Here is a 72,089-nt window from a genome sequence, read left to right on the forward strand (position 1 = left end):
TTCATGAGCAAGGCACAATCAATGCACAGTTGAATTAGGGTTTCCTTGGGAAATAATCCTCAAGCCCTTTGGTTTATCTTGATCAAATTGGAAAATTGAGATACTTGGGAGACATATATGATGATTAGGATCTTTGTGAACCATTTTCATGCCTTTTCTCATCTTCATCTAGCCACTTCATTTAGCTTAAGAGCCTCCTAGGAGCATTGGAGCACATGATCACTTGAGCTTTGAAACAAAAAGAGTTAGTGACATATTTTTGTGCTTTTGGTTAGTAAACAAATAAGAAAAGCAACAATATACAATTCAAGCATGCTTGGTGGTCTCAAATCACTCACACAAGTCCCACCCTAGGGTTAAGGAGCCACACATGCTATGATCCTTGAGGCAATGCATTGAGCAAATGATATGATGCCATGAGGGATATTAGGGTCAAAATTAGGGTCTTACAGGTAGAACTCTTGATGGAAGTTGCAAACATGAACTCTGTTTTGAGCGATATATGATGATATTGATGAACGTTTATGATTGTGCATAACTATTTGGTAAATTACATGTTCGTATGGTGGATGAAATACAATCTTGTAAAGATCTCAGATCTCTCCGAAGCTTTATTTATTTATTCATTTGCTTGAAATAGTTTAACTTTTAAATTCAAATTCTACAAACTTAGGCTTAGAAACGTAGAGACCGTTGAACGACATTTGATGTCGCCCTAAGCCCTGTGGAGATGATAAAACAAAATACTTACTTTTGCTTACTACTTTACCGCAACCAACATGTACATAAACAACAAGCACACCGAGTTATGGTAGCTAGGGGGTTTGGAGTCGGTGGCCGGTGTGACTAACTTGATCGTCCTGTTAGTGTTAATTTTGTTTTCGTATGTAATAGTAATTTAAATTAAATACTAATATTTATTATTTAGTTTTTTTATAAAATTTATTGTTTTAATACAAAAAACATAATACATATTAGCGTTAGATGAATTCGCACCGCTATTTAACTCTTGCATGCAGGCGCCAATTAGATTGGCAACGCCACATGCAGTCGTCAATTCAATTTGTGTCACCACTATAATTTTAAGTGAAGTAGCCAATTCGCCTGTCACCAGCTCTACGTTTCAAATTTTTATTTGAAAGTGGGTTAGTTTGGGAAATATGCGGAAAAGATGGTTATTATGGAAATTTATTTGAAAAAAGGTGGTTATTTGGGTAAAAATATCGAGATTTCACTGTAGAAAAATGTCATAACATAGGATCTTTCCCTTAGATTATTACTTTAAAAACAATGGAGATATACTAAACTCGGACACAAAAAAAAAACATATGAGTATGTAAATTAGAGGGTTTCTTTTGCCATCTTTCTTGTTTTTAGGAATTTCTTCTAAAATACAAAAATACTCTCTAAATTCTAGAATCTAAAACATGTATTTTTAAGTATTTAGATTCTACCATTCGAACCATGAAGAACCTGAGGGAAAAAATATGAAACATAAACAATCCATTAAATTAAATTAAATTGAATGACATAATAAATCAACAATAACAATAATACATTAACATAAACTAAACACAAACAATGTCATACATGGAAAAACTAGTTACTTTTTATCATTAAAAACTGGTAGAATAATTCAAAATACTTGGTAGAATTATTCAGGATTCAAACACACCAACAAATTTTATGTGTGAAGACAAAAAGCAACTACAATGAAAATAAATGACATCAAACAACCAAAGTAACTTACAATCACTGATAACAAATCCACATCAAGAAAAAGGAAGATAAATGATAAGAACACAAATACATAGGCATGACAACGGAGCGAGTCGGGAACAATTTTTACATCCTCCAAACCCTAACCTGAATCCCAAGATAATCCATGTTCCCCACCCCAATCCCCATCGGAGATGAAGAATTAAAACTCAAACTCGTCCCAAACAGGTTCGGGTATCCCCGTCCCGCCCCGCCACTATCTATTTTACAAAATGAATTTTTTAAATAAAAATATTTATTTTTTCAAAATCAAATTGTATTACAAATAATAAAATAAAAAAAATATCAAAAAGATTCATGCATACATTTCAAATATTTTAAATAATATATGCAAATCAAAATATCATAACATCAATAACATATTTAATATTCTAAATTATTAAAACTAAAATAATAAAATACATAATAAAGTAAACGAGGCGGGTTCGGGATGGGTACTAGTATCCCCATTACCCGACCCGCCCCCATATTTTATAATCGGGAAAAACCCAAACCCAAACCCAAACCCAGTCAAAGCGGGTTTACCCCCGTTAAATTCGGAGCAGGGTCAGGTGGGTACCCGCGGGTATGGGTTATATTGACATGCCTACAAACACACATATTTATCCAATTCATGAAATGATATACTATAGGGGAGAGAACAACTATCTAATTCACTACATTTAAAAGAATTGTTACAAAAGATTAAAAAATATTTACAAAAAAAATAGTCACCCAGATTGTCAAGAAAAAATATAGATATATGAATCACACAAGTATAATGTGTTTACAAGTGTTTAGTGATCCTCTTAGACACCTTCAAAGATTTCCTAAATTCCAATAACACAATCATATGAATTTTTATCACTGTCTCTCTAAGTTATAATTGACATTACCACATCCATCATTTGTCTTTTAGACTACATTATGAAGGTTGTATAGAAAAGAAATATAAAGATACATATTTATAACTTCTCAAATTCAATAGATCCTTAATATGCCCAAAACACAACCCATTAAATGGTAGAATAAAATAAATATAAATATCTTATAATATTCTTTATATTAATTTAGCGTATCTTATACTATCACTCAGTATCTTAGAGTATTTATAAGTTTCTTAGAGAATTCCGAAACTAATATAAAATATATTTATAATATTCGAACATTAATGAAATAATCCATGAAATGAAACGACTAAGTTCGATATTCGCACACCGTCTGAACCTGACCATCAGACTCCCCCCCACAACCCTTAATCGATGCCACAGGGGCTTCAAAGCCGTTAGTCGGCCTCCTAACCTCCTACACAGCGACTCTCGACGTTGTTACTAGCCATCACTCGCATGTTCCCCTTACGACCTCAACATTTTCTGTCGACTTTTCGTCTTCTTTCAGGCGTTCTAATTTCATAAAATCTCAAAACATGTTTTCTTTCTCTTTGTCACTCAATGTTTTCAGGCATACTTCTACACTTTTTCATCAGGTTCAAGCATGCATGATGTGATTTCATTGAAATGTACTTGAATAGATCAAACTTGAACAAATTGTACAAATAGATCTGACCAAGGTAACACATAACTCAATTTATCTGTTGGTACGATACTTATTAAATATAAGGAACCTAGTTCTCACATTATTGTCATTTTGTTTTGTAGTGGTTGATACACCAACCATTTAATTCAATTTGTCATTTATATTAAACATTTTAAACATCGTCGTTAATCTTAAAAAATGAGAAATAACTCCTTTTGGTTATAAAACGCAACTTGGTTAAATTTCATTGTGACCAAGTATGAGCAAGAAGAGTTTATCATTTTTCTGATGTGAATTGTAAATGAACCAAACACATCATTTTATACATGTTCATGTGCATTCTATCCTAAAGAAGGTGTAAATGTAATTTATACCACACATTAGAAGTCATAGGCTTTTATAAAACACCCTTTCAATTGTACTTGAGATTCGAGTAAATTCTACTAGTCCCGCGGTGGGTGTCAATTGTAATTTACAAAAGTACAATAGAGCGATCATACGAGTACTAGTGCACCAGAATCCATTATGACTCTACAGTTAGGCGTGTATAGGCGAGAGTATTACAACAATTCAATATTGTCAAGATATTCACATATTAAAAACAAAAGGGTTTCACTCGTCCGATCCACTCTATGGTACTTTGTTCAAGTACAATTTTTGAAATCTTTTGCAAAATGCTAATTTTAGGTTGGTTGATTTTACAAAGGGATTAGAAGTAGATATTATGCAGCAGAAAAACAATATAAATTTAAAGAGATCGATTTAGAGATATCACACTATAATTATAATGGTTTAACATTATACCACAAGGCCTAATTCAGTCCCCAAGAGTTATCTTTTTAGATTTCCACTATCAACAAGTTAAAGGTTTGCACTATGATCACCCATACAACCTTCCTTACAACCAAGATTTTTACAAGTTTAACTTACAACCTCCAAGTCAATTATAGATATACAAGAGAATCATGCTCTTAAATTACAAATTAGGCAAAATAGTAGAACTACACAACTCTTAATATAAGTCTTTCACTTACTCAACACTAAAGAAAAATATAGTAATTAAAAACTAATTTCAGAAAGAGCATGAGCCATATAAGAGAGTAGAAGTCAGGTACTTTGTTCCTTAGAAGTGTGAACAACACTCTTTTATATAAGAAAAAGTTATAACTAAAAAAGGTAACAACCCATGGGTCAGACCACTATCTAATTGATTAGAAACAAAAAAAAACTAATCTATTATACTTGGCCAAAATAGGAAACCCTGAACTAGGTTCGCTCCTAAATCGATTAATAGGGTTTCTCGTTGATTATGAGGAGAACTCATGTAATGCCTCAAACTTCTTTTAGGATTACCGACTAACCTCACAAATCAACATGAGTCTTTTCAACATGCTTTGTCCTCACTCACATGCTCTTCGAAACTTTCCAAAAGACCACCCATCCCAATACTAATCCAAGTCAAGCAAGCTTAACTATGGAGTTCTTATTTATTAGGATACCGAAAAGAAGATGCATCTTGTTGGTATAGGTATTACCAATCAACCCTTATAAACATTCCTTCAACCATGCAGTCCCATATATGCATAACCTCAGGATCCCTATTATTCCAATGTGAATTTGGGCGACCACTCCTCACCTTCTTCGACCTCAGGTGCTACATACCCACCAACTTCCGTTTGGTTCATCCCTGAACCACATCATACTGGGAGAGATCTTGTCTGATACCATTTGTAACGCCCTAGACTGCTTTCAAGATTACCGAATGACCCCATAAACCACCACGAGTCTTTTCAACATGCTTTGTCATCATACACACGTTTTCCAAGAAACTTCCCAAAGAAGGTCACCCATCTAAATACTACTCCAAGTCAAGCACGTTTAACTATGGAGTTCTTATTTATTAGGCTATAAAAAAAGATTCATCTTGTTGGTATAAGTAGTACCAATCAACCTTTATAAACCTTCCTTCAACCATGCAGTCCCAAACCTGAACAACCTCAGTATCTTTCTCATTCAGATGTAAATTCGGGAAACCACTCCACGCCCTCTTCGGTCTCAGATGTTACAACCACTCCCCACCCTCTTCGGCCTTGGGTGTTATAAGTCACTCCGTAATCGATTAAAAGAAATCTCTATTAGAGAATGAGTTTAATTTTCATTATTGGTTAAAATTGATTCTTAATCGATTACGTACTTGCTAGGATTTATTTTTAGAATAAATTTTAAATAAATGAAGAGTTTGAAACATGTGTGTGTGTGTGTGTGTTTGTGCATGTGTATGCGGGGGTGTGCTTGTGTGTGTGTGTGTGTGTGTGTGTGTGTGTGTGTGTGTGTGTATGTGTGTGTGTGTGTGTGTGCATCACCTTAGTACATCAAGAATTAATCTTCCTTATTTAACATACTACTGATAAAACTTACTAAAACACTTAAATATGGAATCAACAAATCTTTCACATTTTTAGTTCCTTTAAATGTTGATCCTTGAATTTGATTTGACTTGTTCTGTTCTCAACATTGGAGCTTGAATAATTTGTCTTTTTAATATCTTCTACACGAAGATGATTATGATTAACTTTATCTGTTTCTTTTTTCATAATCAAAACTAAGGAATGCTTTAACATACACAACACATTGAACCATAATTAGCTCTCAAACATAAACTTTCTTTTGTACTTTCTTATGTTCTCCTCTTTTTATTCTTTTAAATAACATCGGATATTAGATTTTCATTTGATGAAGATTTCATAAGTATACAATATATTTTCAAGCATCGTGGTGAGATGCTATAAGTATATAACACAAAGGTTAAACTTTGTATTGAATTTAACATGAACAAGTTTAGAAAAAGGTTTATGACTCAGTTTGAGTGATATAATATTAAAATGATAGGCAAAATTATACCAGATGTCCTTTAAGTTATTTTTTTATAACAAGTTGGTCCTTTAAGTTTTTTTTGTAACAACTTGGTCTTTTAAGATGATTTCTACATCATTTTCTCACATTTGAACATTTAGAAATGCGTGATTGTTGTATTTTTGGTTACACTTCATCATTCTCAAACCACTCAAAATAATTGAATTCATAATTCATACATTCACTCTGTTAAAATAGGGTAATGATGGATATGATTTTTATCTTAAAGAACCAAGTTGAAGGACAAACCTATTACAAAAAACTAACTTTAAAAACTTTAGGTGTAATTTTGCCAAAAAATAAGATTTGTAAAATTTATAATAAAAAGATGTGGGGGATGAGGCTAAATTTGGGTTTCCCTTTTACTCCATATTTGACTTTGACAATTTAAGTTATTATCCTATATTATTACTTATCTCAAAGATTACTTTATTCTTAAACCTTCATCATCGAATTTAAAATGATTTCCTTTTTCATTTACTTCAACTTTTAGTAAAGGTGAGTTGTCTTGTTATGTCCAATAAGCTTTAGTACTTTGTGAATTTTGTACTACTCTGTGAATAATAAAAGTAACTATCGGGGGGGGGGGGGGGGGGTTGTGATGTGAAAAGTAATTTTGTTCTGAATTCAATACAAGAAAAGCGACTAAGTTTTAACGTGAATCCCTTGTTTATACACTATTGATGTTTAGTGCATTAGGTGAATGGTAAAGTCGTTACATTTTTACGGTAAGTTAACAAAGCCACTATACCCAATCCTTTGGTGTATAACTCACTAATTTCTATTAGTGACTTCTTATCCCTTTTCGGTCGGCAAAAGTAAAATTAGGCGTCATTATAGTGCATTACTTCAAAAGTCACTACTAGTGGTCTCCTATCCATATTCAACCGGCGAAAGTAGATTAGTTATCATAGTTTAGACTCATAGGCTTAGGGTCAGTAACTCTTACTCGTCTCAGTTCATATAAGCAGCGCGTCCATAAATAATAAGGATTAAGAACAACGATACTTAAATATAAAATATAACTTCAATTATTCATAAAACATCAAACTAAACATATAATCCAACAAATTCAAAACAAGTTCATCAGACAAAACTTAATATAGAGTAATTTAGCTACCCATAATAATACAATCAAATACCAAGAATTAAGAAGATGATGGCATGTGAAATCTTTGAAGAGTTTGGACTTCAATAGCTCCCAATGCTCTTAAAACAGCCTTCTTGGGACTCCGTGTCATCATTTTAGAGTAAAAAATGCAAAACCCTTGAAAATATGACAAAAATCCCTTTTTAAAGCTGCTAGAACGGGTCAAAAAAGCCCGGAATAAAGGTTCATCACACCCATGATGAGAAGTATCGCACTCGTGATGGCTTCTATCATGCCCAGGATAAGGCGCAGTGGGGCGCAAAAAATCCAATAACTTTTTGTCCTTTTGTGCCTTTTTTCACCAATTTTTACTAAATCCATATTTTCTCCACACTTGGTCATTCTAAGCACTTCTTTGGCATTTTTTCATCGTATTGGCTCCATATTTGACTAAAATTTCTCCAAATTATTATCGAAAACATGAAATAATAGAGTGTTATCATAACCTCAAACTTAATATATTTCTTATCCTCAAGTAACTTGTTTGCAACTGCACATTTCAACAGAAAAATAACATACTAACTATAACCAATGAACATCACCTTTTTAAGTTTTATTATCTGATCATCACTTATGCTCCCAGCTTCTATCAAGAAAATTAGGAAAAATACATCCAATACAACAATACTCAACATGTCTCTCATCTCACTATGGTTTCACTCATAATAATAGGGTAATCTCTCAATCAACATACAAGAGCATTTTATATTAAATTTGAAAAGTTTCTAAAGAAGTAAATCAAAGTCATTTAAACACATACTTTTTGAGGTCTTTTTGGGTTATAACAAGGCTTATGTAAAGGTAGGGTAATTTGGAAGAGTAAAGCTTAAACCTTTGGAGTTAGGTATCTAGTTTTCCTTTTTTTTAATCAAAATCCTCTTCATACAACTCTTTGCTTTTTCTATTGGTACCCGGGATGGTATTTCTCTCTTTTATTTGAAGAAGTTATTTAACTTCTTTAATATATTTTTCACAAATATTTTATTTTTGACCAGTTTCTCTAGTACCCCAACTCCAGACTTAAACTTTGCTCATTTCCAAGAGTAACCCCAAACGTACTCTTTTGCCTGCAACAATGAACTAAAAATTATACCTAACTCCAAAGATTGGATGGAAAGATTTAATATTTCAAGTCATGGATGGAAAGATTTAATCTTTCAAGTCATCGGCTAATTAATTTGGCTATGTCACCGAAAGAAAGGATAAGTCTCAAAGCGGTTTGCAAAGGATATAAACTAAAATCGGGTTGCCTTAAAAAGGCCCCGAGTTTATGACATAAAATTGCCTCAGTGTGTATTTATTCAACCAATAAACTAATTCCAAAAAGTCTTAAATTCTATAAAACACAATTGCATGGATACACTCAATAGAAGAAAAAGTAAACAATGGAATAACTTGGCTCAAACCTTACAAGTCGAGGTATTAGGAGATTCAATATAAGTTGATTAGTTGTCTTTTTCTTCCTTAACTTTCAATCCACAAGGGAACTTCTATGATGATCATATTTTGTATGGTGATTATTTTTGTTCATCTATTCATTGGTATAGTAGACAATTATAAATCTGAAAGAAACAAGCAATACCCAATTGATTCATTAAGGCAAAAAAACATGTGAAAAATATTTATATGTAGCTAGTACTCTTTGTTGGATCATAAAATAAAATAGGAATTTGCTGAAAACAAATAAATCTGATGAATAGTGCTTCCAAGTCACATGTCATCGGAGTGGAAATAATCTTCCATATTATTCACGGTGTTGTTCAAGTCTTGATGAACATCATTAGCATAAAACTCTAATCCAATGGATTTGTAATATTAATGGATTAATTTGTTGAGTTTTTACCAATTTCCTTTGTTGAAGCACCTTTGCCACTTCCTTATATCCCTCCAAATTTTCACAATCGAACGCTCTTCCCCCCTACTATATGATATTTTATCAACTTTTGATATTTTTCGGCATTTGCCTCAGAAGGAAATATGTAATTTTTGTAAGCTAGCGCATCTTGTACATGTTAAGCAGCTAATGTTGATGCTTTTGATGCTCATTTCCTTCTAGGTTCCATAGTAACTACATAACACATAAATATGCACATCTACGCTTATATCTCACCCACGATGGACATCATTGTGACCCAATATTTTTTCAAATTCTCCTCCTAATAGCATGATACACAAGAGAAAACATTATTAATCAAAATAACATGAAATTGAAATTGCAATAAGATAAAAGCTTATTGATGGGTTGCCTCCCATTAAGCGCGTCTTTTAGGTCATAACCTTGAACATTTGATTCTCTATTAGGGCACATATATGACACGAAAAATACATCCACCTTCTTCTTCCTTTTTTTTGTTAGGAATCCCATTACTCTGAGGTATTGATGACTTTTCTTTCATATTTTCTGCAGCTTGATAGTAACGAACAAGACATAAATTTCATCCAATACTTTATCATTTTTTGTTCTTTTATCTGCCTTAAAGGCTTATCTATTTTGATTCAACATGGGAAGTGTATGATATATCATGCAACAAAAGGATTAATTACGGAAACAATTATGAGTGGAAATAAAATATTTTGTTTGGTAGCTCCCATGATGCCAAATGAGTCTACATGCTTTCAAAACATGTCAGAAAATGAATCTTATCTATGGGATTGTCGGTTTGGTCACTTAAGCTATTAAGGATTAAACACACTTTCTTATAAGAAAATGGTAAATGGGTTTCCTTCAATCCAAATTCCGAAGAAGATATGTACGGAGTGTTTGATCGGAAAATAACATAGAGACTCTATGACTAAAAAGAGCTTATGGAGAGCATCAAATAAGCTTCAACTTGTCCATGCATATATATGTGAACCCATTAAACCAGAATAAAATAGAAACCAAAGGTACTTCCTAAGTTTTATAGATGATTTTACTCATAAGACGTGGATTTACTTCTTTCAAGAAAAATCAGAGGCTTTTGCAATGTTTAAAACTTTTAAAATTTATATTGAAAAGGAGTCAGGTGCATATATCACATCTTTAAGAATAGATAAAGGTGGTGAATTTACCTCAAATGACTTTGAAGAGTTTTGCAAAGTTCATGGAATAAGAAGACAATTGACTGCAGCATATTCTCCTTAACAAAATGGAGTTGTTGAGAGAAAAAATATGACAATAGTGAACATGGTGCGCTCTATGTTGGTTGAAAAGAAAGTTTCTAAAATGTTTTGGCCTGAAGCTGTAAAATGGAATGTGCATATTCTTAATAGATGTCCTACATTGGTTGTTCAAAACAAAACTCTAGAAGATGCATAGAGTGGTGTAAAGCCAACAATTAATTACTTTCTAGTTTTTGGATGTGTGGCTTATGCACGTATTCCATACCAGAAAAAAATCATGTTAGATGATAAGAGCAAGAAATATGTTTTGCTAGGAGTAAGTGATGAATCAAATGCCTACAAATTATATGATCCAGTTTCCAAGAAAATAATCATTAGCAAGGGTGTGATTTTTGAAGAAGATGTATGTTAGAACTGGGATAACAACAAAGATGAATGCATAATATATGTTTTAGAATGGAAAAATGATTATGAGAATGACATTGAAGAGGTTGTAGAGGGATATGAAGAGGGAGTTAGGAATGGAAACGAAGAGGGATACAACAACGATAATGAAGAGTGAGGAAATAATGATGATACAACAAATTCCATTAAATCCAATTCATCTTCTAGTGAATCATATTAAGATGAAGCACAAGATATGATTGAAGGGAGGGTACGAAGAGCACCTTCTTGTTTGGCAGATTATGAAACTGTTGAAGGCTTATCTAACGAAGATAACTTGAATGCAATGATGATGCTCACTGAAGATGATCCACTATCATTTGAAGGGAGGGTACAAAAAGCACCTTCTTATTTGGCAGATTATGAAATTGGTGAAGGCTAATCTGACGAAGATAATTTGAATGCAATGATGATGCTCACTGAAGATTATCCACTATCATTTGAGGAAGCTAGGAAGATAAATAAGTGGAGATACGCAATCAGGGAAGAAATTGAATTAATAGAAAAGAATAAGACTTAGGAGCTTATTGTTTTACCAAATGAAATAAAACTAATTGGAGTTAAGTGGATTTATAAAACTAAACTCAATGATAATAGAGAGAAAGATAAGTACTGGGAGAGACTAGTGGAAAAGGGTTTTACACAATAATATGGAGTTGACGACACTGAATTATTTGCTCCAGTGGCCAGACTGGATACAATTTGATCGATACTTGCTTTGGATGCTCAACATAATTGGGATGTTTTTCAGTTGGATGTAAAGAGTGCATTTCTCCACAGTGAACTTGAAGAAGAGATATTTGTGAAGCAAACATTAGGATATGAGAAGAAGGTGAAGAAGATAAAGTTTATAAGCTACAAAAGGCTTTGTATGGCCTTAAGCAAGCACCAAGAGCATGGTGTAGCAAGATAGAAGCATATATTATTCGACAAGGCTTTGAAAAATGTTTTTATGAACATACATTATTTATAAAAACAAAGGAAGGAAGCAACTTGTTAATAGTAAGTCTTTATGTTGATGATTTAATATATGCATGCAATGACATGAATATGTGTGAAAAATATAAAAATTAAATGATGGTAGAATTTGACATGTCTGATTGGGAAGGATGCAATATTTTTTAAGAATTGAGGTAATACAAAATCCAAATGGGATTTTTGTGTGTCAAAGAAGGTATGCTCATAAAGTCCTCGTGAGGTCTAGAATGAATAATAGTAACTCAGTGCAGAATCCTATTGTACCAGGAACAAAGTTATCAAATAATAATGAGGGAACCAAAGTTGATGAAACTTTATACATGAAGATAGTTTGAAATTTGATGCACTTGGCTACAACAAGACCTGATTTAATGTATGGAGTAAGTCTCATTAGTAGATTTATGTATTGCCCAACTGAATCTCACTGGCTTGCAGCAAAAAGGATACTAAGGTACCTCAAAGGTACAACTGAATTAGGTATCTTTTAGAAAAGGGAGGCAACTTAAACTTGGTGGCATACACTGACAGTGATTTTGCCAGTATTTGGATGACCAAAGTTGTACTTCTGGATTTGTTTTCTTGCTTAGTTTTGCAGTAGTATCTTGGTTCTATGAAAAATGAATTGTTGTGACATTGTCGACTACTAAGGTTGAGTACCTAGTTGCTGCATCTTGTGCTTGTAAATGTCTTTGGTTAAAGAGTGTGTTAGAGAAGCTTGGTCATAAAGACAAAAGGAGCACTATGGTTCAGTGTGATAATAGCTCTATAATAAAGCTTTCAAAGAATTCATATTTTCATGGTAGAAACAAACACATTGATATCAAATTTCATTTTTTGAGAGATTTGGTAAAAGACGGAGTTGTGTAATTACGCTACTGGAATTCTAAAGAACGAGTTGCAAACATAATGATAATCCGATAAAGTTAGATCAATATTTGAAATTTCATAAGATGATGGGAATGATTGAATCTTCAAAAGTAAACAAAATGCATTATGCATATAGTTTAAGGGATGGAATGTTAAATATGTTATGGTTATTATTATTACTACTTGTTTCTATTATTAGGAATATGACTTGGTATATAGTCTCCACATAATAAACGCTTGTAACATTGTGGCTTCTATTTTTAAGTTTTTCTATTTTTGAGTCAAGTGCAGTGCTATATATATAAGAATTTCTTATTCTTAATAATAACAAGGCATTCTCTCTTATATTTAGTATATTAGTTATTAGTTTATAACAATTATTATAAACTAATAACTAAAGGTAGAGAAAAACAAGAAAGGGGGGTTTGAATTGTTTTCACTGAAAAATAAAACCTTTTAGCAACGCTACACACACCAAGGTAATAACAAACAACACAAAAGTTTATCCTGGTTCGCTTGAAAATCAAAGCTACTCCAGTCCACCCGGCAAAGGTGATTTCGCCTTCAATAAGGACTTAAGCCAATAATCTATAAAGATTACAACAATCGTCTAAGAGTTCAACAATCTCTTATCCCTCTCAGGTCTACAGACTTCACAAGTCACTTAAGGAATTATAACAACTATTGAGAATTACAAGAATGTGTTTGGTGCTTCTAGATAAGCAAGATGGACACCATTAAAACAGATGATCAAAGATGACACAAAGAGCAATAACTCGTATGTGACAACTGAGTTTTATAATGACAAGAATTTGGTGTATGATTCAAGGTATATAGTAGAATTATTGTGTTATAGCTTCGTGTGTTGGTATGATGATAGTGGGGCCTTTTTATATTGCTTGGAGATGATACCGTTGGACAGGATATTGATGATGATATCTTTGCCAGTAATGGGACTTCATGACATTAACTTTCTTGTCCTTTCCATAGAAGTCTCAGAGTGTATTCAATATTATCCATATAGAGATTCATACCATACTTAGAATAATTCTTTGTTAAGTTTTATATTTTGATTGGTCGGATGATCTGTTGGGCGTGAGTCAGAGTGAGCGGAAATTAGAGTCTTTTCGTAGATCTTATATTCTTCAGATAGTTGCTAGTTGAGTCTTCTTCAGATGGTTCTTTGACTGATCTTCAGATAGAGCATCTTCAGAGTCTACAGATGTACATTCATCAGAGTCTTTGGATCTTCATAGTCTTCAGATTTTGTATGTGATTTTCTTGGATATGCTTATGTTCAGCGTCAGATATGATTTATTTAATTCTGAGTCAGCTGTTCTGGACTATGTGTGATGTCAAATATTGTTTTATCAGATTCATTTGACGTTAGAGTCCTTCACACTTAGAAAATTTATTAGGGTACCAAATTGTTTCATTCTTTGTTATCATCAAAACTTAGAGATAAATATCAAAACCAAAATCTTGTTCTAACAATCTCCCCTATTTTTATGATGACAAAAACTTAAGACTATTGATGAAACAATGATACTTCACAAGATGTAGTGGAAAATAAATTAGAGTTAGATATAGTATGAATCCCCTTGAGATTAGTAAGCTCCCCCTAAATATGATACTTAGAGAGTTTAGAGTTTCTTACCAGAGACTTTTAGAGTTTCTTACCAGAGCCTCTTATGTTGCTTAGTCTGTTTCTCAGATAATAATTTTGATACATCCTGTAAGAAAACTTAGACTGCGCAATTTATTTAAAGTATTAGAATGTAAGCAGTGCATTATGAGAGTTAGATATTTATTTCATGAAAAGGTTGTTTATTTATTTCTCCCCCTTTTTGACAGACTCAAAAAGAACAAAGTAAGAGAAAAACATGTAGAGCAAAACAAAGTTCACTAGATAATATGAGAGAAGTACATATAAGAAGGCCTTAAAGGCAAAAGTACTTAGAGCACAAAGAAAAACAAAATAGAAAGCCTAGGGTTCCTAAGGGTTTGGAGGAGGAGTCATCCTCTGAAGTAGCTGGGTGATAAGGTTCTGGATGCTGGAGTTGACTGAATCTTGCTTGTCGAGTCTGACTCTCATAAGTTGTTGTTCCTTCTGAAGTTCTTCTAGAGTCTAGAGCACCAACTGAGCAATTTCAGATGTCGATGAATCACCTCGAGTTAGAGCAACTTCAGTAGACTTTACAGCTTCCTCTGCAGCTATGTGTGCTGCTTCTTCAGCGTCAGCTTCTGCAGCAGCAGCCTCAACGACAACTTTTTCCTCAGCTTCCTTTCTAGCCTTCTGTAAGACCCCAATTTTGACCCTAAGATCCCTCATGGCATCATAACATTGCATTTGCATTGCCTCAAGGATCTTTAGCATCTTGGTTCCCTTTGCCTTTGGGTGGGACTCCTTGTGATTGGTTTGAGATCACCAAGCATGCTTGAATTATACATCATTGTTTCTCTTACTTTTGTTTACTAACCAAAAGCACAAAAATGTGTCACTAACATCTATTGTTTGAAGCTTGAGTATCATCCAAGACACTTTGTGGGTTCTATTAAGATGATCAGTCAACACAAGGGAATGGCTTGAGATACTTCCAACAGGTTCAAATGGGGTCTATTCGTCAGTCAAAACGTTAATCTTGAAGGAGCAAAAGTTTGTTCATGAATTGTCATGCTCACTAGGCGAAGCCCACGAGTTTAAAAAAAACGAAAAACGAAAAAATAAATAAATAAATAAAATATAACAAAATATTTTTGGACTTGGGCCTCTCTCATTTGAGCCCACAGGTCCACAAAAATCAGGTTATAAATTTAGAGTTTCAGTAAAACAAAATCCAATTCTATTCCTATTACCCTGGAAGGGAAAAAGATAGTGAGAGAAGAGCTAACAGAGTTCAGAGCAACCTCCAGAGACTGAAGGGAACTTATCGGCAAAGAACTAATTCCCTCTCATATCAACCCTCAGATTGCTTTACAAACCCAACCGGGCAATTCAATTTCATTCGATCTCTCCAGTCAGGTTTGCCTTATTCCCATTACTTTATGCTTTTAATTTGAATGCTCTGAATGTATGAGGTATTATGGGTGAATTTGATACCCTTTTGATGCATGTGTTTTACAAGAGGTTTAGGCCTCCTACCCTTGGTTGCTTTTTGTGAGCTTTTTGTGAATTTTAATGGCATGATTCATGTGGTTACATTTTGATTTAGGGGCAACTCTTGATTACCCTATCTTGTTTCTCTAACCTGTTTGTTGAGTTTTGTTTTGTGAGGGCTCATATGACTCTTACAGGGATAGCTTGCATGGTGTTCCACTTTGTTTGTGGGATACCACCTGGAGGTTTATTCCGATTACCTGTACTGACTCGCTTTCTTTGGTGATGCTTAGCTTGGAAGAGTCTTTGGGTTTCTTATCTCTTAAATTGTTGTTGCTTCGGATCTTTATCCGCTTGGTACTTTATTTTTCCCGCATTTTTACCGCTTTCTTAGGTTTCGTATAGCCTCTCGTGGCATGTCAATTAAGGTTGCGCGGTTCCTTCATCTGGGACTGCCCTTTTGCATGAGCGTTCCTAAAACGCAAAGTTTTCTTCTCCTAAGAACACATTATCTCCTTCTACTACAGGCGAGTAAGTCTCCAAAGGTCGAGCATCCGGTAGATTGTGTAGTAACGTCGTTCATCCAAACCCTTACCCCGTAGTTAGTCGAACTACGTTTTTCTCTGATTTTCATCCCAGATGAGATACATAGGCATAAGACACGATGTCTTAGCGAGCACACTCCTCTTTAACCCATAGGTAGCCGAGCTACGAAGACTCTGATTCTCAGATTCATATGAGATACGTATGCAGTGGATGCGACGTCCGTGCGAGTCATTTTCTTTTGACCCTTCTTTTAGTAAGTAGTACATTAGATAAACATACACGCTTTTCTCATCCCTTCAATCATGTTTGCACAAATAAATTTTCAAAAAAAAACAACAACCTTGGCAACAAATGTGAAAAGGGCTCCGTAGGAGTACCTAGGATGCTTTGGGTGCCTAATACCTTCCCATTGCAAAACTTTTAGGTTTTTGTTCGCTTTCTAACCATTCCTTTGGATAAATAGAAGTGCGGTGGCGACTCGACTTGTATGATTTACCTTGGATTTAGTCAATATCTCTAATGGTAACGAATACCCCGCTACAGAAAAGTGGCGACTCTGCTGGGGAGATCACATCCTAGTGGGTTTTGCCGACTTTTCATGCTTGTTGTATTGTATTTGTTTTGTGACATATTTTTGTGAAATTTGGGATTACTGTATTGTATGTAATGATTGAATTGCTTGATATTAATTCCTTGTATGCTTGGTGATCTTTGTGAGATGAGTTCTATACCCGAACTCGAGTTCACTTAGGATAGGAGAATGGCATAGTCTTGTTGACTTGTGTGGAGTTATTCCTTATCAAGTTGACTTGCAAGTCCATTCACTTGGTGGAGGTTATGTTGGGATCAATAATGTCACACAAGTAAGTTGTGGTTAGACATTACTCTTTCCAATATAGACCTTAGAAGCCAAGGACCTTAGTTTACCAAGCCCATCTTGGCCTATGCTTAGGATGTAGTGCGAAGGTCGTTCAAGTGTAAGATTTGATACGATTGTTACGCGATACTACACTCATAAGAGTCCCTCTTGAGAATATTTTTGGAATACGAGTAGTCGTTTCTCCAATAATATCCGAAAGATGGGATGATGACTATGGGAACCTCTTGTAGAACATGTTTGGCAGGTTTAAACCCTAGTGCACTCCCTTTTGGGTGGTTCTTAACCTAACTCCATGCTCGTGACTTACAACAAACCGTTGATTCATGGTTGATCCGTTCATGAATCCTTAATATCAATGGAACTTGGGTGTTGATAAGGTGTAAACCATAATCCACCAAAATGGATGGTTGATATTAAGGATAACATGATGCATCCCATGACCTTTGTTTGGTGTGCTTTGCTTGATCCTTGAGTGTGATTGTTGCATTCATGCATTCATGCACCCATTTGCATTCATATCATCAAAATAATTAGAAAATTTTCAAGGAACTTAAGGGGTTTATTTTCAAAGAAGTACAGTTTCAGACAACCAGATTTGAAAGAGTTAAGGAATATGACATCCTATGTATTAGATCCTTTAGGTTTCAAGGATTGTTTTGGGAAGCTTCTTCCTCTTCTGACTACTCAGGTGGATGAAGGATTGGTGAGTGTATTGGTGCAGTTTTATGATCCTTTGTACCGTTGCTTCACGTTTCCGGATTTTCAGCTTTTGCCTACACTTGAGGAGTATGCTTATCTTGTGGGTATACCTGTTCTGGATCAGTTGTCGTTCAGTGGCTTGAAAAGAGTATTCCTACTTCTCAAGAGATAGCTGACATGTTACACATAGATGAATCTCTGGTTGGTGCTCATATGACTGCCAAAGGGGGAATTCAAGGTCTCCCTTCTGAGTTCCTCATTGCTCAAGCTACTATATATGGGAAGGCCATGAGTGAGGATGCCTTTGTAGCCATATTTGTACTTCTCATCTATGGGTTAGTGTTGTTCCCCAACATTGACAAGTTTGTGGATGTGAACGCTATTAGGATTTTCTCTACTCTTAATCCCGTTCCGACTCTGTTGAGTGATGCCTATTCCTCTTTGCATATGAGGAATGCGAAGGGTGGAGGCGCTATTGTGTGTTGTTTGCCTCTGTTGTATAAGTGGTTTATTTCTCACTTACCTCAGACAGTCGCTTTCAAGGAGAACAAGGAATGTCTACGGTGGTCCACGAGACTTATGTCTCTCACTAATGATGATATCTCTTGGTATAACCGTGTGTATGATGGTGTGCAGATTATTGACTCTTGTGGCGAATTCTCCAATGTACCTCTTCTTGGTGCATGTGGTGGGATTAACTACAATCCTGTTTTGGCACGTCGGCAGCTTGGGTTCCCCTTAAAGGATAAACCCAATAACATTCTGTTAGAGGGTCTATTCTTTCAGGATGGTAAAGATCCCCAAGGCTTGAAAGCTAGGATGGTCCGCACTTGGCGCAAGATTCATATGAAGGGAAGGAAAGAGTTGGGTCCTAAGAATTGCATCGCTTTGGAGCCTTACACTGTTTGGGTTAGGAAGAGGGCGTCTGAGTATCTCATGCCTTACGAGTATCCGATACCTACACCTATGATTATGGCTGGGCCTTCAACCCTCCCTAATCAAGGAGTAGAGGAGTTGAGAGACGAAGACCGTTCACGTGCCTGGATCCGTGAACGTGAAGAGTTGCTTCAGCAGATTAAGGAGAAGGATGCGTTGATTGAGTTTCTTGAGCATCAGGTTATTGATGACCCTGATGATGCATGGATTTCTCTACTTCCTCAGTCTTCTAAGTTCTGGAAGAGGAGGTATGATCGACTCGCCAAAGAGAAGGCCGATATGGAGGCAGCCTATGAGAGGGAGGTGAAGAGGCTCCGCGCATCTTATCTTCCTGTGTCCCGAGCTTTAGATGATTGTTTCTAGGGATCCATAGGATGATTATTTTCCTTTTATCTTGTACATGATTGACGATGCTGTACTTCTTTTCCCTGATATTATTTGATGAGATATTTCCATGTGTGATAAAATGCTTAATATTTCCATATGTGATAAAATGCTGGACGAATGAGTCATTGAGATCCTTCAAAATAGGAATGTTGATGAAAATGAGCCTGAGGTCAATGTGATCTCCCCAGTGTTCCGGATACCCGAGCCTGTTATCATCAAGTACAATCGTAGCAAGCAGAAGGCTTCTCCCGCTCTGATCATTAAGCCTGCTGGTCCTGTGCCTTACTCTTCTGAAAAGGCAGTTCCCTATCGCTACAACGTCGTAGCAGTAGAGAATGGGAAAGAGGTGTCCTTGCCCTCTTCTACTGTTGTGAATATTTCCGATGTTAGCGGTTTGACCCGTAGTGGCCGTGTATTTTCAGCACCGCCGAAGTCTCAAATTAATGCTAATTTTGTTGAACGCCCGAGGATATGGAGAAGACAACATTCATCACACCATGGGGAACATTCGGTTATCGAGTGATGCCCTTCGGTTTGAAGAACGTCGGAGCCACGTATCAACGAGTTATGACTACCTTGTTCCATGACATGATGCATAAGGAGATTGAGGTGTACGGTGACGATACGATCGTTAAGTCAAGATCGGAGGTTGTACTCCCTGTAGAGGTGGAGATCCCATCAATGAGAGTCTTGATGGAGGCCAAGTTGACTGATGCTGAATGGGTTCAAAGTCGTTATGACCAGCTGAATTTGATTGAAGAGAAGAGATTGACTGCCATGTGCCACGGTCAGTTATATCAGCAGAGGATGAAGAAAGCTTTTGATAAGAAGGTCAAGCCTCGTGTGTTCCGAGAAGGTGACCTTGTGCTCAAGAAAGTCTTATCTTTCACGCCCGATTCCAGGGGCAAGTCGAATCCAAACTATGAGGGTCCGTATGTTGTTAAGAGAGCCTTTTCAGGCGGTGCTTTGATACTTACAACTATGGATGGGGAGGATTTCACTCGTCCTGTGAATTCAGATGCAGTCAAGAAATACTTCGCCTAAAAAATAAAAAATTGAATAGCTCGCTAAGTTGAAAACCCGAAAGGGCGGCTTAGGCAAAAATGAGCGTCTCGATGGAATGAAAACCCGAAAGGGCGGTCCAGGCAAAAGTTAGAGACATGAAAAATGAATATAGGTATCCCACTAGATTGAGTACCTCATCCTGGGGAAATCTAGGAAAAAATTAGGGATTTGGCAAGTAACTACATCCTGACAAGACTTTGTTCTACAACTGTCGTCCGTCAGAGATCCTTGCTCATTATCAGCCAAAGCTTCAAATACATCAGATTCAGAATTGGTGGAGAAATGGTCATCATGTTCAATGTAGCCCTTTTCCAATATATATCACCAATTTCAAATTTGTAAAGATCTATGGAGTCTTACCATTCGCAGACTACCATTCTATCAAATAAATTTGAGCCTTTTATCCAATTATTGGCACTCTTATCTGTTTCTATTCAACAAATGTTTTGCATGTTTTGATTAAGAAAATATCATTGTTTTAAACGATCAAATTTTTTATAACTTGTTTTTAAACAAAGTGAACATTCACAATGACGAAAGGACACTTAGGAGATCCTCAGTGCTCTCCCAAGGGTGGTACGATCCCCAACAGGGTAAGATTTTTATCCATATTCCTAGCATGACTGTATCTCCTCCCTTCGGAACCCCTTGTGGTTTATCCTACCAAGTGGATTGCTTGTTGAGAGTCACCTCTCCTCCCTTCAGTAGAGTAGCAATCTTTCTTCCTCAGCAGCTTGGATCTCTTTGGGCAAGAGCGGTATTTGGTGGTTGATCCCGATAAATCCTTTATCTCCTCGGATAGATTCCCCAGTAGAGTTGTTGGCGTGGTGGACCTTGTCTGTGATAACTCTCGTCCCCAGCTGGAATGATTGATGATTCATCCCCTGCGGAGTTCTTTGCTTCCTGGTATCTCTGATCCCCAGCAGATTGGATACTCCCCGGTGAACTTGGCTTTCTCTCTTGAGATGTAGTACCGGGTGGTTGATTCCCGGACGTGGTTGTGTTAGATATGTCTGTCTGTCAGCATACATCATACCATGCATATTCATGCATAATTATAACATTCAGATATTCATGTTGCATTCTTTGCCATATATTGTTGTTTGCTGTCTCCTGTTATTTGGTGATATACTTCCCCGAGCAGATGTGTGTGTCTGATCTCTCCATATAGAGTCAGCTCCATAAGCAGAAAGCGTCTATCCTTTCTTCCATATTCCCCACCGGGTTATATCCTCGTGGATGTCGATTGTTTTTGTTCCTTCCCAACACATATACTGGGATGATTTTCCCCATTGAGTTATATCCTCACCGGGACAAGTCTTGATTTGGTGTGCCTATCTAGTTTGATCCTAGATCGGTCTCTTGAGACTCTTTTCCTGTTTCCCCGTGGTAAATGAATAACTGCTCAATAATTAGTAATCATTATCCTCGGCGGAGTCTGTGGTTCTCTACCCTCATACCGGTAGTTGTAAACCCTATTTCTTCCCTTTTTGCAGAGTAACTATTTTTGCTCATCTTTAATTGGTGACAGTTATCTTCATCTAATATCCGGTGATGATATCCCCTCATCTGCTTGGATAATTGCCCTGATTACACAATTTATACCCAGCGGGTCATCTCTCGTCTACCTTGTTGTTGTTGGTGACGATTGTTTCTCTCCTGAATTGGTCATCATTATATACCTAGTTTCGGTATCCCGATGCCTTTTCTTTTCGGTCGATTTATCCTTTATTAACCCAGTAACCGGTTGTGGATAATCGCCCATGCGAGTATATTATCTATGTTCTGACGGTAATAGATAGTATATCTCATGCACTCTCGGGTCTGAAGCCTTTTGTTCTTCCCAGTTGAGTAAGATTTGTATCCCTTTTACGGAGTCGAATATCCATCCTGTAATCGACTTTGCTTTTAGCCCTCTTTTGGATGATGAGTGTTTTGGGAATATTCCCCAATTCACGCCTTGGTTGGTCACCTATTATATGCCCAGTAACCGGTATCCCTGGTGTTCCTTCCTCTCTGCTCCCTATTATGACTTTTTGTCCCCTGTGGAGTCAGAATCCCTGAGTTGAAGTATACCTTTTAGGTTTTCCTCAGACGTTTTGAAGTTTTGATATCTCTCACCCTTATGCCGGTCTTGGATATTCATCTCTTCCTGAGCATGTTATATCTCTCACCCTCATACCTGGCGTTCAGATCACATGTCTCCTTGAGCTTATTACCCAGTAACCGGTAATACCTCGTCCCGCTGCTTCCCCAGGAGTGTCCTTGTGGATATCCCCAGCGAAGTCCCTTAGTGGATCGTTTTCATCCGGATTTTATCCGAAGTATCTGTTGTGGATAGTTTTTTTGCTGTATTGGCATATTCCCCAATACATGCATCTTCGAGTCAGCTCGAGTGTTTCCATTGGATCTTTTCCCTTTGGAATTCTGTTCCCCACGCTTTGAGTCGTGACCTGCTCGCGCATTTTTATCCCTTTTCTATCCCCAGGAGAGTCCCCAGGGTCTTGGTCGCATGGAGTGAATTGCTCATATGGAATATCAGTGGCTTCTGATTTCTTTGCTTTTGTGGACACATATCTCCACATAATGCTACCATTTTTCATACCTACATTTGCATCATGAGGTCTCTTAGGGACCAAAATTCGTCTCTTTGTTATTATTTAAGCCCATTATACCCCGTCGAGAGAAGATTTTAACCTTCACTTCTCCGGCTAGAATGACCTTAAATAGGGGCATCTGTAAGACCCCAATTTTGACCCTAAGATCCCTCATGACATCATAAAATTTCATTTGCATTGCCTCAAGGATCTTTAGCATCTTGGTTCCCTTTGCCTTTGGGTGGGACTCCTTGTAATTAGTTTGAGATCACCAAGCATGCTTGAATTATACATCATTGTTTCTCTTACTTTTGTTTACTAACCAAAAGCACAAAAATGTGTCACTAACATCTTTTGTTTGAAGTTTGAGTATCATCCAAGACACTTTGTGGATTCTATTTAGATGATCAGTCAACACAAGGAAATGGCTTGAGATACTTCCAACAGGTTCAAATGGGGTCTATTCGTCAGTCAAAACGTTAATCTTGAAGGAGCAAAAGTTTGTTCATGAACTGTCATGCTCGCTAGCCGAAGCCCACGTGTTTAAAAAAATGAAAAACGAAAAAAAAAAAAAAACAAAAAACAAAAAAAAACAAAAAAACGAAAAAAATCAATAAATAAATAAATAAAATATAACAGAAAAATTTTTGGACTTGGGCCTCTCTCATTTGAGCCCACAGGTCCACAAAAATCAGGTTATAAATTCAGAGTTTCAGTAAAACAAAATTCAATTATATTCCTATTACCCTGGCAGGGAAAAAGATAGTGAGAGAAGAGCTAACAGAGTTCAGAGCAACCTCCAGAGACTGAAGGGAACTCATCGGCAAACAACCAATTCCCTCTCATATAAACCCTCAGATTGCTTTGCAAACCCAACCGGGAAATTCAATTTCATTCGATCTCTCCAGTCAGGTTTGCCTTATTCCCATTACTTTATGCTTTTAATTTGAATGCTCTGAATGTATGAGGTATTATGGGTGAATTTGATACCCTTTTGATGCATGTGTTTGACAAGAGGTTTAGGCCTCCTACCCTTGGTTGCTTTTTGTGAGCTTTTTGTGAATTTTAATGGCATGATTCATGTGGTTACATTTTGATTTAGGGGCAACTCTTTTTTACCCTATCTTGTTTCTCTAACCTGTTTGTTGAGTTTTGTTTTGTGAGGGCTCATATGACTCTTGCAGGGATAGCTTGCTTGGTGTTCCACTTTATTTGTGGGATACCACCTGGAGGTTTATTCCGATTACATGTACTGACTCGCTTTCTTTGGTGATGTTTAGCTTGGAAGAGTCTTTGGGTTTCTTATCTCTTAAATTGTTGTTGCTTCGGATCTTTATCCGCGTGGTACTTTATTTTTCCCGCATTTTTACCGCTTTCTTAGGTTTCGTATAGCCTCTCGTGGCATGTTAATTAAGGTTGCGCGGTTCCTTCATCTAGGACTGCCCTTTTGCATGAGCGTTCCTAAAACGCAAATAACTCATTGATTTTTCTTCTCCTAAGAACACGTTATCTCCTTCTACTACAGGCGAGTAAGTCTCCAAAGGTCGAGCATCCGGTATATTGCGTAGTAACGTCGTTCATCCAAACCCTTACCCCGTAGTTAGTCGAACTACGTTTTGCTCTGATTTTTATCCCAGATGAGATACGTAGGCATAAGACGTGATGTCTTAGCGAGCACACTCCTCTTTAACCCATAGGTGGCCGAGCTACGAAGACTCTAATTCTCAGATTCAGATGAGATACGTATGCAGTGGATGCGACGTCCGTGGGAGTCATTTTCTTTTGACCCTTCTTTTAGTAAGTAGTACATTAGATAAACATACACGCTTTTCTCATCCCTTCAATAATGTTTGCACAAATAAATTTTCAAAAAAAACAACAACCATTGCAACAAATGTGAAAAGGGCTCCCTAAGAGTACCTAGGATGCTTTGGGTGTCTAATACCTTCCTATTGCATAACCAACCCCCTTACCCAGATCTCTGACATTTTTACTAGTTTTTGATTCGATAAAACTTTTAGGTTTTTGTTCGCTTTCTAACCATTCCTTTGGATAAATAGAAGTGCGGTGGCGACTCGACTTGTATGATTTACCTTGGATTTAGTCAATATCTCTAATGGTAACGAATACCCCGCTACACCTTCTCTTCAGCTTCCAGCCTAGCCTTTTCTCCAGCTTCCTTTTGTGCTTTCTCTTCAGCTTCCTTCACTAGGCGTGCCTCTAGTCTTTCCTTAGCTCCTCTGATGTAGTCATTTTTGACTTGTTCAGAGAGTCCTTTCAGCTTAAAGACCTCAGATGTCATCCATCTGAGAAATCCATTCCAGTGAGTCCTTACTTCAGAAGGATTGTCACTTAGACTGGATAGTTCAAATAGTTGTCTGAGCCTCACAGCTGAGCTTTCTGAGAATAAAGAAAATACCTCTTCTAGGGTTGGAAAGTTTGGTTCAGGTTCAAAGGTTGGATTAATGGGTTCAGAGGGAATTTAAGTAGTTTCAGAGGGTTCAGTGGGAGGTTTAGAGGATGGTAGAGTTACTAAGGGTGCTGAAGAAGGTGCGGAGAGAGATGGTGTAGGTACAGAGGTTTCTGGGACAGACGAAGTCTATTTAGAGTTTGTTGTATCTTGAAGTTGTGCCAAGGTGGGAGAAGAAGGGTCAGTAATGTCTGGTTGATCAGTGTCAGAGGAAAGCTCATAGTATGGGGGAGATGAGGGAGTGGATGAGGGAGGTGAAATGGGTTCATTTAGAAGTAGGGCCTCAGATACGGGAAGTGTTATGGCTGTGAGGCCAAATTTTTATAGAGGGGTGAGGATGTGTTAATTTCAGAGTTATGGGGTTCTGAGGGAGTTGGAATGGAGATAGTGGGTTTAGAGGGAGTATATGTAGGAGATGGTTGAGGTAGGGAAGAAGATATTTTCTTAGACCTGGAAGATAAAGGAGCTTCAGAAGGAAAATACTTACTTTGAGCAGAGGGGCTCGGAGGCGCATGCGACTGAGTTGTCGAAGGATCTCCCAACTTTAGAGTCTTCTTCTTCTTTGACTTCTCAGAGGGATCTCTCTTCATCTTCATGAAGTTTGGTGGGTGTTCTGGTAACCAGTCCACAGAAAACTCTGAGATGTCAACACCTTGAGATGTCAGATCTTGAAGGTAATGAGAAATAACCTCTAGAGGATCTATCTTGGAGAAAAGATACAACCCATTTGGTATCTTCCTATGATCCTTCAGAGCTTCCCAGGATGTGTCCAAAGTTGGTTTGACTAAGACTCTATCAATGACCCCCATGCTCTTTAGATTTTTGGCATTCAGAGGCTTGCCAACATCCACAGTTACATCTTCCATCATGTTGATGGAGATCAGGTGGTCCACCTTCCCACTTTCTATCAGGACGTCAGAGATGAGCCTCCCTGGAGGGATGTAGTTTATGGGTTTCATGTTGTTCCTTATATCTCTGACTGAGTCCCTTAGATATTTGAAGAGTAATGAAGGCAGGTTCGACTTCAATCCTTTGTGGAGGCAATACAAGATGCACTTTTGATATGTATTTATGTAGTCAAAAGAATTTGATGTTGGACAATGGTGGATGGTGCCCAGAATAATCTTCAACCAAACCCTCAGATTCTGGTGAAGTTCCTTGTTCTTGGTTGTTTTCCCTTTTGGGTTCTGATTGAGTATAGTGGGGACTATCTCCTGGGACATGTATTTTTCCCTAGGGTTAATGTTGTAGATCCTTCTTCCCCTTGCCTTTTCCATGTCCAGAAGCTTGGCTATGGACTTCTCTGTGATGACCATTTCTACCCCTAAATCGTAGGAGACAATGCAGTGGTCATCGCAATATGAAAATCTCCAAAATTCCTTTACAATAAAGGTGTACACCGGACCATGGAGTCTCTTGAAATAATTTCCCCAGCCTTGTTTCTCTAGTTCTTCAGTGAGATCAATTTCGTTACGCTTCAAGTTGTCAAAATCCACTAGCAATTCACATAAAACTTCCAGCTCCTCAAATGGCGTGGCAAGGTTTATGTGAGGGGGACGGTCAAGAATGTGGGGTTCTTTGTATGTAGTTATTGAAGTTGTAGCAGATTGAGTAGCAACTTGTTGTGGGGGGTCAGCATGTTATTCAGTAACATCCATTTACTTAGAATAATCATAAACCTGTTGTTGTTGAGAATCCATTTTGAGTTGGAGAATATGAAGATTGTTGTTATTGATGAAGGCTGAAGAAGTTGTAGAGACCAACAAGCACACGAGGGTTTGTGTAGGTTTGTGAGTGAAAAGTGTGAAAGTGAGAAATGTGTAAAATAAATAAATAAATAAATATATATATATATATATATATATATATATATATATATATATATATATATATAACCAATTAGCATGCAAAATGACAGCGTATTAAAAGAATAAGAAACAACAATAATAATTATTCCATAAAGCTGAGATGACACGCTTGGGGAGTATTAAATATAGCTAATGATGGTTGTCTTATTTGTCGCACCTCGAAAAATTCGACCCCTCGCGATTGACGCGGAAAATAAATGTTGTTCAAAACAGAGTCGCCACCGAACTTTATTCATTCCAATGAAGGAATAGGAAAATATCGATAAAACCTTTAAGAAAATGGAATAATGGTCATCGCAACCATATTCGGGTTCGGGAGTGGATTACGCAAGGGGAAGGTATTAGCACCCCTCACGTCCGTTGTACTCAACGGGAACCTTTTAGTTCAATTTTATGATTTGAGTGGTAACTTATGTTGTTTGTTTTCTTCAAGTAATTAGAGTTTATAATAGATATGGATGAAGACCTCAGAGGGAAAAGGGAGGTTTTTTATTAGTGTGCTCGCGAAGATATAGCAATCTCCTGCCTACGTATCCTTATCGTGCAACAAGGAAATCAGAGCATTCGTAGTTCGGGCTACTACGAATAATTGGTGTGTTTTGTTTTATGAACGACTGTGTAGTTCGGCGTTCTAAAGGCTAAACGTTGGCTTGTCTACTCTCGGTGGAGGCTCTAGCACTAGTTTATTATGCGCATTAGAAAGGATTAACAGTGTTCTTTCTGAAAAGAGTGTTGGTCACGCGGGGGGTGACGGAAGCGAATTCGTTTTTCGGTGTTGTAGAGGGTTGTTGTTGTTTATGGTAATGGATTGGTTAGCTTGGAGAAGGAGGAGTACACGACATAATCACCAAAAGGATGATAGCTTAGACCAAACTCCAGAGTCTCTATCACCAAAAGGATGATATTTAGATTGAACTGGACGTCATCACCAAAAGGATGATGATTAGACATAATAAACGAGATCAGCATCAACAAAAGGATGATGGTTGAATCAACATGACAAGGGTCATTATCTCCACAAGGATCGCCGACACCAAAAGGATGACGGTAAGCTGTAATAATTGCAGAGGTCACCATTCACCAAATGGATGATGATTGGGACAAAACTTCAAGGATCACCGACACCAAAAGGATGGCGGTATGATAAAACAAAAAAACTTATTACCACCAAAAGGATGACAATAAGCTTTAATAATAATAGGTCTCCATTCACCAAAAGGATGAAGGTTGGACCCAAAACTTCAAGGATCTTCGACACCCAAAGGATGACAGTAAGATCACAAACGTCAAGGATTTACCATTATCAAAAGGATAACGATTATCGTAAACAGGGTTATGATTAATATTATTCCTCAATGGACTTTCACCAAAAGGATGATAGTGAGAAAAATATTTGAAAAAATAAGGCTACTGACAAAGTTCAATAAACCTGATTTGTTGGGTAGTATTGGAACATTACTGGGTAATACTGTTTGGGGTATCAACAACAAAAGGTTGCAGAAAAATATTCTCGGAAAGATGTGATTTCCATTAACAAATGGTTTAAAGGAAACCAAGTCATTGAGGGACGCTCAATGTGAAACAAGGTAGGGGTTTAAAGAAACATTGGTTTGACTTAGGTGAGGATAACATCTCATCAACAAAAGGTGGAAGGATGTAAATCAATGGGGAAAACCTGATAATAAGGTAGGAACTCACTAAGAGAAGTTAACAATGACTAATATGAGGGTTGGCCTGGATGCCTACGACTAAACCTTGGATCTTGATTTGTGTTATATGCGTAAATGTTATGTATGCGTTATGTATGAAGCGATGCATGTGATGCATGTGACGCATGTTCGAATGCAAAGAATGATTGGTTTGTTCGGGATTGGCCCCTCTTTTCAAAGGCGATGTATTTTCTGGATACCAATGTTCATTGTATTTGTTTTTGTATGGATACCAGCAGGGTTGACTTTGGCTTTTTTGGTAATTGTCGTTGTGGATTGTACTATTGATGGGTGAAAGGATCTGACTTCCCGACACTCATTAGTTGATGATGTGATGAACACGCAGTAGGTGCGGATACTCTTGATGCTCCAAGTTTGCTCTCTTGCTTATACGTTGTGTCTTTGCCTCCGAGGCGATCTCGACTTCTTCTTCTGAAGTGTCTGGCCAGCCGGTGACTGAGCATAGCGACGTGATCAACGCATGATGATTATGCTTTCGACGTGCCCCATGGAATCTTGCCCACATTTGATGTTGTGTTAGCGTGGACTTTCGACATTTTTGTTGTGAACTCAAGCAGTCACTAGTATCTGACAAAATCTGCTTGACTGACTTGAAGATATGAAGAGAACTTGCTCCTTGCAACTTATCTTGCCCCATTCTGTAAGGTGTTCAAAGGAATTCTCCTTGAAAGGAAACCTTATGAGTGATTATCTCATGACATGGTCTCAGTCTGTTATTTTTCATTGTCTGAATATGGCCATGGTCTGCCCCTGATTAGCCTTTGAGGGACTTTCCCCCGACGTACTGAGTATTGAAGTGTTTTTTCCTCCTTGATCAACTGATGCTTGGAGATTTGTCTTATACTGACTGCTTCCTAAGTCAACATAATCAAAAGATACCATGCCCCTGATCCATAGGGTTATGAGATATTTTGCTTCGTGTCAGCGCCAACAATCAAGTGCCTCTTGAATTGCCCCTTGTTGGAATTTTCTCGATGTCAAGTACTGACTGACAATTAAGAATTGTTATCCAAGAAATGGTGATTTTAATGCAATAGTCATGCAAGTTTTGAAAAAACAATCATTCATTTGGAGTGTTGTGGTAATGTATAACGAGTGGACCAAGAGTCCAAACGCGGTGCTGATTTTAGCTAGTGTGTGAGTGATATAGTGAAAATAGAATATTAGCAAATCTCTAGGAGTCAGCTTACGCAACCTTGCTGTAGTATGCTTTCAGAATAAACCTTACTTCAATTAGGTCTTTTGAGGGTTGTAACGTGGCTTGGTTCACGGTTATTGAAACTAAAGGATATAAGGCTTAAAGTTTATTTTAACCCACCCCTTCTTCATGATGATCTCCAATCCTGCGTTCAGTTAATTCGACACATACTTTACTTTTACGAGAGTTCAGCAGTGTAAGATCTCTTGAAATGATCGTCATCCTATTTTTCTCTTTATGGATATTGGTGACCCTTTGATATGGGTATGGTGGTCACCGAATCTTGTTTTGCTTTGTTGGAGACTTTCATTGTCTCTTTCGGTTTTTGTTTCAATCCCTAATTTTTGCATGGACCGCTTGTTGAAGCTTTAATCCATCGGGATTGCCCCAGTTTTTGCCTAAGTCTCCTTTTAGGGTGTTGGACTTAGCAGGCTCTTTCTTTGATTATTTTTTGGAAATTGTGACTGCTAAGTCATTGGTCATTTAAGAACAAACGACATAAAATTTGGATTTGTATGGTTCCTTCGACACTTCAGGATGTGTGCAAAGACTGGTATGTAGTTGATCCATGTATGGGATATCTCATCTTGTAATTTGAATGTGTAGTCAGATTAACTGAACACTACCCTGCCCCAGGTTAAGCATAAGGGTTTGTAGATTCGAAAGAAACTCTTACTTCTAGGCTCGAAGTGGTTGACTATGGATTAACTCCTTATCTCTCCAGCGTTTAGGGACTTGAAACAATGCATGTACATCATTAGCAGGATTTTATCCGAAAGCATACAATCAACAATTATGAGTATATTATTTTCGTCATCCTCGTTCCAACATTTACTAACAATAATGTGATAAAGAAGGTGAAGTAGAAGAGTATGTGTTTGTGCTTTGCAAATGTGATAAATGAGTGAATTATGAAAGATTGATTCAAAGCATGCATAATTATCCCATTAATAAGACCAAATATAAATAACAATGTTTAAAGCATACAGTACTTAGACAAACAAGAACAAATTATAAGAATGCGAAATGATAAAAATGGCATAATGGTTACCTTCATTCAAAGCAACGGGTCTTCATGTTAGGAATTGCTCTGCTTGTTCAGGTCCGTGAGAAGCTTTATCTCTGAGCTTCACTCTGCTCTGCATGCACTGGCATGGGATTTGTTGCAACATTTGGCCTAACTGGCGTGAAAGTAACTGCCTTACTGTCAATCAGATCTTGGACCTTGTGTTTGAAGGCCTTACAATTCTCCATTGTGTTCCCTGGGGCACCCATATGATACTCGCAGTGGGGATTGGCGTCGTAGCCTGGTGGATAGGGTGGAGTTGCAGGTGTTAGCTCCTTCAAAACAATTGATACATCCTTTAGCAGGTAGGGAAGGATCTTTCTATATGGTATTGGTAATGGATCAAAATTCCTTTCTGGTCTCCTTGCTCTTTGCTGGTTAGGTTGACGTTGTTGTGGAGTACGTTGTTGTTGATTCTGATGTGGCTGCTGGTAAGCTGGCTGTTGGTACGGCTGTTGATATTGTTGTTGATATGGTTGCTGATATGGTGGCTAATACGGTGTTGGGATGACAGCGGCAACCTGATGATAAGGCATAGGAACATACGGATGTGCCTTATATCCTCCTCCTCTCATTATGGCGTTGGTCTCACCTTCGGGATTTTTTGGGAGATTGGGATAGGGTTTCTTAGTCCCACCAGAAGCATTTGCGGCGCAGGGTAACTTTCCCTTCTTGATCTGGCTCTCGATTCGTTCTCCCACGGAGACAACCTCAGCGAAAGTTGGGAAGCTGGATCCTACCATTTTCTCCATGTACTGGGTATGTAGTGTTCCCATAAACATATAAATCAGTTCTTTATCAATGAGAGGAGGTTGGACACGAGCTGCAAGCTCTCTCCAACGCTAGGTGTATTCCTTGAATGACTCGTTGTTGCGTTGATTCATGTCTTGCAACTGGGTGCGATTGGGTGCTAGATCAGTATTGTACTGATAATGCATAAGGAAAGCTTCAGCAGGGTCTCTCCATGACTGGACCCGTCCTCTCTCTAGTTGCATATACCATTCCAATGATGCCCCACTGAGGCTACCTTGGAAGTAATGAATCAGGAGTTGATCATTACTGATGTGGGCAGCCATCTTGCGACAATAGGCTCTGAGATGGGTTCTAGGGCAGTTGATCCCTTTGCACTTGTTAAAGTCTGGGACTTTGAATTTTTGTGGAATCACGAGTCCTGGAACCAGGCACATATCAACAGCGTCCAAACCGGGAGTAGTGTGAACCTCCAAGGACTTGAACTTCTCTTCTAAAGCATGGAGTCTCTCAACAGATGGGTCTAAGAGACCTCCAACAACAGGTTTGGCGGGTTGTGGCATGAAGAAAGCGTCATACGGATCTTCATCACCCATCATGGATCCATGTCGAGCAAATATGGCAGAATGCTCATGGGGGTTCATATTGTCCATCGGTACTGGAATAGGACTCGGTCCTCCTCTAGGATGGGCAGGGTTACCATCGAGGTCAGTTACTCCAGGGATGCTAAGTGATGTCGATCCAAACTGAGCGGCAACTTTTCTGGCTTCGGCGCTAGTCTTAGCATCCTTTTCCTTCTGAGCTATGAGCATCATGGTTTCTAGCAAGCGATCCATCTCTGCCTGCATAGAGTCAATGTTTGTCCTCATCGAAACTTGGTTTGCTTCAAGCTGTTCGAGCATCATTCTGTAGTTGCGGCGTGTCTCGTATCGGTGTCGAGTAGTCAGCGTTACTGGACAAAGGGTAGAATATGGTGTAAGTTTTTGTTTCTGGAAGATGATATGCAATGCATGTTTATGATATGCAAATGCATGAAATTTTTTCCATTTTTTCGCAAAGGAATACAAATTCTCAAGATCAGTCACGCGTCGTGTACATCAGGATAATAGGAGGAAGTAATAGGTTTCTCTGATTACTGAAATTCCCAAGGGTAGGCTTTAAGGTTAATTGGTTCCCAGAGTCATCAATTCTCATTGAGAGCGTCACTGCCGTGACGAAGACTCGTCGGACAGTAATACCCCTAAGATAATCTCATCTTAGGTGAGGTCTTTGTATCGTCCCAACAAGGAAGGCTCCATGGGGATTCTACTACGCGACTCTCGAGTCCAAGGTTCTAATAAGGTTCTCAGAGTCATAGATTGAGGTTGGAAGTATTACTGTAAGGTAATAATACGTCCAAGGGATCTCATTTGATTGGGGTTTTCGTATTAACCCAGCAAGTATGAAACTTCGTAGGTTAATACTACATAACCACCGGCTATAGTGGGATAAAAGGTCCCTAGATTCATTGATCCAACTTGAAACACCATCTCCGTGACGAAGGCTCGTTGGACAATAATATCTCAAGAGACTCTCTTCTAGGCGGGGTCTTCGTATCTTCCCAACAAGGAAGACACCTTATGGGCATCCACTATGCAACCACCATCTTAATCCTATGGTTTTTCTCAGGCTTGGGTAGAGAGCCTATCACACAAAGTACCAACAATCAGAGAAAACCCCATAGTGTCATAGGAAATAAACCACAACACAATAATTACAACAAAATAATAACAGAATAAAAATTTAAACAAACAAGGTTAACACCCAATGCAGAAATTAAACTAAGTTAGGCTTCACTCTCTTTTGCTTGGAGCATGGTTCCCTAGTAGAGTCGTCATTTGTCGCACCTCGAAAAATGTGATCCCTCGCGATGGACACGTAAAATAAATGTTGTTCGAAACAGAGTCGCCACCGAACTTTATTCATTCCAATGAAGGAATAGGAAAATATCGATAAAACCTTTAAGAAAATGGAATAATGGTCATCGTAACCATATTCGGGTTTGGGAGTGGATAGTGCAAGGGGAAGGTATTAGCACCCCTCACGTCCGTTGTACTCAACGGGAACTTTTTAGTTCAATTTTGTGATTTGAGTGTTAACTTATGTTGTTTGTTTTCTTCGAGTAATTAGAGTTGATAATAGATATGGATGAAGACCTCAAAGGGAAAAGGGAGGTTTTTTATTAGTGTGCCCGCGAAGATACAACAATCTCCTGCCTATGTATCCTTATGGTGCAATAAGGAAATCAGAGCATTCGTAGTTCGGGCTACTACGAATAATTGGTGTGTTTTGTTTTATGAACGACTGTGTAGGTCGGTGTTCTAAAGGCTAAACGTTGGCTTGTCTACTCTCGGTGGAGGCTCTAGCACTAGTTTATTGTGTGCTAAAGGATTAACAATGTTCTTTCTGAAAAGAGTGTTGGTCACGCGGGGGGTGACGAGTTGGATTGATGTGTTGAATGTTTTGTTTGATTGGTTTCGATCACACGAGGGCGAGAAGAGAATAGGTTTGATATGCTAAGGTATTTTTGGTTGGATGACGATTACTCAGATAGTCGAGTAAGATAACTCGTATCCTAATAATCGGGAAAGGGAATAGAAGAATCTAGACCACTTTCTGTTTCATCTGAGTAATTATGAAAATAAGGTTGTGTATGGTTAATGTTTTTTAGAATAAACGACAAGTACATGAATGGTTGAGTAAGACAACTCATATCCAAGCATTTAAGGAGAGGAATCGAAGACTCAAGACCATCTCCTTTTTCGTATAGTTTTGATTGATTTATTAATTTGCGGAAAAATGACAATTGTTCGACTAACCGAGTAAGAGAACTCGTATTCAAACAATTGGGGAGAAAAGTTGAAAACTCAAAGTCATCTCCCTTTTCATTTAGCTTATTATGAAAGTGTTTTGATTTAATTGGGGTTTGGAAGTTTGTAGAGGAACGACAATTATTTGACTAACCAAGTAAGAGAACTTGTATTCAAATAATCGAGGAGAAAAAATTGAAGACTCAAAGTCATCTCCCTTTTCGTTTCTTATTATAAAAATGATTCGATTTGTTTGTGCTTAGGTGGATAGAAGTGACGACTATTTGAGTAACCGAGTAAGAGAACTCGTATTCAAATAATCGAGGAGAGGAATTGAAAACTCAAAGCCATCCCCCTTTTCATTTCCAAATGAAATGATTTTTTGATTGTGATTGGGTATTTCAATTGAGTTTGAATGAAAAAAATACTCGACATTGGATCGAGGTTTTAATTTGGTGTTTACGAGTGAAGTGCATTTTATTTAGTGAATCAATCATCTACTCGATTAATTAATAACCGAATAGGTCTCATTGTAAGAAAGCCCAAGAGAAAGCTATGTGAGGTTGATGGCGATGCTAGAATGCAATCGACTTACAAAGGGTTTTTAAAAATTGGGTCGACTTTGAATCGAGAATTATGTTTTTATTGAATGGGTGAATGATTTCGAATTGATAAGATTGATATGAATTCAAGTTTGGAAGAGGTTGACATCGTGATTTTCATACCCCAAAAATTACCCATCATTTTTCCTAAAAAAAAAAAAAAAAAAAAAAAAAAAAAAAAAAAAAAAAAACGAAAAAAAAAAAAAAAATTTAATTAATTAATTAATTAATTAATTAAATAATTAAAATAAATAAATAAATAAAATATAACAAATTATTTTGGACTTGGGTCTCCCTCATTCCAAGCCCATTACCCACAAAATTAGTCTATAAATACTGAAGTTTCAGTAGAGGAAAAGGACGGGGAGTTAGACTTGGAGTTTACACTGGGAGATTCACTGGAGAAAGAAGGAAGAGAAGCAAAATACTCTGAGGTTTCCTTGGAACAAAACCTTGAGGAAAAAGAAAGAGAGAGAACAGAGAAGGACGGATAGAAACTTTGGCATAGGAACCCTGCCAACCCGGAGAATTCAGAGTAAAGAAATCCGGAAAGCAGCCCATCCGCACCGAAGCCACCGCCGCCCAATTCCCGCCGCCTAACTCATTCCGATACCACAAGTGATCAACCCCTTCAACCTTGAATTGGCAAACAGGTTTGCGTATCTCTATTGTTTATACTTTCAATTGGCCATATTTGCATATATAATGCATCATGATTAAATGTTGATATATAATTTGCTTTCGTATGTGAATTTAAATATGCCTGAATACCCTGAATGTTTGACCATGCTGTTCCTGTGATTAAATGCCATAAAAATTCAAGGTTCCTAACATGGGGCTGTTTTCAAATTCAAAATCCGTGGCCGCTCGCTAGCACATCGCTAGGCGAGCCTGGGGCGAATATTCGCCTGGCCTTCGCTAGGCGAAGCAGAGGCGAACAAGACAGTAGCTGACTTTTCTATTCTGTTTTTTTTTTATGTTTTATCATAGCCATGCATTATTCATCCTATCCTATTTATTGTTGTGATATTTCTCCGGTGTAATCTTCGATTGCACCCTGATTTGGTGTTCTGACATGTCTCTTTTTTTGAGTTTCGTAAAGGTTCACATATCCCAGGAAAAGGTTATTGGCTAGGTATTCCACTTTATTTGTGGGATACCCTTGTGGAGTTTAACCCTAAATTAATTTTTAATGTATTAATTTCTAATGTATTAATTTTTAATATATTATTTTTAATAATTTTAATGTGGAGTTTCATCCTAATTATATAATTAATTGTAAAACTTTGCCTTTGAATAAGTGATCTTGGACCTCTCTTTGTTGCCTTACGATTACGATATTACGGTCATGTCCCGCGAATGTGGGGATACCCTTAGCAAAGACCCTTCGGTTAAATCATCATAAAATAAATTATAGTCCCTCGGATGTTGCCTTCGAATATACAACTTTGTCCCTCGATGACCCTCCGATGTTGCCTACGGTTAAATGATGATAGTCCCTTCGAATGCTAAGGTATCCTCATAACTGTTGCCTTCAATGACCAATCGATGACCATACGATGACCCTTTTACATCCAAAGGATGAAACTACTTATTTCTCAATAATAAGGACAGTTTTACCCTCATAAGGATAGGAAATGCCCGTAAAGACCTTGGGTCGGTATAACTCTTAATTGCTGGCTCACAACTTAAAACATTTTTTTCGCACCTCACACCTTTCAAAATGCCTTTAGAAAATCACCACTTGGTATACATTCATACTAGAATCATTACCGAGTTATATTTTTCTAAACAATTTTCAAAACTAAAACGGGATAACCACTTTGTATACATTCATACAAGAATCATTACAAAGTTAAATTCTCTTTTCAAAACAATTTTCCAAACAATTCACAAACACTTTTTTAGACAAAAATAATATAAGTGATCGAGCAATTAAGAGCCCATGGATAACCATGGATACAAAGGGTGCTAACACCTTCCCTTTGTATAATGTACCTCCCGAACCCAAAATCTAAATTAAGGTCTTTCCTGTTCTTTTCCACCTTTCCTTATTGGATAAACGAAAAGTCGGTGGCGACTCTTGCTAACCGCGACATTGCGATTAAAACCACAAAAAGTCCAGTTCACCGTATGACAGAACTGGCGACTCTGCTGGGGAAGATTTAAAAAGAGAGGTTACCTTAAAAACAAGATCACTTATTCAATTTGTCTGATTTATTTTTAAGGGATTGCTTGGGTATGTTATGCTTGAGGGAAAGATCCTACACCCGGATCTAGTGTACCTTAGGTAAGTAGCAAGAGATCATCGCGACTGTCCGGCGTATACTGGAATGGTCAAAATGATGGCTACGGTTAATGTGGCACTTTGGATGTCCTGATGTTCCTCATGTTAGTTGAGGAAATATTTGGCATTCGCGTGGTGCCATAAAAGCATTAACCAGACCTTTAGAACCCTAATTGACTCATCCTGGCCATTAGATAGTAGTGAGATAACTGGCTTCGGTTCCGACTGGAGTTGGTTGAGACTCGATACTACACTCTTTGAGATTGGACTTTAGGGAAGCTTCGGTCAACCACTTGGTGTTGCACTGAAGTGGACTTAAGGAAAGGTCAATGATTTGAGATCCTTCTAGAACCCGGTTACTATTCTAAGACAGGTTGAACACACCAAACTTCAGTGGGGAGGGTACTTACCTATGGAACTCATGCAAGCCTTAAAACCTAGGAATGATTGTTGTATGACTTGCTTATGCTTGTTATTTGTTTAATATCATAATATCATAACATCATAACATCATAACATCATAACATCATAACATTATGACATTGCACTAATCACTTCGAGGACTTAGGGATTTAACTTGGCTCTATTTTGTAAGGCTATGGCTCCCAGGAAGACTATCCGGATAAATTTTGTAGTCATCTCTCCTCAACTCAAGGATTTAGTGTCAGAACTTCCTGATCAGGCTCAGTTCGTCAAAAAGCATGGTTCTCTCCTCGATTTGGTTACCACTGGTTTCAAAGAAGATATGATGAGAGTCCTATTCCAGTTCTTCGATCCTAAACATCATTGCTTCACATTCCCAGATTATCAGTTGGTGCCCACATTAGAAGAATTTTCCCAGCTGCTTGGGATACCTATTCTTGATCAAATACCTTTCAGTGGTTTAGAAAAGATTCCGAGGTCCGAAAAAGTTGCCGCAGCTTTACACATGACAAAGTCAGATATTGAAGCTAATTGGGTAACAAGAAGTGGAGTTAAGGGTTTACTTGCCAAATTTCTGATGAATAAGGCCCGAGAATTCTTAAAAGTCATGAATGTCCATGCTTTCGAGGAGATTCTAGCATTACTAATCTATGGTTTGGTGTTATTCCCTAATCCAGATCAATTCATAGATATGAATGCTATTCAGATATTTCTCGCTCGTAACCCTGTGCCTACCTTGCTCGGCGACATTCTGCATTCCCTTCACACTCGTACTATGAAGAGGCAAGGGACTCTCATGTGCTGCATACCTTTATTATCCAGGTGGTTTATTTCGCACCTTCCTCAGTCAGTCTTGAAGAATGAGCAAAGTTTGAGATGGTCTCAAAGGATAATGTCGCTCTCCCACTCAGACATCCGTTGGTGTCCTCATCTCAAAGAAAACAATATCATCATTGACCGTTGTGGAGAATTCCCTAATGTACCACTCATGGGGATAAGAGGAGGTATTACTTATAATCCTGCTTTAGCCCTACGTCAGTTTGGTTGTGCTCGAAGAGATGGTCCACATGAAATAATTATACAAGGCACGGTGTTTGACTATGATAACGATTCCCAAGGTCTCCGTCAAAGATTTGTGCGAGCTTGGGGCATGGTGAAAAGAAGTACTTTAGGACAGAAAAACTCTATTCCTATGGAACCTTATCTCAGATGGGTCCGCACAAGAGCTCGTGAACTTGTCATGCCATATCTGGCAGTCGGACCACTGATTGTTGAACCAGAAGCTGAAGGAGGTACTCCTCAGATCGTTCCTTATCCAGATATGCCTACCGATGTTGAAGAGTTAAAGAAGTCCTGGATCCAGTTGAGAGAGGAAAGGGATACTTTTGAAGCCCAGTTCTGTGCTACAAGGAAGAAGGTGTTAGAGCTCACCGGCCAACTTAATGAGGAACGAAGACTCAATACATATCTTCGCCCAAAAAGAAGCCGTCCCTGGGAGACCTGAGCTTTTATTGTATTTTACTTCTTATTATAATGAATATTAATCAAATATTATTAATAAAAGTGGCTTTCTTTTTTGGTAGTTTATGCAAAATTAAATTCCAAAAGTCCTTGAAAACATTTCATACATTGCATAGCATAACATGACATTGCATAACAGGTACTCTAAAAGGATCAGTATTCTCACGGTTTTCCTTCAAACAGAAAAATGGACCTCGAACAAACTGTCAAAGATCTCCAGGCTCAGAATGCTCAACTCCAGGAGATGATCTTGAACTTATCCAAGGGGCAGGAGGAACTGAAGACTCTCTTGCTCAAGAAGAAAAAGGACAAGAAATCTGTGAGGCACATTAACCCGGGAAGAAGGCAGTTTACGAAGATCAATATGACTTTAGCACAAGCACTGCAGGGTATGCTAAAAGTAAATTTAATTACCCTCAGAGATCCTCCTGCAAAACCCAACACTACTTCTCCTCGTTATAATCCCAACGCCAAGTGTGCCTATCACTCCGATAGCCCCGGGCATGATACGAATGATTGCTGGTCGCTGAAGAACAAGATTCAGGATATGATCGACGCTGGGGAATTTGAATTTGATCCTCTGGATATTCCTAATGTCATCACTGCTCCTATGCCCGATCATGACAAGACTTTTAATGCTGTAGAAGATGTGAATAGCGATTGCAACTTGGATAATTGGAAGGCTGAAGACACTATTCCAACTTCCTTTAGTCAGGAGTAATTGTTTGTTGTTTATTCAATGTATCAAATTTGGTTAAATGTTTTGTCATTCTCATAAGCATATTCATATTCAATAAATCAATGGACTTTTTGCATTCAAATATTGCGCTCTTTATCTTTCCTGTCATTTTTCAAATAAGCTATGCTTTCTTGCACACACTCACGTAACAAATTGCGTATCCACATCCACTCTGGATCCTGTTGATAATAGTTCTGCTACTGTTCATTATGACTTCGAAAATCCGATCTACCAAGCCGAAGATGGAAGTGAGGAAGATTGTGAAGTACCTGAAGAACTTGCCAGACTGTTACTGAAAGAAGAAAGGACTGTACAGCCGCATGAGGAGTCAATTGAAACTGTCGATCTGAGTACTAAAAGTAGACAAGAAAGAAGTCAGAAGCCTCTTGGGGCACTTGAATTACATTGCCCGGTTTATATCCTACTTGACTGCTACTTGCAAACCTATCTTCAAATTACTGAGGACAGTCAAGAGATGATGAATGTCAGGAAACTTTTGATAAAATCAAGAAGTGTCTCCAAGAACCTCCAATTCTGACACCACCAGTTGAAGGAAGACCTCTAATCATGTATTTGACCGTGTTAGAAAATCCAATGAGGTGTGTTGGGGCAACATGACGAGTCTGGTCGAAAAGAGCATGCCATATACCGCCTTAGCAAAAGGTACCGACTGTGAAACAAGATACTCATAGCTCGAGAAAGCTTGCTGCGCTTTGGCTTGGGCTGCTCGCCGACTAAGACAGTACATGTTGAATCATACCACTTTATTGATTTCTAAGATGGGTTCTATCAAATATCTATTCGAGAAACTTGTTGTCTCCTGAAAGAGTTATCACTGATAATAGTGCTAATTTGAACAACAAGATGGTTACTGAACTCTGCACGCGGTTCAAAATAAAACACTCTAATTCTTCTCCGTACCGGCCAAGGATGAACGGCGCCGTGGAGGCTGCTAACAATGTCCAGAAGCTTATACAAAAGATGACAGTAATGTACAAAGACTGGCATGAGATGTTACCATTTGCTTTTCATGACTATCGCACTTCAGTACGCACTTCGACAGGGGCAGCTCCGTTCTCTTTAGTCTATGGAATGGAAGCCATCTTACCAGTGGAAGTTCAGGTTCCCTCGCTAAGAATCATGAAAGAGGCGGGCTTAGATGAAGAGGAACGGATTCAGACTCGACTCGATCAGATAAATTTGATGGATGAGAAGAGACTTGCGGCTGTATGTCACGGGCAGATATATCAGAAGCGCACGACCAGGGCATTCAACAAAAAGGTCAAGAGACAAGTGTATCAAATTGGCGACTTGGTAATCAAGTGTATCGTGCTACCGCAAACTGATCCCAGAGGCAAATGGACTCCCACGTACAAAGGGCCATTTGTAGTTAAGAAGGTATTCTCTGGTGGAGCCATGATACTTGCTACAGTGGATGGCGAAGATTTCCCGCATCCCGTGAACGCGGACATAGTTAAAAAATACTACGCATGAAAAAGACCCGCTAGATCGACGTATCTAGGCAAAAGTAAGGGCATCCCGGCGAACCAAAAGGGTTCGGGCAAAAATTAGGGATATATATAAAAAAATGTACACCCGGCAAGTCGAAAACCTGAAAAGGTGGCTTGGGCAAAAAAGGGTATCCTGGTGGGCTGAAAACCTGAAAAGGCGGTCCAGGCAAAAATTAGGGATTAAAGCGTATGACTATGTCCCGTACTCAGTCAACTTTCATCCAAGTTCGAGGGACTGACCAAGCCAATCACTTCTATCCGACAGCAAGGGATGAGATGCTCGAAGACATAATGACAGTAGTAGGCTTAAAATCAATAGGACTTCTTCCACATAGCTATCTCTTTGTTTTCGACAATTTCCTCTTACTAGGATTTCTGTCTCCTTGTACACAAATTGCCTGTTTATAGGCCTCCTTTCAAAATCAATACAACCTTCTTTCAAAAAAGATACTTTTGTTTTTACTTTTTCTGTTTTGTTTGCGTAAACGTCCATTGATTTAATTTGAATTAATATGTGCATTTGAATATGACCAATGTTTACCAAAATACATGCATAGAATAGCAATAGCAATTACTACCCTACTTCAGGATCAAGGAAAAGGTCTAATCATGCTTCCAATGAATCCACTACCAATTCTCTTCCCCCAGCAAGCCTGTTTTTCCCCAGAAGAAGTTGGCAGTATTCCCCGGCACAGCCAGCTATTCCCCAACAGAGGTCGGCATCATCGGACAGATTGATCATCTCATCCATCCCCAGCCAGGCTCTGTTGAATATCTCTACCATCAGACAGAAATCAGAACCCCTAGCCGAGAGAGGGTCCTCAATACGAATATCTCCAATCAGTAGATGGGGATTTATTTTCCCCAGTAGAGTCCCCAAGCAGAACTTCTCATACGCATAACTCATTCATTACATCATTTCACAGCATACGCATGCATACAACATTCGCATTTATTTTCGAAAGCATAAAACATCTCATGCATCATGACATAGCATAAAGCTAACTTTTCTTTGCAGGTTAATTATCCTCCTGATATAGTCAAAGTAAAAGGCTCATTCAGGCAGACGCCTTTATCAATCACAGACAAGATTCAGATACATATTCCAGATGCAATTCATGGGAACATTCATTCTGACAACACTTCGATATCCTCCTAGCGATGGCATCTTTAAGCCCATCCCAGACATTTATTGCAAGTACAACGTATACAGATACAGCCTAACATACGGTTCATTCTGATTCAGCTCAACATATGACTCCTTCAACTCAGATACGATCTAGCATACGATCCATTCTGACCTTCGACAACTCAGAGACGATCTAATGTATGATCCATTCTGACCTTCAACAACTCAGATACGATCTAGCGTACGATCCATTCTGACCTTCTTCAACTCAGATACGATCTAACGGACGATCCATTCTGACCCTCAACAACTCAGATACGATCTAGCGTACGATCCATTCTGACCTTCTTCAACACAAGTACAGTCTAATGCACGACCAAGTTAGACCTTCATCTGACCAGATGCTACCTTCGGACAGGTACATTTCTGGATGGTAGTCCAGTATACGGCTACTCCCTTTCCCAGATGCTACCTTCGGACAGGTACATTTCTGGATGGTAGTCTAGTATACGGCTACTCCCTTTCCCAGATGCTACCTTCGGACAGGTACATTTCTGGATGGTAGTCCAGTATACGGCTACTCCCTTTCCCAGATGCTACCTTCGGACAGGTACATTTCTGGATGGTAGTCCAGTATACGGCTACTCCCTTTCCCAGATGCTACCTTCGGACAGGTACATTTCTGGATGGTAGTCTAGTATACGGCTACTCCCTTTCCCAGATGCTACCTTCGGACAGGTACATTTCTGGATGGTAGTCCAGTATACGGCTACTCCCTTTCCCAGATGCTACCTTCGGACAGGTACATTTCTGGATGGTAGTCCAGTATACGGCTACTCCCTTTCCCAGATGCTACCTTCGGACAGGTACATTTCTGGATGGTAGTCCAGTATACAGCTACTCCCTTACTCAGATGCTACCTTCAGACAGGTACATTTCTGAATGGTAGTCTAGTATACGGCTACTCCACTACTCAGATGCTACCTAGTGTACGGTACATTTCTGAAGTGTAGTCTAGTGTACGACCACCCCTTTCATCATCAGATTCAGCCTAATGGACGGCTCTCTCTTCAACTCAGATACGATCTAGCGTATGGTCCATTCTGATCCTTTATCCCCAACAGCATATGACACACTCCGACTCCCCAGCGAAGTCGGCAGCCTAATGGATGACTCATTATTCGGTCTAATGTACGACCCAGTGTGGCACCCATGTCTTCAAATTGGCCTAATGTACGGCTCGATCTGAAGCTTTCGTCATCAAACCTCCCGGATGACATCTTTAAGCCCATCTCCATCAAGACCAACTGTCGATTCTCAAGTGCAAATTTTTGGGGCATTCTAGTGTTCAATAATCTTCCACCTCCAGACCATGAATGGCATACACGCCATCCTAACTCTCTCGATTCAAGAATATTGAACAGGGGCAGCTGTCATACCCCAAAAATTACCCATCATTTTTCCTAAAAAAAAAATAAATAAATAAAAAAAAAAAAAAAAACGAAAAAAAAAAAACGAAAAAAAAAAAACGAAAAAAAAAAAAGAAAAAAAAAAGGAAAAAAAAAAATTTAATTAATTAATTAATTAATTAAATAATTAAAATAAATAAATAAATAAAATATAACAAATTATTTTGGACTTGGGTCTCCCTCATTCCAAGCCCATTACCCACAAAATTAGTCTATAAATACTGAAGTTTCAGTAGAGGAAAAGGACGGGGAGTTAGACTTGGAGTTTACACTGGGAGATTCACTGGAGAAAGAAGGAAGAGAAGCAAAATACTCTGAGGTTTCCTTGGAACAAAACCTTGAGGAAAAAGAAAGAGAGAGAACAGAGAAGGACGGATAGAAACTTTGGCATAGGAACCCTGCCAACCCGGAGAATTCAGAGTAAAGAAATCCGGAAAGCAGCCCATCCGCACCGAAGCCACCGCCGCCCAATTCCCGCCGCCTAACTCATTCCGATACCACAAGTGATCAACCCCTTCAACCTTGAATTGGCAAACAGGTTTGCGTATCTCTATTGTTTATACTTTCAATTGGCCATATTTGCATATATAATGCATCATGATTAAATGTTGATATATAATTTGCTTTCGTATGTGAATTTAAATATGCCTGAATACCCTGAATGTTTGACCATGCTGTTCCTGTGATTAAATGCCATAAAAATTCAAGGTTCCTAACATGGGGCTGTTTTCAAATTCAAAATCCGTGGCCGCTCGCTAGCACATCGCTAGGCGAGCCTGGGGCGAATATTCGCCTGGCCTTCGCTAGGCGAAGCAGAGGCGAACGAGACAGTAGCTGACTTTTCTATTCTGTTTTTTTTTATGTTTTATCATAGCCATGCATTATTCATCCTATCCTATTTATTGTTGTGATATTTCTCCGGTGTAATCTTCGATTGCACCCTGATTTGGTGTTCTGACATGTCTCTTTTTTTGAGTTTCGTAAAGGTTCACATATCCCAGGAAAAGGTTATTGGCTAGGTATTCCACTTTATTTGTGGGATACCCTTGTGGAGTTTCACCCTAAATTAATTTTTAATGTATTAATTTCTAATGTATTAATTTTTAATATATTATTTTTAATAATTTTAATGTGGAGTTTCATCCTAATTATATAATTAATTGTAAAACTTTGCCTTTGAATAAGTGATCTTGGACCTCTCTTTGTTGCCTTACGATTACGATATTACGGTCATGTCCCGCGAATGTGGGGATACCCTTAGCAAAGACCCTTCGGTTAAATCATCATAAAATAAATTATAGTCCCTCGGATGTTGCCTTCGAATATACAACTTTGTCCCTCGATGACCCTCCGATGTTGCCTACGGTTAAATGATGATAGTCCCTTCGAATGCTAAGGTATCCTCATAACTGTTGCCTTCAATGACCAATCGATGACCATACGATGACCCTTTTACATCCAAAGGATGAAACTACTTATTTCTCAATAATAAGGACAGTTTTACCCTCATAAGGATAGGAAATGCCCGTAAAGACCTTGGGTCGGTATAACTCTTAATTGCTGGCTCACAACTTAAAACATTTTTTTCGCACCTCACACCTTTCAAAATGCCTTTAGAAAATCACCACTTGGTATACATTCATACTAGAATCATTACCGAGTTATATTTTTCTAAACAATTTTCAAAACTAAAACGGGATAACCACTTTGTATACATTCATACAAGAATCATTACAAAGTTAAATTCTCTTTTCAAAACAATTTTCCAAACAATTCACAAACACTTTTTTAGACAAAAATAATATAAGTGATCGAGCAATTAAGAGCCCATGGATAACCATGGATACAAAGGGTGCTAACACCTTCCCTTTGTATAATGTACCTCCCGAACCCAAAATCTAAATTAAGGTCTTTCCTGTTCTTTTCCACCTTTCCTTATTGGATAAAAGAAAAGTCGGTGGCGACTCTTGCTAACCGCGACATTGCGATTAAAACCACAAAAAGTCCAGTTCACCGTATGACAGTGATAAAAAAATTTGGTCAATATTTAATTAATAAAGTTATTTGATTGGAATTGAAACAAACTACCTAATTGACCCAATCAAAAATTCAAAATCAAAATCATTTGATTAACTAAAATTTCCAAGGTAATCGATCATCACAACCAAGTAATTTAAACAAAATTTGAATTAGTCAATCAATTCAGTTAAAACAAATTTTATTTAAAAGTGACTAAAACAAGGTAGATACAATGTGCTCAAACTAAGCCCAAACGAAGCATGATCGATGGCCAACAAACACAACATACATCTCAACACTTCAAATTAAATCAGCCTGAAAACTCTTACTGGATAATAATTACATCAGCCCGATAATAGATTATATATAAACGACTCTCTCAACAATGGTGATAATCACTTGGCTCGATTCACATGCGTATGAAGCACGACAAACCAACAACCAAAATGTTTGTATCATTCAAAGATCAATGCAACCTTCTTTATACATTTCATAAATAAAATATCCTGCATCTTAAAAACTGATCCTCACAGTAGTCATAACAACATAAAACCAAAGATTAACGGCATTGCCTCTCCGTATAATACATTCTACAATACGCACAACAGGAATATGTGTACCAACACACAGATGATCGAGAATACACGATGCAATGTCAGATTTGTGTAGTTCAAAATCAAATTAAAATTTTAAACTTGAAATGAAAAGGTTACCGATACTGAGTTGGCTACCGTAATGACAGCTAAAGGGACTCAAAATTTCCTTTGAAGCTTTATGGTGGTTTGTTGTTTTCGTTGAGGACTTCGGCGGCAGCGGATTCTGGCGATGGCATAGTGATGGTGTTTGATGGAATATTTTCACTCACGTTGCTGCTAGAACTCTTGACTCAATGCAAGTTGGAGGCGGAACATTGAGGGAGATACGGTGACTTCCGCTTGCGAGTCTTCTGGCGACATAAAAACGGAACGAGCGGGCAAGGGTTCTGCGATGTTTGTGCGACACCGACGGAGGCGCGAATGGTGAAGGAAGCGAATGTGTTTTCCGGTGTTGTAAAGGGTTGTTGTTGTTTATGGTAATGGATTGGTTAGCTTGGAGAAGGAGGAGTACACCGCATAAAGGTGAACAAAAGGATTTGTATAGTTATTCATGGACGAGGGTTTCGAAGTGTTGTCGCAGGGTTTGGTTATGTTATTTGTGTGAGATCCGGCGACAAAAGGTAGCGTGTGAGGAAGATGAGGGACGAGGTTATGGGTTCAACGGTAGAGCAAAAGGGTTATAGTAGTGGATGGCGCGTTGGAGGTGTGAAGAAGAAGAGGATGGCACGACAATGGGTTTTTGAAGGTAGGTAGTGGAGGGTTTTTTCGAATTAAAGAAGAAGTTGGGTGGAGAATAGGTGTGGTTTTGGGAGTTCACGACGGTGATGGTTAAGGGAAGAAGAAAGGATGCGGTCGGTGGTGTGAAGAAGAAGAGGAACAGTGTTTTTTCTTTTTCTTCTTGCTATTCTATTTTAGTAGCAGAGAGTGGAGAGAGGAGAAAGGTCCCTCGTGGGCTCTTTTTAATTTTTTTTCTTTAGCTTTTCACTTTTTTTCTTTTTTTAGAGAGAAAAGAGGTTAGGTCAATGGGAGGAAATGAGTGGTATCAGGTGAGAGAAAGAATCTTGTGAGTGAGGTGTGAGTGATTCTATTTATTTCTTTTTTCTTTTTGTAACGTGAGGAACCTGTGAGAGAGAGAGGAAGTTGTTATTGATGAGTGTTTTGTGTGTGAGGTAGAGAGTGGGTGTGTATAAGAAATCCCAAGTATCCCTTGCCAGCTGTGTTTTAAGGAGTGGAGAGAGGTATTCCTGAGGGAGAGAGCCACGTGAGGAGGGGGTAGTGTGTAGGGAGTGTGATTTATTTCGGAGAGAAAGAGAGATCTGCTGGTTTTTTTTTAATTTTCCTCTTCCTTTTTATTTACCAGCTGTCCAAGATAAAACGTGGAATCCAAAGTTGTAAACTATGTTTTGAAAAAAATTATTACTTATTTGTTATTTAAGAAAATATACTTATCAACATTTCTAATCAATGCTTTAATTTAAATAAATTAAAAACTCTAATTACCTTAATTGAATATATGAGCAAAGCAATTTAATGACCGTTTATAAATGGAAATCGGATATAAATTTACTCGAAAAATTAAATCGGGCACACTAAAATGATCAACACAAAATATACTTATTGAAAAAAATACAGCATTTCTTTTAATTTGGAAATAAATTTTCATCGGTTAAAAGGCTCAGACAGGTCAAAATGCAATCGAAATAGACGCTGAAAAATATAACGGACACACCAGATTAAACTACGTGAACCATAGGTTAATAATACTGGCGTCTGCAATTTTAATTTTGAAACTTTTTACCCGCTGATTTTGCATGTTCTTGAGAAATGATTCAACCGATTTGTCTGTATTCTCAATAAATTTATTCCGACCGATATTTTAGGTATTATTTATGATGAAATGCATGTCATGTTGTGCATATGATGCAAGTTAAAAATGAAATCAGATTTACGAAAATTTAAACATGCCCAGACAAAATTGGGGTATGACATTATGTCAAGAATATGCACATTGCTCGAGGAGATCTCAACAGTTTGGCTCTTGAGTTCTGAGCCAGATAGTTGTCTAGACTATCCAAGGCCACAGGTTTGAGAGACCATGTGTTAAGGTTTCTAATATCAAGAGTACCAAAAGGTTTCTGATTCAAAAGGATTCTAATCCAGATAACATCTAACTGGTAGAAGTATCAGAACCAGAACCAGATGACCAACAAGATTAAGTTAGAGCTTATTTTAATAAATCAAAAGAGAAGCACGAGTTCAGAATCATTATGGGCAATATGTCATGTTTAAATGTTTTAGAATGAAGGAAAATTTATCTTCAGTCAAGGGTTTTGTGAAGATATCAGCCCATTGATAGTTTGTATATATGAATTTCAAACTTATTAACCCTTTCTAAACATAGTCTCTGATAAAATGATGTTTAATTTCTATGTGCTTCTCTCTTGAATGCAAAATAGGATTCTTACTTAAACATATGACAACAGTATTATCACAAAAGATAGGGATGTTACTCTCATATATTTGAAAGTCCTCAAGCTAGTTCTTCATCCAGAGCATCTGAGTGTTGCATAGTGAAGTTGAAATGTATTTTGCTTCTGTAGTTGAGAGTGCAATGGTTGATTGTCTTTTACTAGCCCATGAAATGCGGTTTCCTCCCAGAAAATGAAAGTTCCCAGATGTGGTTTTGCGTTCCAATCTGTCTCCAGCGTAATCTGCATCACGATACCCAGAAAGCCTATACTCTGATGTTTTCTTGTACATTAGGCCTATGTTAGGCGTTCCTTTCAGATACCTTAGGATTCTCTTAACAACAGATAAGTGAGATTCCCTTGGATATGACTGGAATCTGGCACAAAGACACACGCTGAATGATATATTTGGACGCATATCAGTCAGATAGAGAAGAGAATCTATCATACCACGATAGAGTTTCTGACAAACCTTTTGACTTACCTCTTCTTTCTCCAGAATGCAAGTGGGGTGCATGAGAGTCTTTGCTGGTTTTCTTTCGGGCATTTCAAACTTCTTTTGGATGTCTTTTATGTATTTTCTTTGATATACATAAGTAGCATATAATGTTTGATTGATTTGAATCCCTAGAAAGAACTTTAGTTCTTGCATCAGACTCATATCGAATTCAGCCTGCATTAGCTCAGAAAATTCTTGACAGACAGAGGGGTTAGCATAACCAAAAATTATGTCATCAATGTATAACTGACAGAGCATAAGTTTGTTTCTAATGTTTTTACAAAATATAGTGGAATCGACTTTGCCCCTGATAAAATCATTTTCCAAAACAAAAGAACTTAGTCTTTCATACCAAGCTCTAGCAACTTGTTTCAGACCATAAAGATATTTTTTCAGTTTAAAAACATCTTTTGGACATTTTAAGTTTTCAAAACCAGGAGGCTGATGAACATACACCTCTTCAGAAATATATCCATTCAAAAATGCACTTTTGACGTTCATCTGATATAGTTTGATAGAGTAATTTATAGTAAAAGATACAAGTAAACGAATAGACTCTAACCTGACGACAGAAGAAATGGTTTCATTGTAGTTTGAAATTCTAGTTATCAGGCTTTAGATGTCACAAGGGTTGTTATGACATCCAATTCTGCACAGACAAGAATTATGCAGAACTTAAAAGTAAGTGCAGTAAATAACACAAGTAATTGTTTACCCAGTTCAGTCCAACATGACCTACATCTGGGGGCTACCAAGCCAGGGAGGAAATCCACTATCAGTAGTATTAATTCAAAGCTAAACTCACCCGTTTACAACTCTTCACTTAATCCCTACCCAATGCAATTTCAATCTTACTCTAAGATCAGAGTTCCTACTCACTCCCCCTCAATCACCTCAGTGATTACTACCTTTAATCAATATTAAAGACAATTTTGAAGTCACACTTCAAACAACTCTTGATTGTGCTTAACAACTTTAATCAAGATACACAGCACTCACGCTTAAAAGCTTTGAGCGACACAACACTTACAACTCAATGAACACCCTATGCCAAAGCAATCATCTACGTGATAATGGCTTGGCTTACAAGATATGTCTAATACAAGACTCACAAAAATACAGCAGTGAAGTATGATGGACACACTACTCTTCACGCCTCAAAATCCCCAGTTCTGAATGAAGGAACTACTTCCTTTTATATTGCAGTACTTGGGCCTTTGCACTTGTATTCTCCTGAATTTAAGGTCACGCGAGTTCCCCTAAATTCCACATCTAGGTTACTAACAAATAGGCTATTTGTTAGGTTCATTAAATGTAGCTTGGTTGTTAATTTCCTGGATTTTCTCTCAGCTGTTGAATCCCTGAAGAATAGCCTGAGAAAAAGCTGAAACAGAAAACTGAACAACCTACAATTTTGCATATGCTGTCAGGAATGAAGGTCACGACATTCAGCTTGACATCAAGGATCATATGCTAAGTCTGCTTTTCCAAAAAACAGACTGTACAATTTTGCTGACCTGTATATGACCAAAATGACCATACTACAGTAACAGCTTACATTAATAAATGTCAAAGTATCCAATTTGACATTTACACATTTGGCCTTAAGTCAGTTCTGTTATCCTCTTGAAGAACAAACTAGGAAACATGCTGAAGTATAGCAGAACACCATTCTGTCTATTGTTCAGTATATGCTGTCCATGATGAATATCATAACATCCAGTTTGACATTCAGTCAGTAGGCCTTATGCCAGGTCTGGTATTTCCTTGATAACCAGACTGGAAATGAATACTAAGTTCTAACAGAACACCAGCTGTTCTATTCCTTAGTATCTGCTGACAGGGATGAATGTCACAACATTCAATAAATTCTATATTAGCTCATCCTGCAGTAACTACTCAAGTGTGTCATGACATCAGTCAAGACATCAGAGTACGGTTAGATATTCTAACCTACAATGCAGTCACACATACACACCATGTCATGACAGCAGTCAAGACATTAGAATCCAGCTAGTGTTTTACCATATAATGCAGCCAATTAAACACCTACAAACTCCCCCTTTGGCAAATTTTTGGCTAAAACACTTTGATCCCCATAACAGAGTTCATAGCAGCGGCATCACACATCTAGCAGGAAATAGACCTAGCTAATACACTCAGAGTGGCAGCATGCAAATAGAAGTTAAATAAAAACTTCTACACACATCAGCTGCAGGGGTGGGAATCTTCGAATCTGTCATGAAAGTCTGTTTTGACAGACCAATCTGTTGACTGGGGTATCACCTGTTACTCCCCCTTTTTGTCAAAAATGTTGCCAAAGCCAACAACATAAACAGAAAAAAATGACAGAATTACAGACTTGGTTTTACTTCACAGTTTCAACCAAGTTAGCACCCACTTGATCTTGCTTCACAGCTTTGATCAAGTAATCACCCACTTTTGCTTTACTGTAGGTACAGCCATATCGGATGCCATGACTTTGTTTCTGACATCCAGAACCACTCCTGCATGAACAGCATCCTTGAATTCCTGCAGGTGCATAGGACTTCTCACGTTAGGGTGTCTCCTTACCCTCTTGTTGCCACACTTGTTGTACGTGGCATAGCTGTGATCTATTGACCAATTAGAGCATAGTTTCAATTGTTTAACAGGAAGAGATATTAAACAATACATCCCAAACATCAGTGGTTGCTATAAGTTCTTAGAGAGACATATTCCCAGTTTGCCCCTTAAGTTTTCAAACTGAGTAGCATCCAGAGCCTTTGTGAATATGTCAGCCAGTTGAAGTTCAGTGGCTACATGTTCCAAGGTGATCACCTTATCTTCCACCAGATCTCTGATGAAGTGATGTCTAATGTCAATATGCTTGGTCATGCTGTGTTGAATGGGATTCTTGGAGATATTGATGGCACTGAGATTATCACAGAACAATGTCATGACATTTTGAGTGACATTGTACTCAGTGAGCATCTGTTTCATCCAAACCAGTTGGGAACAACTGCTTCCAGCAGCTATGTATTCAGCCTCTGCAGTGGACAGAGATACACAATTCTGCTTCTTGCTGAACCAAGATATGAGATTGTCTCCCAAGAAGAAACATCCTCCTGATGTGCTTTTTCTGTCATCAGCACTCCCAGCCCAGTCAGCATCACAATATCCAGATAGGACAGGCTCAGACCCATGTGAGTACAGCATCCCGTAGTCACAAGTCCCATTGATGTACTTGAGAATCCTTTTGACTTGATTCAAGTGGCTCACTTTAGGCTCTGCTTGGTATCTAGCACATACTCCAACAAGCATTGATCAACACTAGGCCCTCCATCATCTTTGGTTAACTTCAGATGAGTAGGAGCAGGAGTCCTCTTATGCCTAACATTATCCATACCAAACTTCTTAACTATGTTTTTCGCATACTTGCTTTGGGAGAGAAACATAGAGTCCTCCATTTGGTTGACTTGCATTCCAAGAAAGTAGGTTAGTTCCCCAACCAGACTCATTTCAAACTCAGATTGCATTTGTTGAACAAAATGTGTTACCATTTATTCTGACATACCACCAAAGACTATATCATCCACATAGATTTGAGCAATCATGATTTTGCCGTCTTCATCCTTCACAAACAAGGTTTTATCTATTCCACCTTTTCTGTATCCATTTGAGGTCAGAAATTCGGTCAACCTTTCATACCATGCTCTAGGTGCTTGCTTCAACCCATACAAGGCTTTCCTCAACTTGTATACATGCTTAGGTTGGTTAGGATCACAAAACCCTTTAGGTTGTTCCACACAGACTTCTTCATTCAAGTAGCCATTCAAGAATGCACTCTTCACATCCATTTGGAACAGTTTAAACTTCAGAATGCATGATATACCTAACAGCAATCTGATGGACTCAAGCCTAGCCACAGGAGCAAACGTCTCATCAAAATCAACCCCTTCAACTTGAGTGTATCCTTGAGCTACTAGTCTTGCTTTATTCCTAGTAATTACTCATTTCTCATCAGACTTGTTTTTGTAGATCCACTTGGTGCCAATGATGTTGGTCCCTTCAGGTCTTGGAACTAGCTCCCATACTTCATTCCTTTTGAACTGCTCAGGTTCCTCTTGCATGGCATTGATCCAGTATTCGTCAGTCAGGGCTTCTTTCACATTCTTGGGTTCAACCTTGGAAACAAAACAGGAATTTGAGCTCATTCCCATTGACCTGGTAGTCACACCACTATTGGGATCCCCTATGATAAGATCCTTAGGGTGATGTTTCTGAATTCTGATAGATGGCCTTTTGGAGGTTGCATCTACTTCACATTCAGGAGGAGGTTCCTGTACTTCTTCAGACATGGCTGGAATGTCTGTTGAACTGTCAGGGAATGTTGCAACATCCTCTATGACATCGATTCCTTCCTCTTTATCATCCATAATAACATTTATGGATTCCATCAGGACATTGGTCCTGTAGTTGAACACTCTGTACGCCCTGCTGTTAGTGGAGTAACCTAGAAATATATCTTCATCACTTTTGGGATCCAGTTTCCTTCTCTGTTCACGATCTGTGAGAATGTAGCATTTACTTCCAAATATATGAAAGTACTTCACAGTGGGTTTTCTGCCTTTCCATATTTCATACAGAGTGGAGGAGGTTCCTTTTCTCAAGGTGACTCTGTTGTGAACATAGCACGCGGTATTCATAGCTTCAGCCCAAAAGTGCATAGGGAGCTTCTTTGCATGAATCATAGCTCTGGCAGATTCTTGGATAGTTCTATTTTTCCTTTCAACTATCCCATTCTGTTGGGGAGTTATAGGGGAAGAGAATTCATGACTTATTCCTTCAGACGAGCAAAACTCATCAAACTTGGAATTCTTGAATTTCGTACCATGATCACTCCTAATTCGGACAACACAGCTGTCCTTTTCCCTTTGGAGTTTGATGCACAGGTCTTTGAAGATATCAAATGTATCTGACTTCTCTCTGATGAAACTTATCCACGTGTATCTGGAATGGTCATCAACCACCACGTATGCATATCTCTTTCCCCCCAGACTTTCAACCTGCATAGGTCCCATTAAGTCCATGTGCAGCAGTTCCAGAACTCTGGAAGTAGTAGGATGTCCCAGCTTCGGATGTGACATCTTGGTTTGCTTGCCCACCTGGCATTCTCCACAGACTCTTCCTTCATCAATGAGCAGCTTTGGAATTCCTCTGACTGCTTCCTTGGATATGATCTTCTTCATTCCCCGTAAGTGGAGATGTCCAAGGCGTCTATGCCACATCTTCACCTCCAGTTCTTCCTTGACTGAAGAGCATATTGTGGATAAGTTTGAGACTTTAGGTTCCCACAAATAGCAGTTATCTTTGGACCTAGATCCTCTCATAACTTCCTGATTGTCACCATTCGTCACAATACATAGCTCCTTAGTAAACTGAACATAGAACCCTTGATCACACAGCTGGCTTATGCTGATGAGGTTTGCAGTTAGTCCTCTTACTAACAACACATTGTTCAGTTTTGGAACTCCAGAGCAGTCCAACTTACCCACACCTTTTATTTTTCCTTTAGCACCATCACCAAAGGTCACATAGCTGGTAGTGTGAGGTTGGATATCTGCCAATAGATTTTCCATACCAGTCATATGTCTTGAGCATCCACTGTCAAAGTACCAGTCTTCTTTGGTAGAAGCTCTTAGAGCTGTGTGGGCTAACCTAGCATACCATTGTCGTTTCTTGTTGGAGACATGGTGCCTAAATGTCTTATGCTTAGGTCTGACATGAGGGACTTGGTTCGGGTAACCATGAAGCCTGTAGCAGAAGGCTTTTATATGCCCAAGCCTACCACAGTGGTGACATTTCCATTTCTGGAATTTCCTCTTCTGATGATTATTCATCCTGGTTCCCCGATGTTGAGACATTGGATGTGACTTCCCTTTGAATTTCTGAACTTTAGCCTTTGGGCGTTTGCGTTCAACTGAGGATCTTTTCCCAAAGCCTAGACCAGATGTGGTTCCAGACTTCTGTCCTACCTTTAGGATCTCTTCCAAGGTGTCAGTTCCTTTATTCATCATTCTGATGGATTTAGTCATCTGATTCAGCTTGGAGGTCAGCAGGGTTATCTCACCATTTAGCTCCTCTATGATCGTCAGATGCTTCAGTTTCTCATCTTCCAGCTCCTTGATGAGTTTCTTCTGCTTTTCTCCTTGTACACGTACTTCTGTACTGGTGACACACAGCTTCTTATAAGCTGCAGCAAGTTCATCAAAGGTCAGTTCATCTGCACTTGAGTCATCATCAGTGGCACAAACACTAGTTAGTGCAGTGACATGTTTAGCAGATTCTCCTTCAGATTCACTTTCAGAATCTCCTTCAGACCATGTGATAGCTAGCCCCTTATTTTGCATTTTAAGGTAAGTAGGGCATTCAGCTCTGACGTGTCCATACCCTTCACCACCATGACACTGGATTCCCTTGTCGTGGTTGAACTTCTCTTCAGAAGTTGATCTTTTCTTAATGTCAGACGGGATGTTCTTGACATTAGGTCTACCTCTTTGATCAATCTTCTTCACGAACTTGTTGAACTGTCTCCCAAGCATAGCTAAGGCTTCTGATATGCTTTCATCACCTCCAGTATATCCTGCTTCTGACTCCTCTTCAGCATTAGATACAAAATCTACACTTTTGTTCTTCTTTTCAGCATTCTCACCCAAGCCCATTTCAAAGGTTTGGAGAGAGCCAATTAGTTCATCCACCTTCATATTGCAGATGTCCTACGCCTCCTCTATGGCTGTGACCTTCATAGCAAATCTCTTAGGCAAGGACCTGAGAATCTTTCTTACAAGTTTCTCTTCAGCCATTTTCTCACCTAGTCCACCAGAGGTGTTTGCAATTTCAAGAATATTCATGTGAAAGTCATGAATAGTCTCATCCTCTTTCATCCTCAGATTTTCAAACTTGGTGGTCAGCATCTGAAGTTTGGACATCTTCACCTTGGAAGTACCTTCATGAGTTACCTTGAGGGTATCCCAAACTTCCTTAGCTAGTTCACAGTGGTGCACTAGTCTGAAGATGTCCTTACTAATTCCATTGAATAATGCATTCAAGGCCTTGGAATTTCCAAGAGCTAATGCCTCTTGCTCCTTCTCCCACTCTTCTTCAGGAATCTGCATACTGACTCCATCTTCACCTGTCTTTATTGGATGTTCCCATCCTTTGTTAACAGCTCTCCATACTTTACTATCTAGAGACCTTAAGAAAGCTATCATACGAGGCTTCCAGTCATCATAGTTAGAGCCATCCAACATGGGTGGTCTATTTGAGTGTCCTATATCCTTGTCCATGGTACTAGAAAGTAACTTCCTTAGATCTCACCCAGATATTAACAGGCAGGGTGCCTGCTCTGATGCCAATTGAAATTCTAGTTATCAGACTTTAGATGTCACAAGGGTTGTTATGACATCCAATTCTGCACAGACAAGAATTATGCAGAACTTAAAAGTAAGTGCAGTAAATAACACAAGTAATTGTTTACCCAGTTCAGTCCAACATGACCTACATCTGGGGGCTACCAAGCCAGGGAGGAAATCCACTATCAGTAGTATTAATTCAAAGCTAAACTCACCCGTTTACAACTCTTCACTTAATCCCTACCCAATGCAATTTCAATCCTACTCTAAGATCAGAGTTCCTACTTACTCCCCCTCAATCACCTCAGTGATTACTACCTTTAATCAATATTAAAGACAATTTTGAAGTCACACTTCAAACAACTCTTGATTGTGCTTAACAGCTTTAATCAAAATACACATCACTCACGCTTAAAAGCTTTGAGCGACACAACACTTACAACTCAATGAACACCCTATGCCAAAGCAATCATCTACGTGATAATGGCTTGGCTTACAAGATATGTCTAATACAAGACTCACAAAAATACAGCAGTGAAGTATGATGGACACACTACTCTTCACGCCTCAAAATCCCCAGTTCTGAATGAAGGAACTACTTCCTTTTATATTGCAGTACTTGGGCCTTTGCACTTGTATTCTCCTGAATTTAAGGTCACGCGAGTTCCCCTAAATTCCACATCTAGGTTACTAACAAATAGGCTATTTGTTAGGTTCATTAAATGTAGCTTAGTTGTTAATTTCCTGGATTTTCTCTCAGCTGTTGAATCCCTGAAGAATAGCCTGAGAAAAAGCTGAAACAAAAAACTGAACAACCTACAATTTTGCATATGCTGTCAGGAATGAATGTCACGACATTCAGCTTGACATCAAGGATCATATGCTAAGTCTGTTTTTCCAGAAAACAGACTGTACAATTTTGCTGACCTGTATATGACCAAAATGACCATACTACAGTAACAGCTTACATTAATAAATGTCAAAGTATCTAATTTGACATTTACACATTTGGCCTTAAGTCAGTTCTGTTATCCTCTTGAAGAACAGACTAGGAAACATGCTGAAGTATAGCAGAACACCACTTTGTCTATTGTTCAGTATATGCTGTCCATGATGAATATCATAACATCCAGTTTGACATTCAGTCAGTAGGCCTTATGCCAGGTCTGGTATTTCCTTGATAACCAGACTGGAAATGAATACTAAGTTCTAACAGAACACCAACTGTTCTATTCCTTAGTATCTGCTGACAGGGATGAATGTCACAACATTCAATAAATCCTGTATTAGCTCATTCTGCAGTAACTACTCAAGTGTGTCATGACATCAGTTAAGACATCAATGTACGGTTAGATATTCTAACCTACAATGCAGTCACACATACACACCATGTCATGACATCAGTCAAGACATTAGAATCCAGCTAGTGTTTTACCATATAATGCAGCAAATTAAACACCTACATAGTTAATACCTTCTTGTTTATTGTAATCTTGTGCCACCAGACGTGCTTTGTTTCTGACCACTTCACCCTTTTCATTGAGTTTGTTTCTATAAACCCTTTAGTTCGAATCATGTGGGTTCCCTTGGGTCTTGGTACAAGATCCCAGACATCATCCTTTGCAAATTGATCAAGTTCTTCTTTCATTTCCAGAATCCATTATTTGTCTTGAAGAGCTTCTTCACATGATGTTGGCTATATCATAGATACTAGTCCCAGAAGTGTTTCTTCAGAAACTTTGAATGTTGATCTTGTTATGACAAGTTCGTTCTTGTTTCCCATAATCAATTCTTGAGAATCATTTTGTCTATTTCTTGATCTTTTCTGATTGATTGTGACTTCAGGTGCTTCTGACATTTCCTTTTCCGCTTCTTCAGATTCTTTAGTCTTTTCGTTAGAACCTATAAGTCTTATCTCCAAATCTGGAAAATTCTCAACTAGCTTTGACTTTTCAGAATCAAGTTTCCCATCAAATCTGACATGTATTGATTCTTCCACAATTTGTGTTTCTGTATTGTATACTCTATAGCCTTTAGAGCATTCTAAGTATCCCAACACAATAAACTTTTGTGCTTTAGAGTTAAACTTGCTCAGATGTTGTTTAGTATTTAGGATAAAACAAGAACATCCAAAAGGATGAAAATACGAAATATTGGGTTTTCTTCCCTTACACGGTTCATAAGGAGTCTTCTCCATAATAGGTCTAATATAGATTATATTCTGAATATAACACGTTGTATTCACAGCTTCAGCCCATAAGTGCTTAGCTACATTTGTTTCATTAATTATGGTTCTAGCCATTTCTTAGAGAGTCATATTCTTCCTTTCTACAACTCCATTTTATTGTGGAGTTCTAGGATATGAGAAATCATGGGATATTCCATTAGAGTCAAAAATCTCTTCAAAAAAATTGTTTTCAAATTCGCCATCATGATCACTTCTGGCTCTGATGATTTTAGAGTCAAATTCATTTTGCATTTTTTAGCAGAAACTAGTGAACATAGAATGTGACTCATTCTTGTGTCTTAAGAATTTTACCCAAGTCCAACGACTATAATCATCAACAATGACATGTCCATACTTTTTCCCATTGACTGTCATTGTCTTAATAGGTCCAAACAAGTCAATGTGTAGAAGTTCCAGAGGCTTAGAGGTAGAAACAACATTTTTATTTTTGAAAGTTGTTTTAGAAAAAATTTCCTTTCTGACATGCCTCACAAAGAGCATCTGAAGAAAACTTCAGCTTAGGTAGGCCTCTGACTAACTCAAGTATGTTTAGCTGGGAAATCCTCCTCGTGCTAATGTGACCCAAGCGTCTATGCCACATCTGTTTCTCTTCATTTACAGACATTAAACATTTTAAATTTTGATCTTTTAAATCTGAAAGCTTAATTTTGTAAATGTTGTACTTCCTCTTACCAGTGAAAAGGATTGTGCCATTTTTCTGATTAATAGATTTGCACGTTTTTTGAATAAAGATTATATCATAACCTTTATCACTTAATTGACTTATGGATAACAAGTTATGCATTAATCCTTCAACATAAAAGACATCATAAATAGAGGGAAGATATCCATTACCGACTGTTCCAGATCCTCTTATTCTTCCTTTATGATTTCCTCCGAAGTCTTAAAACCAACGTCTTTAAGTCCATGCTTTGGAACATATGCTTTCTTCCTCTCATGTTTCGCGAGCATCCAGAGTCCAGGTACCATGATTGGTGTTTTAACTCGATTGTATAAGATATCTGCAACATATTCTATTTTATCTTTTGGTACCCAGAATCTTTTGGGTCCTTTATGATTAGTTCTCCTAGATTTTCTAGAAACTTTGGGTTTTCTAGCACTATTAAACTTTTGTGTTTGTGCATGTGTGTAATGATAAGAAAAAGGAGATTTAGGTTTGTCTTCTGCAAAAGGTATTAACTCATCTTCATTAGAGTCACATCCAATTCCTTTTTTCTTATTGTGACTAACCCCATAAATCATAGAAGCCATTTTGCTTCTTTCAAGCCCATTGTTCAAAATTTTCTGAAAAGCTTTTTCATATTTATATATGATGGTGTCAGAAGTTGGTGGAGCTTTGGAAAGAGTTTCTTCAAGTTTTAAACATTTTTTGGTTGAAATTCATTTTCTTTTTCAAGGATAAAATTGTTTTCTTTAAGTTCAAAAACTTCTTTCTCAAGCTTATCACACTCTTCAACAGTTTCTTCATGAACCCTTTTTAGGATCTTGAATTTTTGTCGAAGCTTCTGATAAGAGCTTAGAGATTCTGATAAATAGGCTTCCAGATCAGAATGAGAAAATTCAGAGAATACCTCCTTAGAGTCAGATTCCTTTTTGGATGAGCTTCCAGATGTGGTAGCCATGAATGCAACATTTACCTGTTCCTCTTCAGAGTCAGATTCTGAAGCGTCATATTCAGAGTCTTACAGGTTTCCATGAGTCCTTTCATAGTTTTGAAGGAGTTTTTATTGAATCCTTCTTTTCTGGGACTGTCTTTCTTGAGCTTTGGACATTCATTTTTGTAGTGTCCAGGTTCTTTACATTCATAGCAGGTTACCTCTTTGTTTGGTCTACCTCTAGAAGTTGACTTTGGACGATCTCCCTTCTGTTTGGGTCTTCTGAATTTGTTATTTCTTTTTCTACAAATTTGTTTGATTCTTCTAGATAAGAGAAATAACCCATCATCATCATCAAAGTCTTCCTTTTCAGAGTCATCGTCGTCTTCTTCTTCAGCTTGAAAGGCTTTGTTCCTTTCTGAATTTCTTCTTTCTGATCTAGACTTTAGAGGCACTAATTTTCTTTTCTTTTGAGGTTCATCTTCCTCTAGCTCTATATCATGACTCCTGAGAGAGCTGATGAGTTCTTCAAGGCTTATGTTGTTCAGATCCTTGGATAATTTTAAAGTAGTAACCATAGGTCTCACTTCTTTGGAAGACTTCTGATTATCTTTTTGACATGATCTGCAGTTGTGTATCCTTTGTCCAAAACCTTGAGTCCTGCAACTAAAGTTTGGAATCTAGAAAACATTACCTCAACAGCTTCATCACCTTCCATTCTAAAGGCTTCATATTTTTGGATAAAGGGCAGAGCCTTAGTCTCTTTGACTTGATTATTGCCTTCGTGAGTCATCTTTAAAGAATCAAAGATTTCTTTAGTTGTTTCCCTGTTGGTAATCTTTTCGTACTCATGTGGGATATTGTATTTAACAGAATAGTTCTTGGATTATGGTGATTCTTGATGTCACGCTTCTGATCATCATTCATTTTTCTTCTTGCAATGACGATACCAAGAGAGGATATGGGTGGTTCATAACCATTTGTTATAATGACATAGGTCAGGATCGTAGCCTAGGAAGAAGCTTTCAATTCTGTCCTTCCAATAATCAAATTTCTCTCCATTAAATGTAACACCCCAAATAAAGTAAAAGAATTATTTAATTAAGTTAATAATATATTTAATAATTTAATTAAATAAATTGAATTATTGGATTATTATTATTATTTTGGAATAAAAATTATTATTGGAAAATATATAAGTGGAATAAGAGAAAAGGTTTTCATTTTTTGGAAAAGGTTTTTACGTGAAAACTGAGAAGCTGCAGAGAAGAGGAAAAGGGCAAAGAGCTGTAGAGCAAAGGTTGGAGAACGGAAAAGCTTGAAGCTCGAAGAGTTGCCGGATTGTTAAGGTAAGGGGGGTTTATCGTCGTTTAATGGGTATTATCGATTAACATGTAATGGGTAGTGATAAGCCGTCGATTGACTCTAATTGGGATTTAGAATGCTGAGAAATTATGTTGAATAAGTTGTATTAAAGCTGAAATTGAATTTGTGTTGAGTGTATTGTGAATTTCGGAGCGTATAGCTTTTTACGGAAGTTGAATCGGAGGTCCGGAAGTCCTCCAACGGCGGAAAATGCGGAGACTCTGCATTCTGCCTTGTGTTAGCGCAGGAACTGCTGTTTCGCCTGCGTTAACCGGTTAACCCAGGGTGTTAACCGGTTAACACTGTTATAAATTGTGAAAAATGTTGAGTTTTGCCTGCGTTAACCGGTTAACCTATAGCGTTAACCGGTTAACACTGTTGCGTTTTGCCTGGAAGTGTAATTTTCCTGCGTTAACCGGTTAACCTATTGCGTTAACCGGTTAACACTGTTGCAGTATGTAAAAATGGTTGATTTTTATGATGTAAGTGTAATTGGTGATTGGCCTATTGTATCCAATTGTGATAAATAAATTCGTGGAGTCTATGTTGTGAAATGTTGATGCAAATATGTTGATAAGTTGTTTTTGTGGAAAATATTAAGTTGTAGGCTGATGAGCCAAAGTTGAATATAAGTTGTTTTGTTGAAAACGCTGAGTTGTAGGCTGATGAGCCAAGGTTGATTTTTAAGTTGTTGTTGCTGAAAAAGCTGTTATGTTGTCGTTGTTATTATGTTGTTGAACTTTCAAGTCGTACATGCCATATACATTCATATGCATAGAGTCGGAGCTTTGCTCACACCACGTTGGCCTGGATTGGCAAAAATATGGAGCTTTGCTCACACCACGTTGGCCTGGATTGGCAAAAATATGGAGCTTTGCTCACACCACGTTGCCCTGGATTGGCAAAATTATGGGGCTTTTGCTCACACCACGTTGGCCTGGATTGGCAAAAATTTTAAGTTGAAAGTTGAAGGCTTATGCCTTGATGCCCACTAAACTGGCAATAATTTTAAGTTGGGAGTTTTACTCCAAATGGTACCACATGCATGAAGAGTCGAGTCTCATTTGAGTTGCATTTACGTTGTGTTTGAATATGATGTTGAGTTGAATATGCTGCTACCGAATGCATGATATGATGTGGGTGATTAACGTGTAAAGTTACTTAACATAACATGATGATTTATAATATTTGTTATATCGATTGAGGAACTCACCCTTACAGTTATATTTTTCAGGTAACGAGCAGTGAGTTGAGTAGAAGCTAGTGCTTGAAGTCTAGAGTGGTTTTAGTGGGTCATGCTCTGATAGATGTAACATCGGGACGGGATGTTTTATTTGTTGAATAAATGTTAATTTTAAGATATTACAGATGTTGAATGTTTCTATCCGCTGCGAATTTTTAAAGAAGTGTTCATGTTGGATTAAATAATGAGCATGACTGATTTTTACGGTGAATTATGTGAAGTATTATGTGACACCCTTGGTGCATGATTACTCTGATATTAATTTATATGCTGTTGTTTTAATTAAATATTTGGGGTATTTAGAAGGGTGTTACATTAGTGGTATCAGAGCAGGTCGGTCTGTCCGGCCAGTTGTCGTGTCGCTACTGTCTAACAATTGTGTATTGTTACTAATCTAACTTAAGTTGTGTTGTATTGATAAGTTGAAATGGCTGGAAGGAATGATGCTGCAATGGCTGCCGCAATGCAAGCAATGGCACAAGCTGTGCAGAACTTGCCAAATGCTGGTGGTGATGCTGGATCACGTAGCTTGGCGACTTTTCAGAGAGAGAATCCGCCGGTGTTTAAAGGGAAGCATGATCCAGATGCAGCCTTGGGATGGTTGAAAGAGATTGAGAGAATCTTCCGTGTTATGGATTGCACTCCAGCTCAGAAGGTTCGGTATGGTACTCACATGCTAGCAGTCGAAGCTGATGACTGGTGGCTAGAGACTCACGAGAGGTTGACCGTGGCAGGTGAAGTCATTACTTGGGATGTATTCCGTAGGGAATTTCTGAGGAAGTATTATCCGGAAGATGTCCGTGGTAAGAAGGAAATTGAATTCCTTGAGCTGAAGCAAGGAAGCATGTCTGTCACTGATTATGCTGCGAAATTTGTGGAGTTGTCCAAATTTTATCCTCATTACACTGGTGCTGGTGCTGAATTTTCAAAGTGCATCAAGTTTGAAAATGGATTGCGCTCTGAAATTAAGAAGGCTGTTGGGTATCAGAAGATACGCATTTTCACTGAATTGGTTGATAGTTGCAGGATATTTGAAGAGGACAATAATGCTCATTACAAGATTGTCAGTGATCGCAGAGGCAAGCAACATCAAAACCGTGGCAAGCCGTATGATGTTCCAGCTGGAAAAGGGAGACAAAGAGCTGCTCCGGCTCAGAGAGCTAGTGGGGGAGGTGCTCCTACTGGTATAGTTTGCTTCAAGTGTGGTCAGGCTGGTCATAAGAGTAATGTATGCACTGCTGAAGTAAAGAGGTGTTTTCGCTGTGGTAAGATTGGCCATGCAATAGCTGATTGCAAGCACAAGGAAGTGATTTGTTTTAATTGCGGAGAAGAAGGGCATATTGGAAGTCAGTGTCAGAAGCCGAAGAAAGGGAATCAGTCAGGAGGCAAGGTCTTTGCTTTATCGGGTTCTGAGACTTCTGCAGATGATCGTTTGATCCGAGGTACGTGTTATATTAATGGCTTTCCTCTTGTAGCTATTATTGACACAGGTGCGACTCATTCCTTTATATCTTTGGATTGTGCTGTGAAACTTAAGTTAGAGATATCTGAGATGTTTGGTAGTATGGTAATTGATACTCCTGCGAAGGGTTCAGTGACTACTAATTCGGTTTGTTTAAACTGTCCTTTAAGTATTTTTGGTAGGGACTTTGGAATGGACCTAGTGTGTCTTCCACTAGTGCAGATTGATGTTATTCTGGGTATGAACTGGTTGGTGTTTAACCGAGTTTCTATCAATTGTTTTGATAAGACTGTGATATTTCCTGAGAGTGAGGAAGGAAAGAGTTTGTTTCTATCAGCGAGACAAGTGGATGAGGAAGTAGCTGATGGGGCAGAGTTGTTTATGCTGTTAGCGACTTTGGAGGCTAAAGATAAACTAATGATTTGCGATCTAGCGGTGGTGTGTGATTTTCCTGATGTGTTTCCGGAAGAAGTGAATGAATTGCCGCCAGAGCGTGAAGTGGAGTTCTCTATTGACTTGGTACCTGGTACTAGGCCGATATCGATGGCTCCGTACCGTATGTCTGCTGTTGAGTTAACTGAATTGAAGAGTCAGTTGGAAGATCTATTGGATAAGAAATTTATTCGTCCGAGTGTGTCACCGTGGGGTGCACCAGTGCTATTGGTTAAGAAGAAAGAAGGTACTATGAGGTTGTGTGTGGACTACAGGCAACTGAATAAAGTGACGATCAAGAATCGGTATCCTTTGCCGAGGATTGATGATTTGATGGATCAGTTGGTTGGTGCAAGTGTGTTCAGTAAAATAGATTTGAGATCTGGGTATCATCAGATCCGTGTGAAAACAGAGGATATTCAGAAGACTGCTTTCAGAACAAGGTATGGACATTATGAGTATTCTGTAATGCCTTTTGGTGTGACTAATGCACCTGGAGTATTTATGGAGTATATGAATAGGATTTTCCATCCGTACCTAGACAAGTTTGTTGTGGTGTTTATTGATGATATTTTGGTGTATTCGAAATCTGAAGAAGAGCATGCTGAACATTTGAGAGTGGTTTTAGAAGTCCTACGAGAAAAGAAGTTATTTGCTAAACTGTCTAAATGTGAATTTTGGTTAGAAAAGGTGAGTTTTCTTGGTCATGTGATTTCAAGAGGTGGCGTTGCTGTTGATCCTTCTAAGATAGAAGCGGTATCTAAGTGGGAAGCTCCGAAGTCTGTTGCTGAGATTCGAAGTTTCCTTGGTTTGGCTGGTTATTATAGGAAGTTCATTGAGGGATTTTCCAAGTTGGCGTTACCGTTGACAATGTTGACTAGAAAGGGGCAAGCGTTTATTTGGGACTCCAAATGTGAAGAAGGTTTCCAAGAGTTAAAGAGAAGGTTGACTACTGCTCCTATTCTGATATTACCGAGTCCGTCGGAACCATTTGAGGTTTACTGTGATGCTTCATTGTTGGGTTTGGGTGGCGTGTTGATGCAGAATAAGCAGGTTATAGCTTATGCTTCAAGACAGCTGAGGGTTCATGAGAGGAACTATCCGACGCATGATTTAGAGTTGGCAGCTGTGGTTTTTGTTCTGAAGTTGTGGAGGCATTACTTGTACGGGTCAAGATTTGAGGTTTTCAGTGACCATAAAAGTTTAAAGTATTTGTTTGATCAGAAAGAGCTGAATATGAGACAGAGAAGATGGTTAGAGTTTCTGAAGGATTACGACTTTGGTTTGAATTACCATCCGGGTAAAGCAAACGTAGTGGCTGATGCATTGAGTCGGAAATCATTACATATGTCTATGTTAATGGTTAAGGAATTGGATTTAATTGAACAGTTTAGAGACTTGAGTTTGGTGTGTGAGAGTACTCACAATAGTGTTAAATTGGGAATGTTGAAGTTGACAAGTGGTATTCTGGATGAGATCAGAGAGGGTCAGAAATCTGATATGCTTTTGGTTGATAAGTTGACTCTAGTGAATCAAGGTCAAGGTGGCGAATTCAGAGTTGATGAGAATGGTGTTTTGAAATTTGGTAATCGGGTGTGCATTCCGAATGTTACCGAACTTAAGAAGAGTATTCTTGAGGAAGGACATCGTAGTGGTCTGAGTATTCATCCTGGAGCTACGAAGATGTATCATGATTTGAAGAAGTTATTTTGGTGGCCGGGAATGAAAAGAGAAATTGCGAATTTTGTTTATTCTTGTTTGACTTGTCAGAAGTCAAAGATTGAGCATCAGAAGCCGTTTGGGCTAATGCAACCGTTGGCTATTCCAGAGTGGAAGTGGGATAGTATCAGTATGGATTTTGTTTCTGGTTTACCGAGGACAATTAAGAATTTTGAAGCCATTTGGGTGATTGTTGACAGATTGACCAAGTCGGCTCATTTCATTCCGATTAGAATGGATTATCCGTTAGAAATATTGGCTGAGTTGTATATTGAGAAGATTGTAAGTTTGCATGGTATTCCGTCGAGTATTGTTTCGTACAGAGATCCTAGATTTACATCGAAGTTCTGGGAAGGTTTGCAGAGAGCTTTGGGAACTAAGCTGAGATTGAGTTCTGCATATCATCCGCAGACTGACGGTCAGACTGAGAGGACGATTCAGTCATTAGAAGATCTTTTGAGAGCTTGTGTTTTGGAAAAAGGAGGTGGTTGGGATTGTTATTTACCGTTGATTGAGTTTACCTACAACAATAGTTTTCATTCGAGCATTGGTATGGCGCCGTTTGAAGCTTTGTATGGTAGGAGATGTCGGACACCGTTATGTTGGTATGAGTCCGGTGAGAGTGCTATGGTCGGACCGGAAATTGTTCAACAGACTACAGAAAAGATTAAGATGATTCAGGAGAAGATGAGGATGGCTCAGAGTCGTCAGAAGAGTTATCATGACAAGAGGAGGAAGTCACTTGAGTTTCAAGAGGGAGATCATGTGTTTCTTCGTGTTACTCCGATAACAGGTGTTGGTCGGGCTTTGAAGTCGAAGAAGTTGACACCTCGATTTATTGGTCCTTATCAGATTTTAGAGAGGATAGGAGAGGTAGCCTATCGTATCGCTTTACCGCCGTCACTTGCGAATTTGCATGAGGTTTTTCATGTGTCTCAGTTGAGGAGGTACATTCATGATCCGTCGCATGTAGTCCAAGTGGATGATGTACAGGTGAGAGATAACCTGACTATTGAAACATCGCCTATGAGGATCGAGGATCGAGAGTTGAAGCAGTTGCGGGGTAAAGAGATTGCCTTAGTGAAGGTAGCTTGGGGAGGACCAGCAGGTGGCAATGTGACTTGGGAACTGGAGAGTCAGATGAAGGAGTCCTATCCAGAGTTATTTGTTTGAGGTATGTTTTCGAGGACGAAAACTCTTTTAGTGGGGGAGAGTTGTAACACCCCAAATAAAGTAAAAGAATTATTTAATTAAGTTAATAATATATTTAATAATTTAATTAAATAAATTGAATTATTGGATTATTATTATTATTTTGGAATAATAATTATTATTGGAAAATATATAAGTGGAATAAGAGAAAAGGTTTTCATTTTTTGGAAAAGGTTTTTACGTGAAAACTGAGAAGCTGCAGAGAAGAGGAAAAGGGCAAAGAGCTGTAGAGCAAAGGTTGGAGAACGGAAAAGCTTGAAGCTCGAAGAGTTGCCGGATTGTTAAGGTAAGGGGGGTTTATCGTCGTTTAATGGGTATTATCGATTAACATGTAATGGGTAGTGATAAGCCGTCGATTGACCCTAATTGGGATTTAGAATGCTGAGAAATTATGTTGAATAAGTTGTATTAAAGCTGAAATTGAATTTGTGTTGAGTGTATTGTGAATTTCAGAGCGTATAGCTTTTTACGGAAGTTGAATCGGAGGTCCGGAAGTCCTCCAACGGCGGAAAATGCGGAGACTCTGCATTCTGCCTTGTGTTAGCGCAGGAACTGCTGTTTCGCCTGCGTTAACCGGTTAACCCAGGGTGTTAACCGGTTAACACTGTTATAAATTGTGAAAAATGTTGAGTTTTGCCTGCGTTAACCGGTTAACCTATAGCGTTAACCGGTTAACACTGTTGCGTTTTGCCTGGAAGTGTAATTTTCCTGCGTTAACCGGTTAACCTATTGCGTTAACCGGTTAACACTGTTGCAGTATGTAAAAATGGTTGATTTTTATGATGTAAGTGTAATTGGTGATTGGCCTATTGTATCCAATTGTGATAAATAAATTCGTGGAGTCTATGTTGTGAAATGTTGATGCAAATATGTTGATAAGTTGTTTTTGTGGAAAATATTAAGTTGTAGGCTGATGAGCCAAAGTTGAATATAAGTTGTTTTGTTGAAAACGCTGAGTTGTAGGCTGATGAGCCAAGGTTGATTTTTAAGTTGTTGTTGCTGAAAAAGCTGTTATGTTGTCGTTGTTATTATGTTGTTGAACTTTCAAGTCGTACATGCCATATACATTCATATGCATAGAGTCGGAGCTTTGCTCACACCACGTTGGCCTGGATTGGCAAAAATATGGAGCTTTGCTCACACCACGTTGGCCTGGATTGGCAAAAATATGGAGCTTTGCTCACACCACGTTGGCCTGGATTGGCAAAATTATGGGGCTTTTGCTCACACCACGTTGGCCTGGATTGGCAAAAATTTTAAGTTGAAAGTTGAAGGCTTATGCCTTGATGCCCACTAAACTGGCAATAATTTTAAGTTGCGAGTTTTACTCCAAATGGTACCACATGCATGAAGAGTCGAGTCTCATTTGAGTTGCATTTACGTTGTGTTTGAATATGATGTTGAGTTGAATATGCTGCTACCGAATGCATGATATGATGTGGGTGATTAACGTGTAAAGTTACTTAACATAACATGATGATTTATAATATTTGTTATATCGATTGAGGAACTCACCCTTACAGTTATATTTTTCAGGTAACGAGCAGTGAGTTGAGTAGAAGCTAGTGCTTGAAGTCTAGAGTGGTTTTAGTGGGTCATGCTCTGATAGATGTAACATCGGGACGGGATGTTTTATTTGTTGAATAAATGTTAATTTTAAGATATTACAGATGTTGAATGTTTCTATCCGCTGCGAATTTTTAAAGAAGTGTTCATGTTGGATTAAATAATGAGCATGACTGATTTTTACGGTGAATTATGTGAAGTATTATGTGACACCCTTGGTGCATGATTACTCTGATATTAATTTATATGCTGTTGTTTTAATTAAATATTTGGGGTATTTAGAAGGGTGTTACATTAAACACTTGAGGTTTAGGGTTATAACTATATTTTCATTGGTGTTATCCTGATGTTTCTCTCACACTGGATCTCTCTACAATGTTAAGTGTTTGATTCAAAAATCAAGAACAGAGTCGAAGCTCTGATACCAATCGAAGGTAGAGAAAAACAAGAAAGGGGGTTTGAATTGTTTTCACTGAAAAATAAAACCTTTTAGGAACGCTACATACACCAAGGTAATAAAAAACAACACAAAAGTTTATCCTGGTTCGCTTGAAAATTAAAGCTACTCCAGTCCACCCGGCTAAGGAGATTTCGCCTTCAATAAGGACTTAATCCAATAATCTAGAAAGATTACAACAATCGTCTAAGAGTTCAACAATCTCTTAGCCCTCTCAAGTTTACATACTTCATAAGTCACATAAGGAATTACAACAACTATTGAGAATTACAAGAATGTGTTTGGTGCTTCTAGATAAGCAAGATGAACACAATTAAAACAGATGATCAAAGATCACACAAAGAGCAACAACTTGTGTATGACAACTGAATTTTATAATGATAATAATTTGGTGTATGATTCAAGGTGTATAGTAAAATTCATGTGTGATAGCTTCGTGTGTTGGTATGATGATAGTGAGGCCTTTTTATATTGCTTGGAGATGATACCGTTGGAGAGAATATTGATGATGATATCTTTGCCAATAATGGGACTTCAAGACATTAACTTTCTTGTCCTTTCCATAGCAGTCTTGGAGTGTATTCAATATTATCCATATAGAGATTCATACCATAATTAAAATATTTATTTGTTAAGTTTCTGATTTTGATTGGTCAGATGATCTGTTGGTCATGAATCAGAGTGAGCGGAAAAATCAGAGTCTTTTCGCAAGTATTCTATTCTTCGGATAGTTGCTAGTTGAGTCTTCTTCAAATGGTTCTTTGACTGATCTTCAGATAGAGCGTCTTCAGAGTCTACAGATGTACATTCATCAGAGTCTTTGGATTCTTCATTGTTTTCAGATTTCGTATGTGGTTTTCTTGGATATGCTTGTGTTCAGCGTCATATATGATTTATTTAATTCTGAGTCATTTGTTCTGGACTTTGTGTGATGTCAGATATTATTTTACCATATTCATTTTATGTTAGAGTCCTGCATACTTAGAAAATTTATTAGAGTACCAAATTGTTTCATTCTTTGTTATCATCAAAACTTAGAGAAAAATTGCAGAAACAAAATCTTGTTTTAACAATAACTACTATATTAAATATAAGAGAGACTATGTTATTATTATTAAGAATAAGAAATTGGTGTATATATATATATATATATATATATATATATATATATATATATATATATATATATATATATATATATATATAAACTTGACTCAAAAATCGAAAAACTTAAAAATAGAAGTCAC

Source organism: Lathyrus oleraceus, chromosome 2 (genome assembly GCF_024323335.1).
Source record: "Lathyrus oleraceus cultivar Zhongwan6 chromosome 2, CAAS_Psat_ZW6_1.0, whole genome shotgun sequence".
NCBI classification, from domain to species: Eukaryota; Viridiplantae; Streptophyta; class Magnoliopsida; order Fabales; family Fabaceae; genus Lathyrus; species Lathyrus oleraceus.